Source organism: Megascapheus bottae, chromosome 1 (genome assembly GCF_031878675.1).
Source record: "Megascapheus bottae isolate mThoBot1 chromosome 1, mThoBot2.hap1, whole genome shotgun sequence".
Taxonomy (NCBI): Eukaryota; Metazoa; Chordata; class Mammalia; order Rodentia; family Geomyidae; genus Megascapheus; species Megascapheus bottae.
This window is the reverse complement of record NC_143509.1, coordinates 31,841,416-31,912,067: the sequence shown is the minus strand read 5'-3', so window position 1 is coordinate 31,912,067 and position 70,652 is coordinate 31,841,416. Positions and strand designations below refer to the sequence as shown.

General features: G+C 42.1%; 6 protein-coding genes and 2 pseudogenes across 8 annotated transcripts; 3 read left to right on the top strand and 5 right to left on the bottom strand.

The window, feature by feature from the left end:
* Positions 1-3,997: 3,997 nt before the first annotated feature.
* Positions 3,998-7,419, bottom strand: LOC150068895 (olfactory receptor 7G2-like). Its single transcript, XM_090330130.1, has 2 exons — positions 7,290-7,419; positions 3,998-5,235 (listed from the first exon to the last, which is right to left on the bottom strand). The coding sequence occupies exon 2, from the start codon at positions 4,970-4,972 to the stop codon at positions 3,998-4,000; it is 975 nt and encodes a 324-aa protein (XP_090186256.1). The 5' UTR covers positions 4,973-5,235; positions 7,290-7,419.
* A 6,541-nt stretch (positions 7,420-13,960) lies between these two features.
* Positions 13,961-14,939, top strand: LOC150068894 (large ribosomal subunit protein eL8 pseudogene; annotated as a pseudogene).
* Positions 14,940-16,759: 1,820 nt separating this feature from the next.
* Positions 16,760-17,698, bottom strand: LOC150068893 (olfactory receptor 7G2-like). The gene has a single exon (XM_090330117.1). It carries the CDS (start codon positions 17,696-17,698, stop codon positions 16,760-16,762), a length of 939 nt encoding a protein of 312 aa, XP_090186243.1.
* Positions 17,699-21,132: 3,434 nt separating this feature from the next.
* Positions 21,133-24,380, bottom strand: LOC150068892 (olfactory receptor 7G2-like). 2 transcript variants are annotated; one of them, XM_090330095.1, is made up of 2 exons: positions 23,470-24,380; positions 21,133-21,163 (listed from the first exon to the last, which is right to left on the bottom strand). In XM_090330095.1, exons 1-2 carry the CDS (start codon positions 24,378-24,380, stop codon positions 21,133-21,135), a joined length of 942 nt encoding a protein of 313 aa, XP_090186221.1. The 2 variants fall into 2 exon arrangements, with proteins under 2 accessions (XP_090186221.1, XP_090186230.1); XM_090330104.1 differs by lacking the exon at positions 21,133-21,163 and having other exon boundaries at positions 23,448-24,380.
* Positions 24,381-30,691: 6,311 nt separating this feature from the next.
* Positions 30,692-31,633, bottom strand: LOC150068891 (olfactory receptor 7G2-like). Its single transcript, XM_090330083.1, has one exon. The coding sequence runs from the start codon at positions 31,631-31,633 to the stop codon at positions 30,692-30,694; it is 942 nt and encodes a 313-aa protein (XP_090186209.1).
* A 5,142-nt stretch (positions 31,634-36,775) lies between these two features.
* Positions 36,776-51,800, top strand: Znf317 (zinc finger protein 317). 2 transcript variants are annotated; one of them, XM_090341809.1, is made up of 9 exons: positions 36,776-36,827; positions 38,429-38,577; positions 41,111-41,217; positions 41,594-41,733; positions 42,234-42,360; positions 42,702-42,797; positions 44,249-44,331; positions 45,242-46,557; positions 51,269-51,800. In XM_090341809.1, coding segments are annotated over exons 3-9 (1,806 nt in total). In that variant the 5' UTR covers positions 36,776-36,827; positions 38,429-38,577; positions 41,111-41,174; the 3' UTR covers positions 51,270-51,800. The 2 variants fall into 2 exon arrangements, with proteins under 2 accessions (XP_090197935.1, XP_090197929.1); XM_090341803.1 differs by lacking the exon at positions 51,269-51,800 and having other exon boundaries at positions 45,242-47,902.
* LOC150068889 (olfactory receptor-like protein OLF4) lies at positions 51,344-52,276 on the bottom strand. Its single transcript, XM_090329505.1, has one exon. It carries the CDS (start codon positions 52,271-52,273, stop codon positions 51,344-51,346), a length of 930 nt encoding a protein of 309 aa, XP_090185631.1. The 5' UTR covers positions 52,274-52,276.
* Positions 52,277-61,082: 8,806 nt separating this feature from the next.
* Positions 61,083-62,022, top strand: LOC150068888 (olfactory receptor 7E24-like; annotated as a pseudogene).
* Positions 62,023-70,652: the final 8,630 nt, after the last annotated feature.

Genomic DNA, 70,652 nt, shown 5'->3' with positions numbered 1-70,652 from the left:
CCACACCATTTTGTATTACTACCATTGGTGAATAGACAGAGATAGACAGATGTCATGCATTCTCACTCCTGTCTCCTAAGATTCATTCACACCATGGAAGCCCAGAATCAAACAGTTACATCCTTGTTCTTTCTTCCGGGATTGACAAACTATCCAGAACTACAACCAGTCATCTTCAGACTGTTCCTGTCCATGTACCTGATCACTGTCCTCGACAATCTGCTCACCATCCTGGCCATTGGATCAGATATGCAACTCCATACCCCCATGTATTTCTTCCCTTGCTGACATCTGTTTAAGCTCCAGTGTAATCCCAAAGACTCTTGTGAACATCCAGACAGGGAATCAGAGCATCACTTATGCAGGATGTATCTCTCAAAATGTAATGTGGAAAGCTGTCTCCTGGAAGCGATGGCCTATGACCGCTTTGTGGCCATTTGTCACCCCATAAGGTACACAGTTACTAGGAAGCCCAGTGTGTGCATACTGCTCACTGTGACCTCTCTGTCCACAAGCCCTGTGGATGGCCTGCTTCATAGTCTGAGGCATTACGAAGTGGAGTAGGGCTTGAAATTACTATTTATCTTGATATTTTGGTGTTTACATTTTATAGCAAAAATGTACAGGCATAAAAAAAAAACAGAAAAATCTCTGATCTTACCTAGAAAATGGCTTTCAAATGGATGTGTGATTAGGACCACAAGAATTTGATCTTGGACATGAGAAAATGTATCAAAGTATGTGAAGTAATGTACCTTCTATCTGGTGAATATAATGTAACCCTTCTATTAATTACTATAAAAATTATATGAAAAAAAGAATTTGATCTTGGGCTCAGTGGCTTGTGCTTGTAATCCTGGTTACTCAGGAGGCTGGGATCAGAGAGTCCAGTTTCAAAGCCATCCCTGAAAGTCTTTGAGATTCTTATCCCCAAATAACCAGCAAGATGCCCAAAGTGGAAGGTGTGGTTCAAGTGATAGAGTGTCAGCTCTGAATGAAAGAACTAAGCACTTGATCCTGAGTTCAAGTCCCAGTTACTGGGGTAGTATCTGGGGAGAATACCTTGTTTTATTGTTGTTCACTTTATGATACATGGAGACATTGATTGAATTTTGCAAGCCCATTTTAAATGAGAGAAATAAAGATAATAAAGAAGAAAATCACATTTAGTTAAAATGATACATCTGTCCACATACAAACTCACGGAGAGTCACAACATACGTTATAAAATAAGTTGTTAGATTTATACAACCTTGGGCTGCTTACAAAGAAAAAAAAGCATCCCATGGAAATCTTGCACATGTTTTATCTTGAGGGGATGCCAAGGGGAAAATGAAGCAAAGAAGAATGGGTGAATATAGTCAGAATATTTAATATACATGTGTAAAAGTAGAACTGGATAACCTTTGGGAATGGATGGGATTGGAAGAGATGGAGGAGAAGGATGGAAGGGATGACATTGATCAAGATGCACTGTCCTCAAAAACTGATGTGTTGAACTGAAATGCCTTTGTGTAACTACTTAAAGAAAATAATAGAGCATATTTTGGCCAGAGTTGGAGCTTGCACTCAGGGTCTGAGCACTGTCCTTTGGGCTTTCTCAGGGCTGGCCCTCTCCCGCTTGAGCCACACGAGCTACTTGAGCTCTTCTCTCCTGTAGTCCTCATCTCTTCTGGGTACACTCCTGAGATTACCAGAATGGTAAAGTTCCTTCTCAGCCTCCTCAGTAGCAGCTAGGCAAGCACTCTACCACTAGGCCACGCCCCTGGCTCAAACTTTAAGCCACCTGTGGCTCAGTCTCCATACTGTGCGGTTTCTGAAGTTTCTTTTATTGCAGAATCTTACTTTAATTTGATTTTGGTCAGAAAAGTTACGCGTATGATTTTTAAATTAATTTGCGGACCTAAATGATCACCAATTCACAGGATTTTTCTGTGTTCTAAAGGAAAAAAATAGTTGTGCATTCTGCATTTATCAGGTCAAAATATTCTGCAAATATCCCTTAGGTTATCTTGTCTCTGTGTAGTTTAACTTTGATGTTTCTATCCTGATTTCACTGTCTACCACTTTGGTAGCAGGTTCTATGTGTCCATTTAAATAATATTATTTTATCTGCAGCAAAATGGATGATCCTGAAGACCAGCAGAAAAAATGTTAAGTGAAGTAAACCAGCCTCAGAGAGACAAAGGACCCATGTTTCCCCCCATATGTCTCAGATCTAACTTATAAATATATATATGACAACATAAGCAGAGTCATGTACCTAAATACACAAATTGAATAAAATATGGCGCAAATATTATCTCTCTTCATTTTACTTTCCTGTGTACACAGTAACTATAAAGGACAAAGGAGCCCTAATTTACAAAAGTAGAGTCAGTACATGAACATAGTTTGTATTGTAAAAAAAATTATATTAAACCAAGTTTGTATTTGAATCCCAAGGGAAGATGGTCTTCTGAAAAATTTAAATATCAATAAATCACTGGCTCATAAATAGGGAGTGGATTCCCATGGTGTGAACTCCTTTTAACAAGTAATTGACAGTTTATCAAAATGAATGTGCAATACAAATAATAATATTAATAATTAATGAGAAGAAGAATGGCATCTGAAGCTACCCAAGGAGAACACATTAGTATATTCTCCTTTCCATTTGTTTCCCTCCCACCTCCTTCAAATCACTGCAATTGTTCACCAGACGCATTTCACAATTCCATTCATCAGTGACAGTATTTCATTCGCATTTTTAAATATTTTTATTATTATTAGAGCTGTGATGTACAAAGTGGTTAAGAGTACATTTCTTTGGGGACAATGTCACCCTTCCCCTCCCTCTCTGCCAGATTTCCCCTCCCATCCCCTCCCATTATTTGTATTTTTATGTATTTATTTGTGCCAGATCCAGGACATGGCATGAGCACTGTCCCTGAGCTCTTTTGCTCAAGTCTGCCACTCTACCACCTGAGCCACATCTCCACTTCCAGCTTAATGCTGGTTAATTGGAAATAATAGTCACATGGACTTTCCTGTCCTGGATTGGCTTCCAACCATGATCTTCAGATCTCAGCCTCTTGAAGAGCTAGGATTACAGGTGCAAGCCACTTTTTATGAGTATAAACTGGAGTGATTGGTATTATAGTTACACCGATTATTATACATTGTAGTGTAGATGCATTGAAATATTCTATACTTCACAAGTCCACATGCTTCATATTTTTCACTTAAATTATGTATCTATATTGATTTATACTGGGAATCACTAGAGCTGCAACCCCTATCCCAGGTTCTAACTCTATGACTGATCCCGGAAATTGTATTCTAGAGAGATGGAAACGAGTGTCCAACCTCACAGGTCTACACAGACAGAGAAACAAAGTCAGGAAGAAAACACAAGATTGTTGAAAAACACAGTCAGGAACAATACAATGGGATATCAGAGCCGAAAAACTGAGAAGGGAAACAGGACAGGAATGTGGGTACCAGGGGTCCAGTGTTTACTGGTTTCTGAACCCTGAGCGCCCATTTACAAGCTTATTTATTTAATTCACTTACAACTGCATGAAAAAAAATAGGGTATCAATCTAGCTTGTGGTTACAGTCACTAATATGGGGTATAGTTTGTCTACACAGTGATAACTGACAAAAGGAGGGGAGCAGTAAACATCTTATCTCCAAGGTCTTAAGCTTTTAGTGTGCAAACTGCTCTAACTTAACTACACTTAGGGGAGTGACTGATACATTTGTGTTGCCTTGTCTGTTTAACCTTTCCAGAGTCCAATTCTCAGCTTTATGAGTACTGACCCATTGCCATGCCAACCTCTTAACCCTTTCCGGTTCTCACAGCTCGGCTCTCGAATTCCCTCCACACAATTACTTGTGTGTCACCTAGACATTTTAGAAGAATATCTGGATGGAAAAGTTAGATGAATTGAATCTCCAGAAATCCAGTCACTGCAACTCACTCTAGAAATCCATGCCCAAAGCGAATAACACATCATGGAAGAGAAGCTATCTTATTGGTGAGTCTCCTCAAGGCTCCCTTCATGTCCCTGTTCCTCAGGCTGTATATAAAGGGGTTCAGCATTTGGGGCACCACAGAATACATCACTGAAGCCACAGCCGTCTTCCGGGGTGAGTCAGTCACAGCAGAGCTGATGTACACCCCCAAACCGGCCCCATAGAACAAGCAGACCACGCACAGGTGAGAGCCACAGGTGGAGAAGGCCTTGTGCCTTCCTTCCACTGAGGAGAGTTTCAAGACAGAAGAGACAATTTGGGAATAAGAGAAAATGATTCCACTGAGGGGAATAGTACAAAACAGGAAGGTTGCCACGTACATCAGGATGTTATTGACGAAGGTGTCTGAACAGGCCAGCTTGATGACCTGAGCGAGCTCACAGAAGAAGTGAGGGATCTCCACGTCTTGGCAGAAGGACAGATGCGTCACCATCAGAGCCACGAGGAGGGAACTCATGACACTGATGAGTACTGAGAAGAGAATCAACAGGGCACACAGGCGGGGGCTCATGGTGACCGTGTAGCTCAGTGGGTGGCAAATGGCCACAAAGCGGTCATAGGCCATGACCGCCAGAAGACAGTTTTCCAAGAAAGCAAAATTCCAGACCAAGCAGACCTGGAGGAGGCAGCCTTGGTGAGTGATACTCTGGTCCCGTGTGTGGAGGTTCACGAGCATCTTGGGGATGGTGGTGGTGCTTAAGCAGATATCAGCCAGGGACAGGTTGGAGAGGAAGAAGTACATGGGGGTGTGGAGGTGAGGGTCAGAGGTGATGATCAGGCTGATGAGCAGATTTCCGAGCACAGTGACCAGATAGATGGACAGGAAGAGGCTGAAGATGAGTGGTTGCTGGGATGGATCATCTGAGAGTCCCAGGAGAAAGAATTGTGAAACACCTGTTTGGTTTCTATTTTTCATGCTGTTGGTGAATCTGATAGAAACATGGATTGACATGAAATGTTTACACAGGCAGCTTGCAATATCTCTTGGGCACACAATGGATACACAAATTCTGGCTCACCAATCCAGACTTTATACCTCCTAAACTCTTGGGATGATATTCTCTCACACACACACATTTTCCCTTCTCTCTCTCATTGTCCTTCCTGGCTGGCATGAAGCGTTTTCCATTTCCTCACTGCTTTCATGTTCTTCCCAGTGCTAAGGCCCAAGGAACTAAGAACAGGATCCTTTGAATCAAAATAAATCTGCTGTGCCTTAAAAAAAACAAATAAACAATAATCTCTTAGATGAAGATTTCAAGTCTATTTTTCATGCATCCTTCACATAGTTACATAGTTTTGACAGATACAAAATTTGGAGAAAATATATAATTTATATAAACATATAAACATTGCTATGATTTTTGTATGCCCAGGTAAATATTCATACAATTTCTCCTTAGTTTCTCCACTCATTCTCTTTCTCTCTCATCTTTCTTCCACGCTCCTTGTTGAGATCAAAATTTCCTCCCACATCAAGTATGTCATGCCTTCTACTCTAACTTGAAGCAGAGGGCATAGCATTTCAGTTTGAATTATCCCATGACAACACACACAGAAGACTGAGGATGGAAGTGTGACACCTGCTTTATGAAGCATTGGTTCACTGCCTAGCTTCTCTCAGACTCATCTGAAACACTGGTCACATTTCAGGTGAACTCATTCATATAGATATCCATATTTACCTGTGCAAAGAGTTGGGTCAAATTGACTGTAGAGTTAGTTCTTTCATTTTGCTCACTTTTGTTATCATCCCCAGATATCCGTAACTGATACATGTGATACCACAATTTACATTTTCTCCTTTGCCTTTTGTGGCCAATCATGAGACTTGAACTCAGGTCGTGGGAACTGTTCTTGAGCCTTTATGTTCAAGGCTCACACTCTACCACTTGAGCCAAGCCCCACGTTCAGCATTTTGTGGTTCATTAAAGATAAGAGTATCATGGACCTTCCTGCCCCAGCTGGCTTTGAACTGTTGTCCTTGGTTCTCAGCCTCCTGAGTAGCTAGGATTACAACCATGTGCCACTGGCATCCAACAATATATTCTTACTGAACAAAGAATCCTCTAGACTTTCCCTTGGGATATTTACACTTCTTCCTGTGATGTTAGAAACAGAAGGAGAATAGCACCAGCCCAGGCGGATCTCAGAAGTAAAGTTCAAAAATATTGAGTCTGTATTAGAAATATATGACTTCTTGATGAATTAACAATAGAAAAAAGACAGATATCCTATCCATGACCTCATTGTCACTCAGAAGGAATTCTTCCTTTACCGTGACAGTGCTTTTTTTAAATCAGCTAGTGAAAAGATGAAATGTATAGATTTCTAATGAAACAAATGAAACTGAAACAATATGCTTTCTAGGCAATACCGTGCTGTGATAATTATAAGATCATCAGGGCCCTTTAGGAATATCTCGGTGCAGTAAGGACTTCTGTCTCATAGGGTGGGGGAGATCAGAGTGGCTACAACATCATTTACCATTCCCAGTAATATTGTACTCTCTATGTGTCTGATCTAGACTCCAACACATGCTTCGTAAATGGGGGGGGGGGATCACTTACTATGCGAGAAGCCTAGATTTCTGATTTCTTTTTACTTTGAAGTTTTTAAAATAAACGTTTTAATTAACTTGATTGCTGTTATACCACAACACAGACACACACACGTATACACACTGTACCCCCTGAATATATATGAATAAATTCTATATATGAATATATCATCAATATAGAATATATATAAATTATACATACAGTTAATTCAGTTCTATTTCTGGAAAGCTGAATCAGAACTGTAGGGTTATTTCATGATCAGAAATGATTAGAACCCAAACCACCAACATAGTATTCCACATAGTCAGCCCAACACTTCCTTGTTGGATTCATGGTTTATTGCCTTGAATTTACTGCCTATGACATTATCTACCATCAGAAAGGATGAATATGTAGGAGAAGCTGAGATCATTCAAAATAGAGACTATCCCTTAGCAAGGCACAGAGTAAAAAAGGGAAGTGTTGAGGTATTGAAAACACCTTTGGAAATGGTGCCTGATAATTGAAAATAGTAGTAGTGGTGGTGGTGGTAGTAAACAGAAGCATCAATGAGCCATCCATTTCTTTGGTCTGGGTATGAGGTGAATTAAATCACAAATGAATTAGATGTAGAATCCCACCTCACTTCATGTTCAAAACCTTAATGTCAAAGCACTTTCTTGATTCATCTGGTTGGATTTAAAACTAGTTTCACCCATACCATCTTACCTGCAGGTGAAAGGTGGAAAAATGGCCCCTCGTGGAGGTAGAGGAGTTCTTTATGATGAGGGATGATCATCTCTAAGACGGGGCTCAGGTGCTGCACCCTGTCTATGGCAGGTATTTTGAAGAAGGCCGTCCTCAGGTCTGCACCCCGGGGAATAAGGTTCTCATTAGATCTGCAATATGATTCTGATCCCAGAAGAGAACGTCCATAAAGACAAACATACTACAAGTGGGGGAAATCTGGCTGGCTGATTCCCTTTGACCCTTGCAACCATCTTTCTGTGTCTCAGTTCTATTCTGTTTTGTATTTTTTTGTGTGTGCTCACTTCCATTTCAAAGCCCTGGTAGACATTAGAAATCTTATTTATCTAATAAATGTCAGTGTCATTTTGTAAGTTACAAAGCCTTCACTCTGATTAATGATACCAGAAAACATGGTTGTTGTTGTTTTTTATTTTAGCTGTGAACAAAATGTCTGATTCTAAAAAATAATGGCATAAAGCCAGGCGCTGGTGGCTCATGCCTGCAATCCTAGCTACTCAGGAGACTGAGATCTGAGGATCACAGTTCAAAGCCAGCCTAGGCTTATTTTCAAATAATCATCATAAAACCAGAAGTGGTACTGTGACTTAAGTGGTAGAGCACTAGCCTTGAGCTGAAGATCTCAGGGACAGCACCCAGGCCCAGAGTTCAAGCCCCACAACTGATCAAAAAGAAATCTAGCCACAAATAATATAATTATAAATTTATGATTTATGATTATATAATTAATTGTATAAAGTATAATTGTAATTATAATTATAAACATTAAGTAATATAAAAGTAAAATGATATTTTTCATAAACCATCATTATAATGTCTAAATACATTTCTAAAAGTATTCTGCATAGAAAATCCCAATCCTGTTCACAGCTGAGTGGATAAAAACACAGATAAATGATACATCTTACAGAGAATTTCATGTTTTCAAATTTCATCATAGTTATTTCCACATGCATTTTACTTTGTATTAGACTCCTGTGAGTTAAAAATTATAATTATTCATCTAAATTTTTGGTGTGTTAATTAAATTAAAAATGGCATATGGGCCAGGAGTTTGGCCTAGTGGTAGAGTGTTTGCCTAGCATGCACGAATACCCGGGTTCGATTCCTCGGTACCACATACATAGAAAAAAGCTGAAAGTGGTGCTGAGGCTCAAGTGGTAGAGCTCTAGCCTTGAGAAGGTCCAAGGACGGTGCTCAGGCCCTGAGCTCAAGCCCAGGACTGGCAAAAAAAAAATGGCATTGGGGCATGTGAAATCTTTTTAGTCTCTTTGGTTCAGTATTTTTACATGTTTATTAGCATATATAAGTTGTATAAAGGGCTTCCTTGTAATACTTCCATTTGTATATATACGGTGTACCCTAATCAAATTCAGTACTCTTATCATTCTGATCTCCTCTCTCCCCCTCCTCAATTTCCTTATTCTGTTGTTGTTGTTGTTGCTTTTCTTTCTCTGTGTGTGCAGGTCCTGGGGCTTGAACTCAGGGCCTGGGTTCTGTTACTGGGCTTTTATGCTCAGGGCTAGTCCTCTATAACTTGAGCCACACCTCCACTTTTGGCATTTTGATAGCTAATTGGAGACAAGTCTCACGGATTTTCCTGGCTTGCTGCTGGCTTGGATCTATGATCTTTACATCTCAGCAACCTGAAAAGCCAGGATTACAGGTATGAACCACCTTCAAATTTAGATTTTCACCATCTTACTACAACTTAGTAGAGTTCACCCTTTAAAAAAAAGATTTTGTATTGATAGACTTCAAGATTTGCATGCTTGTCCAAACAATCTAGAATTTATTAAGTCATTATATGTATGAAAACTTCACATGCCTAATTCATATGTACACATATTTATGAAAATGAGCAATATAATGGTTTTCATTTGCATCTTAATCACAAAAGTTAAAGAAGTGCAGAGGGGGAGGGGGTTGGAGGAGCTAGCCAGGAAGGGTGGCCTGGCATGGCCTCCTAGGAAAAATGTCCTTCTCTAGGCCACCAAGCCATGTAGGACACTGGATTCTAGTGGCTCCTGTGTCACAGTGGGTCAGGACCTCACCTGGTCAATGAGAAACAAAGGCCCTAAGGATGCCCATGGTGGCCTGGAAGGCCAGCTGTGCTCTGTGGGTGATGAGGCTCCATTCCACCAGCGAGAAACCCTACCGTGACAGTCAGGTTTGCTCATGGAAAACCACCCCAAGGATTGATTCAGTCAGTCCTCGTCAAAGGCTTCTGACTAGAGAAGGAGGAGGCTGTTCTCAACTCTATTCTGATCTTTTTTTAAAAAAAAATTACATTTTATTTTTGTTCGTTTTCAGAGTAGTTGCCATTCCACAAAGCAGCTTCGAAAAACAGTGCATCTCTGTCAAGGTCACCCTTTCCTGCAATCTTTTTGTCAGCTGTGGGGCTTGAACTCAGAGCCTATGTGCTGTCCCTGAGCATTTTACTCCAGGCTAGTGCTCTACCACTTGAGCTACAGCACCACTTCTTCCTCCAATCTTTTAAAACTCAGAATCTATCTGGATATTGGAGTTGTGAAGAGGTTTCATGTTGATAGGTGTTCAAGCCTGTCTGTCATCCTGGATGTGTTGTCAGATAATATACATACATATATATATATATATGACTATATAACCTATAAATATACCATATAATTATATGCAATATACCATATAATTATATGCAATATAACATATGGGTATATAATGTTGTATATAATATAAAATATGAATATATATAATACATATGTTAGATTGCCAGGATGACAGTGAACAGATATAGCCTGAAAAATCTTTTACTCATCAACTTCTCTATAGGAAATCCAGTGAAATACCTGTGGAAGGTATTTCACTTAGGAAGAGATTGGGTCTTACTTGATTTCTGTAGGAACAATGATGCCTCACAGGTCATCTGCATATTTAAGATGGAATCTCTGCCCCCAGGAAGAGCAGAGTGAAGAAGTCAATAGATTTCCCGGGCCAGGAGAATTTTTAGCTATGGGAAGAGGCTTGGGGTCTGGTTCCTGACAGAGACAGAGCTGTTAAGGGAAATTCCAAGACAAAGTATACAGTCTCTGTATCTCTTGGGGGAGGAGAGAGGATGGATGAGAAGGTGGGGGAGGAACCAACAATACTCAAAGCTCCTTATTAGCACACCTCTTTTACTATCATTCTAATCCCTGTAGCTATATCATTGCACTGCAGTTTCACAAAACCAAGTAATTGATCACAGCAGATCCCTGGACGCCTGAGAAGTAGGTTCACCATTCAGTTTCCCCTTCCTCATTGTTTCTGCCATGGCCTTTCTTCAGGCCCATCTGAAAAAACCTATCACCTCTGTAGAACCAATGACCTGTTCATTAAGCTCTGCCTTCTTGCTTAGACCCAACAAAAGGCCCAACCCCTGCCTCACCTATTTGCACAATCTCCAAGCCCACAGGAAGGCTGTTCCCCTAACTGCTATATCTCAATAAACAGTCCTCGCCTATGGAAGATCCAATCCAGCCCATTTCCTTCCTTTCTCCTCCATTTTCCTAACAATACTGACACTCAAGAAGCTGACAACAACCTCACATGCCCACTAAGACCTCATCCTCCTTCAAAAAAAGAATTCTCAAAACAAATTATCCCCAAATAAATTGCTCTAACAACCACAATATCCCAATCCTTTTTTAAAAAATTGTATTTTATTGTCAGGATAATGAATAGAGGGGTTACAATTTGTCAGGTAATGGGTACATTACTTCTCAAAATATGATACCCCTTTTCATGTTTTTGACCCCCTTTCTTTCCCCCTCCCCCTCCCAATCATCTTATTTTTCCCCCTCCCTTCCCTATTGCAAATAAACATACATACAATGTACCAGGTAACAAAGTGAAATACAGCAACCACATGAGATTAACCATAAGTGGGAAAAAAAGAGAAAAGAAATAACTTCATATAGTACATTGCAATCACAAAGATAAACCTCTCCTAATCTTTTAAGTTACAAGAGAAGTCCATGTAAGGAAGGATACCACCAGGGACCATTCCAAATCTGATCATAAATATACATCTTGTATTTTTAGATATAAATAATGAAACTAAATATTACCTAAAGAAAATGCCAACGTTTGGGCAAATGGCATAGCACTCGTACTATACATCTTTGGAGCAAGAATTACACTTCGTTGATTCTCCTCTCTCTCTCTCTCTCTCTCTCTCTCTCTCTCTCTCTCTCTCTCTCTCTCTCTCTCTCTCTCTCTCCTCCCTATTTTTCTTCATTGATCTCCTGATAGGCACCTAAAGCTGACTCCATAATTTGTTTATTATAAATACTGTCTCATTAAGCACTGTTGTGCAGGTTGCCCTATTGAAAGTACACACCCAGGGATGGCCTCGCTAAGATCTCATGGTAGGTTGATTTTTCATTGTTTGGGAAGTCACCATACTGATTTCTACAGTGGTTGAACTCATTTCCACTGTTTAAGGATTCTTCCCCCATCCTTACCCAAGCATTTATGGCTTTCACTTTTCATAAAGAAATTCACTCCTGTTTTGAAAGAGGGGGAACGAGGATGAAAATTTTGATTTATATTTCATATGGCCATGGGCAATTTGGATGTTCAGTTAGTTTGGTATTTATTTGTTTTTTGCCAGTCCTGGAGCTTGAACTTGGGACCTGAGCACTGTCCTTGGCCTTTCTTGAGGCTAGTGTTCTACCACTTGAGCCAGAGCACCACTTCTGGCTTTTTTTATGTATGTGGTACTGGTGAATCGAACCCAGGGCTTTGTGCATGCTAAGTAAACACTTTACTACTAGGTCACGTTACCAGCCCTAGATTGTTATTTTACTGCTTTGATTATTTGTTATATTTGGTGTTTATTTTCTTCTGACTTTTTATGCATTCTGTGTCAGTAAGTTCCTATTGAATGAATAGGCAGGAAAAATCTCTCTCCTCTTCTGTAGAATGTCTATTCTTTATTTTCTTTAAATTGGAAGCAATCACATTTGTCAGTCCCTCACATTATTTCCAGAGATATTAGAATCTTATTTTGAAAGTTACATCTATGGCTATATAATGAAGTGTTTTCCCCCATATCTTCCTATAGTATTTGCAAACAATCATTTTTCGAAAATTAAAATCTCAATGGATGCAATGGCTCATATCTGTAATCCTAGCTACTCAGGAGGCTGAGATCAGAGGATTGTGATTCAAAGCATGCCTGGGCACAAAAAAACCATGAGACTCTTACCTCCAATTAATCACTAGAAAACAGGAAGTGGGGCTGTGGCTCCAAGGGTAGGGTGGTAGCCTGGAGCTGAAGAGCTCAGGGACAGTGCCCAGAATTCAAGCTCCATGACCCACAAAAATGAAAGAAAGAAAGAAAGAAAGAAAGAAAGAAAGAAAGAAAGAAAGAAAGAAAGAAAGAAAGAAAGAAAGAAAGAGAGAAAGAGAGAGAGAGAGAGAGAAAGAGAGAAAGAGACAGAGAGAGAGAGAGGGAGGGAGAGAGGGAGGGAAGGAGGGAGGAAGGAAGGAAGGAAGGAAGGAAGGAAGGAAGGAAGGAAGGAAGGAAGGAAGGAAGGAAAGAAGGAAGGAAAGGAAATCTAATATTACTTGAGGAAACCCCCAAAAAAGGTACAGGGGAGGAGAAAAGAGGAGGGGCAAGCATGATTTTTTAAAATTCTATTGTACACACCTGCATGAAAATAGTATAATCCTACTGTTTCCTTTTTTTCATAGACTTTTATTAACATACATTAGTTTTACAGTGAGGCAGGGCTCATTGTGGCATTTCCATACAGATGTAAAATGTACCACAAACTCAGCTCCTGTGACTCCATCCTTTATTGCCTCCAGTTTTAACAGACTTCATCACTCTATCTCCATACATGAATATAGCATGTTTGTTCCCATTCACTTTCCCCATTCCCTGGTACCTATTCCCCTAACAACACCTATTTTCCTTTTGTTTGTTTTTAACATATATTAATTACACAAAGGGGACTCTTGATGTGACTAGCATACGCACATATTATAATATAGTCAGATTCATCCTTCGGTTAAGCCCTCTTAATTTTTTTTCCCAGTTTGATATAGCTGGGCACCAGTGGCTCATGCCTTTAATTCTGGATACTCAGGAGGCTAAGGTCTGAGAATCATGGCTCAAAGCTAGCCCAGGCTGGAATGTTATCTCATGATCCACTAAAAGGAAGTGGTGCTGTGGCTCAAAGTGGTATTGTGCTACCCTTTAGAAAAAGAGCTCAGCCGAGTGTGGTGGCTCATGTCTGTAATTCTAGTTACTCAGCAGACTGAGATCTGAGGATCAAGGTTCAAAGCCAGCCCGGAAAGGAAAGAACCTGAGACTCTTATCTCCAATTAACCTCTAGAAAATGGGAAGTGGAGTTGTGGCTCCAGGAGTAGGGTGGAGGCCTTGAGCTGAAGAGCTCAGAGACAGGCCCAGAGTTCAAGCCCCATGACCCACAAAAAAAAAAGGAGCTCAGGGACAGCACCCAAGCCCTGAGTTCAAGCCCCAGGACTAGCAAAAAAAAGTTTAATGTAAAGAAGCAAAATCCATTATCACTATAATCAGAGAATTTCACATCACATCACAATGTTTTATCTCACCTCCAGAATGGTGACCTCCCAAGAAAACGATGCCTGTGAGGCATGAAGAGAAAGTGAGAGTCTTTGGGAACATAAATGTAAATTCCTGCTTGCATGGAGCTTCCTTACAAGGTTTTCATGTAATATCCCAAAGCAGTACATATAAAAAATGTTGCTCTCTCCAGCTACCCAAGATCCCGAAAGGAAAGAAGGCCAAGGGGAAGAAGGTGGCCCCAGCCCCTGCTGTCGTGAAAAAGCAGGAGGCCAAGAAGGTGGTAAATCCTCTGTTTGAGAAAAGGCCCAAGAATTTTGGCATTGGACAGGACATCCAGCCCAAAAGGGACCTCACCCGTTTTGTCAAATGGCCCGGCTACATCGGGCTGCAACGCCAAAGGGCGATCCTGTACAGGCGGCTGAAAGTGCCTCCTGCAATCCACCAGTTCACCCAGGCCTTGGACCGCCAGACAGCTACGCAGCTACTCAAGCTGGCCCACAAGTACAGGCCAGAGACAAAGCAGGAGAAGAAGCAGAGATTGTTGGCCCGAGCTGAGAAGAAAGCTGCTGGCAAAGGAGACATCCCCACTAAGAGACCACCAGTCCTTCGAGCAGGGGTTAACACTGTTACTACGGTGGTGGAGAACAAGAAGGCTCAGCTTGTGGTGATCGCACATGACGTGGACCCCATTGAGCTGGTTGTATTCCTGCCTGCCCTGTGCCGTAAGATGGGTGTTCCCTACTGCATCATAAAGGAGAAAGCCAGGCTGGGCCGCCTAGTCCACAGGAAGACATGCACCACTGTTGCCTTCACCCAAGTCAACTCGGAAGACAGGATCTCCGGCAAAGCTGGTGGAAGCTATTAGAACCAACTACAATGACAGATGCGATGAGGTCCGTCGTCACTGGGGAGGCAACGTGCTGGGTCCAAAATCTGTGGCTCGAATTGCCAAGCTGGAAAAGGCAAAGGCTAAGGAACTGGCTACTAAGCTGGGTTAAGTGTGCAATGTTGATTTCTCTGTACATGAAGATAATAAAACTCCTTCCTCAAAAAAAAAAAAGTCTGTAAGGGGGCGGGGAGTTTGGCCTAGTGGGAGAGTGCTTGCCTAGCATGCACAAAGGCCTGGGTTCGATTCCTCCCTACCACATACATAGAAAAAAGCCAGAGTGGTGCTGAGGCTCAAGTGGTAGAGCTCTAGCCTTGAGAAAGTCCAAGGACACTGCTCAGGCCCTGAGCTCAAGCCCAGGTTTGGCAAAAAAATAAAAAATAAAAAATGTCTGTAAGGCAGGGAATTTGGCCTAGTGGTAAAGTGCTTGCCTAGCATGCACAAAGACTTGGATTCTGTTCCTTGGTACCACATACTCAGAAAAAGTCAGAAGTGGTACTGTGGCTAGAGCTTGAGCTCTAGCCTTAAGAAAGCCCAAGGACAGTGCTCAGGTGCTGAGTTCAAGCCCCAGGACTGAATTCAAGCCCCAGGACTGGCAAAAGAAATAATTAAAAAATAAATAAATAAATAAAATACATCTGAAGTCCCATCACATATTAAACTCTTACTCAAATAAGCAAGATATGAGAAACTGGATAAATAGGCAAAGCAAATGTGGTGGTAGTGTGTGTGTGTGTGTGTGTGTAGTCAGTGTGTAATCCATGGAATACTGGTCTGTCATTAGTAGTCTGAAATTCTACCACTTGAGAACAGCATGGATTATCCTGGGGGGTATTAGGTTCAGTGAAAACAAACTACAAGCACAAAATTGCAAATAACACACACACATTGCCATTTTGATTGTGAGAGCAAGCAGTCATCTTACAGATGTAGAGAGCATGGTACCAAATATTGGAGCCTGGATAACATCATGGATGGTTAACAGGTACAGTGGTATAGGATGGATAGCTTTAACCTTCTGTAAAAGTTGTAAAATAACTTTGGTTTACTGTTGTACAGGTGGTACTCTGTCACTTCATCCATGACGCCAGCCTGGCATTTTGTTAGGTTATTGGACATGGAGACCTGTAGACATATCTGCCAAAGCTAATTGCAAACCACCATCCCCAGATCTCAACTCTATCCAGGAGCTACAGTTATAGACATGACCCGCTGGAATCCAGTCAAATGAGATTTTTAAGACTCTCGGTGGAGATGGGTTTGCAATTACACTCATCAGATCACTGTGCATACAATATATGTATTGAAATATCTCATACCCTATACAAATTATAACTCAATCATAGCCTATCTTTAAAATTGTTATTTCAACCCTATGCTGGTGGCTCATGCCTGTATTCCTGGCTGATTAGAAGGCTTAAATCTAAGGATCATAATTCAAGCCTACCCAGGCAGAAAAAACACCTTAGAGACTCTTCTCTCCAATTAACCAGCAAAAAGTGAGAAGAGGTCTGACTCAGGTAGTAGATTACCAGCCTTGAGTGAACAAAAAGCAGAGAGACAGTACCAGACCATGAGTTCAAGCCCAAGAATTCATACAAACAGAATACAGAATTGTTATTTATCAACAAAATTACATAGCTATATGTCTAGTTCTATATACATATATAATGTATATCATATATAATGATATACATATGCATATACATATATATATACATATGTATATATATATATGCACTATTAAAGCTAGGACCTACAGTGTGAACTCTAATTTTTTTTGACCTGCACAAAGACATTGTAATCAGAGTGATGTAAACATGGTTGTTCTAGTCAGAAAAACAGAAACATATGATGCAATATATTCAGCTTTGCCGTCATCATACAAGAACTGGGTCAGGAGTTCTGGTTTATAAGGAAGCCTTTCACTGGGGCTTATTCCAGACACCCTATGTTCAAAGCAATGCCTTAGAGGAAAGAAGCAGTCCCCCTGACCAGTCTCCTCAAGGCCTCTTTCATGTCCCTGTTTCTCAGGCTGTAAATGAAAGGGTTCAGCATGGGCGTGACCACCGAATACATCGCCGAGGCCAAGGCAGTCTTCCCGGGAGAGTCTGTCACTGCAGAACTGATGTACACCCCCAAACCTGTCCCATAGAACAAGGAGACCACGACCAAGTGAGACCCACACGTGGAAAAGGCTTTGTACCTGCCATGCACGGATGGTTTGAGCCAGACAGATGAGATGATTTGAGTATAAGAGAAAATGATCCCAGAGAAAGGAATGCCACCGAACACAAAGGCTGCCAGATATGTCAGTACATTGTGGATGAAGGTGTCTGAGCAGGCTAGCTTGATGACCTGAGCGAGTTCACAGAAGAAGTGGGGGATTCCCACATCTCTGCAGAAGGACAGACGCAATGCCATCAAACTAAGGAGTAGGGCATTAGCAATACTACTGAGCACAGACAGGAGAGTCAGCAGGCCACAGAGGCGAGGGTTCATGATGACTGTATAACTCAAGGGGTGACAGATGGCCACATAGCGGTCATAGGCCATGGCGGCCAGGAGACAGTTTTCCAGGCCAGCAAAAAGCAAGACAAAGCAGGCCTGTGCCAGGCAGCCTGCATATGTGATGCTCTGATCCTCTGTGTGGATGTTGATCAGCATCTTGGGGACTGTACTGGAGCTGATACTAATGTCAGCCAGGGACAGTTTGGACAGGAAGGAGTACATGGGAGTGTGGAGGCGGGAGTCAGCATTAATAGCCAGGATGATGAGCAGATTCCCGAGCACGCTGACCAAGTAGATAGACAGAAACACTCCATAAAGAACAGGCTGGAGTTCTCTGTGCTCTGTGAGTCCCAGGAGGAGGAATTCTGCTATACCTGTTTGGTTTATTGATTCCATGTTGTTACAGAGACTGATGGAGGGGAAAGAAAACAGATGGTGGGATGGAAAACAGGTGTCCCAGGGTATCTCATGGTAGAAAAAACTAAATATCTACTGTGTTTTTATTTGTATTATTTTATTGCCTTGCGATATAATTGTACAAAGGGCTTCTTATGAGCACATCACATCTTGATTAGTGTCCACTCTTTTAAGTGAATTTTGCCCTCTTTTTTTCGTCTTTTAAAGAAATTTTACAAGTTTACTAACTTTAAGTAGTTGTGCAAAGGAGATGCCATTTAATAAGGTAATATATGAATACAAGGCATCTTTCTCTATGTCAACCTTTTCAACACTCTCACTCCTCCTCCCAACCCATCCTATCTTTCATTCTTCTTAATTTTGTAGGCTGAACATTGAATTCTTTTGTTTCCTGAACCTTCATTTTCTTTCATTTTTTAATATGCATATATGTTATTGTTGTTCTTTGCCCAATGTTTCTAACCCTGTCTCTCTCTTCTCCCAGTTTTTCTGTCTCTTTATTTCTCATTAGCTCTTCCTGTGTGTTTATCTCTATATCTTAGTGATCAATGTCATTGTTTTTCCCATGTCCTTATTATATAATAAATAATATAACTAAAGAATACAATAATATAAATGTAACATAAATAACATAATGAATGTAAAAATACAAGTGATAAAGTAAATCTGACCTAAGTTAGCAACAGAAACATCAAAAACCTATGAGAGTAAAGTGATTTGCTTAAAATAAATTTAAAGTAGCCTGGACCCAGAGAGGCTCATGCCTGTAATCCTCACTACTCAGGAGGCTGAGACTTGCAGGATTTTAAAACTATCCTGGAGGGAAATAGAAACATGGTGGTGTTTTGTTGTTGCTATTGTAGCTGGTGGTGGTGAGGGTGGGGGGTTTAATAATAACAAGAAAATTGCATTTGAAAAGAAAGGGCTAACCTGGACAGCAAAGTCCAAAAGGCTCTCCAATTAGCAAATAAGCTAGACTGCACTACTGGCTTACAAGGCAAAGCTCTAGCACAGCAAAAAAAGCTGACGGTGATACCAGCACCAGTGAAATCAAATAAAATGAAGCAAAATAATAAAACAATAGAATAAATCTACAGTCTGCAAATTTTTAATTAGTTTAAAAGTACCATGAATAATAAAATATTAATGTATTAAAAATAAGCTAGAATTTGCTGTCAAAACATTGAAGCCCTAAATAGCCACCACTCATCATTTAATTAAAAATGTTTTGATTAAGTTAAAGGAAGAGAAATAGGGAAAAAGAGGACGTGAGTGTGACCAAAAGATGTTGGTCGCAGAGAGGGTAATATCAAAATGAAGCCCTTATACAACAAATCAATGCTAATAAAAATAATGGAGATAATAAAAGTAAATATTAAGGGTTTCCATTTAAGAAAAAAATTACATAGGTTGCCACATTTGTGTTAGATAATGCTAAGAAAAATAAAACAATGCACACTTCACCATATCATCAAACACATAAGGATTTTATATTCCCTTTCTCTAAGGAAACCACTAAAGGTTTTGTTCATTGTTTTCATGAGACTTTACTGCCTCAAATAAGTTTACCAATTCATGCCCTTGGTTTATATTTTTAAACTTTTTGCCCTGGATGCCATTTTGTCTCTTTCTGTTTGCCTGAAAGTAATGTGTTTATCTACATTCTAGTCTTGGTTTTTGACGGATTATTTCATCATGGCTACCTGACTTTATTCCAGAATCTCTGACACCACCGTTTATTTAACCTTTCTCTCATTAAGGGATATTGTATTACGGAATGAACACATAACCCATTCACAAATATATCCACAAATATCCATAAAATGTATAATGGGTCAATTGATTTTTTAAAAACAATCACATGAAGAGCAATGAAATGATACTACTTGACTCCACAAAATGAAGAAAGGTATTACCTGATTATATACAGGTCTCTCTCTCTCTCTCTCTCTCTCTCTCTCTCTCTCTCTCTCTCCCTCTGTGTGTGTGCGTGTGTGTGTGTGTGTGTGTGTGTGTGTGTGTGTGCGTGTGTGTGTGCTGATCATAGAGCTTCATCTCATGTCCTGGGCAATCTATGAGCATTTTCACCCAAGGTTGGTGGTTTACTACTTGAGCCACAACACCATTTCTGGCTTTTGTTTACAGGGGAAGGGGTAGTTCGTTTGAAATAAGAGTCTCACAGGCTTCCCTGCTTAGGCTGGCCTTGAACCATGATCCTCAGATCCCAGCCTCCCAAGTAGCTAGGATTAGCCACCAGTGGCTAGCTATTTTTCTCATTTTTAATATGCTTTCATCCCAGGCATTTACACAAATAATCTACATACCAAGATACCACAAAAAACCTACATTTTTTCTGACTCCATTTTGTTATCTCTTGAGAAAAATTCCCACAAGAATGTTAAGCTAATATTATGTTTCTAGGCTGATGCTATATCTCCTCGAGTAAAATAGAAATAAAAGGAGAGGATAAGATAGCCTGGGAGTCTGTATCATTTTCTTCTTGAATTCTCTCAGAAGTCTCATAACCAGGCAACAGTCTTAGCGAAAAATCTGCTCTGTGAAAGGATATCCTAAGGTCTTTAGCCAGAAGTAAAAAGCCGGATGCCTTTCCCATGGCCAATAAATTAAAAGAATTTTAACGTATCCCTGAAAACTCCCACACTGAGCAAGAGTAGACTGCTCATGAAAATCTAGGAAAACATTCCATCCATAAGGTTAGAGTCAGATATTAACAGAATAGAAGCTTTATCAGACACTGGTACATGAGGAGAAGAAGGCATATATGACAGTGATGGATAATTAAGAAGTCAGAGCCTGGCACCAGTGGTTCACTCTAGGATTTGTAATCCTAGTTGCTTAGGAAACTGAGATCTGAAGATGGCAGCTTGAAACCAGCCTAAGCAGGAAACTCTTATCTCCAAGAAACTACTCAGAAAAAGCTAGAAGTTACTCAGCTGTGACTCAGGTGGTAGAGCACTATCCTTGAGCACAAAGAGGCTCAGGGACAGTGCCCTGGCCCTGAGTTCAAGCCCCATGGGTGACCTTCTTCTGTTAGCCTGATGTCACACAACACATGAATGGATGAAGGAAGACCTGTTGTGGCTTAGCCAAATATAAATGAGGAGATTTCAGATTACCTGGGTGCCCACACTAAGGGATTGTGTGTGGTTCTTCCATGAATATGAAAAAGGAAATGTGAGATCTCTGCTCTAGGCATCCCCAAAAGACAGCAGTGCCCTCTTGTGCTGAAATCATGGTCTCTGAGACAAGGGCTGGGTATACAGCCTCTGGAACACAATATGTGTGGTGATCCAAGCAGATTATTAACATTCTCTTCAGTCCTTCGGGATTCAATATCCCAAACACCTCATTAAGGAGCCTCCTTTTTTTTTAAATTTTAAACTCCTGTGCTATTACAAGACAGCACAAATCCTAAGAGTAAGCCTAAGAGATGAAAAAAAAATGACTTGGCTGATCCATCCAGAGACCACAGGGAAGCCTGATCTCTCATTCAGTTGTTTGGGTTGTTGGCTCACACATCAATCCACAATAACCTTGAACTTCTTCATAGATTTTGGTTTGTTATTAAATGCAAGTATTTCTTAACTTTATCATTATAAAAATTTAAGGAAGTTTGGCACCTAATTTAGGCTCCTAGATGTAGTTTTTATTGTATATAGATTGATGCATAGATTGTTGTGTAAATGCCTGGGATACTATAACAAGAGTCTGTTAAAAATAAGAACAACAGGGACAGGAGTTTGGCCTAGTGGTAGAGTGCTCACCTGGCATGCACGAAGTCCTGGCTTCAATTCCTCGGTACCATATACACAGAAAAAAAGCCGGAAGTGTCATTGTGGTTCAAGTGGCAGAGCACTAGCTTTGAGCAAAAATTGTCCAAGGACAGTGCCCAGGCCCTGAGTTCAAGCCCCAGAAATGGCAAAAAATTAAAACAAAAAATAAGAAAAATAGCCTGTCACTGGTGGCTCATGCCTATAATCCTAGCTACTCAAGAGGCTCAAAGCTGAGGATCACGGTTCAAAGCAGCCTGGCCAGGAATGTCCATGAGCCTCTCATCTCCAATTAACCACCAGAAACCTGGAAGTGGCTCTGTGTCCCAAAGTGATAGAGCCTTGAGCACAAACCTTCAGAGACAGAGTCCAAGTCCATAGTTCAAACCCCACAACCACCAAGAAAATTCTAATGAAATGCTAACATGTCTAGAATGTTTGCCCTAGGAAAGAATATGATTACTATATTAATTCAAGATAGCAGATATTCTTAGAAGAGTGGAGGGTAGAACTGAATGTGTCTTGACTTGAGGAATAGCTCAAATGGCAGTTCTGCCTAGCAAGTGCAAGGCCATGAGTTCAAAACCAGTAAAGCAGAACGTGGGGGGAAGGGAAGAGATTGATAATTACACAAAGCTTTCTAAGTTTGTGGGAAGGCTGCAGTTTTCACATGCTAGAAAGAATAATTTAGGTCCATTTCATACAAGCCTAGTTGGATGTTGGTGATGGGCCAGCCTACTCATATTACTACTGAGTCATGTGCTAGCTTTCAGGGCTGTCTCCCCAAAATTCCTACCTGTCTAATTCTCAGGAGAATTTCTTTCAGCTGGATGGACACAAAGCTGAAATGATAGTCCTTTGCTGTAGTTCAAAGTCCAGTGCATCATGCATAAGAATTGCTTCAAGAAGCTTGACAAATGACATTATCAATCAGCCGTCGTGGTCAGAGCATTATTTATCTCTTTCATTTTTCCAAATGGCATTACTAAAACTCCCCTAGGGTAGTTCTGTCACCAATCTGTATTGCCCCCAAAATACTTCAACAGTCAGATTCTGCTTCTAAGAAAGCTGACCAAGAAAATGCACTGAGAAACTTCACATGTGGTAGTCAAACCAAAGTAGAGACCTCCAGAGCCCCTAATACTGAGCACTAAGAGACTGGGGTGTGGCATTTGTAAGGAAATGGGAAGACTTGGGGAAAAATTATACTCAGAAAATTAAGCCAGACCCAAAGACACATAGGCTGCACTATTTCCCCCATTCACAATCATTAGAATGTGCCTATAAATCTACAAGAAAACCCAATGGATAGTAAAAGAAAATATACCTGGGCATGATTAATTAAACAGCAGACTAAACATTCACACAGTGGGACCAAAGAAGGATATTCTAGGAGAGGACTGAAAGGGCTCAATAATGATCCTGTGAAGAGATGCTTATTGAAATGAACTCCAAGAAGTGGAAATAAAAGGGCTTTTTTTTGTTCTGTTTGCAGGTTTTTTCCTTTCCTTTTTTCGTTGGTTTATTCCCTTCTGTGTTCTATTGCTACTTTTGATTTCTCTATCCTTTGTGATGTATATAAACTTATCTGAAATAGGGAGGGAAAGAGGAACACAGAAATGGTAAGACAAAGGCTGAATTAATTCTGCAGTGAATCCCACTGGATACCATGTTGGAAATGAACTGTACAACTCAGTGGGGAAGGAGAAGGGATGGGAAAAATGGAGAGAATGAGGGAGGGGGGTGACACTGTTCCAAGGAACTGTACTCATTACCTGACTTATGTGACTGTAACCTTTCTGTCCATCAGCTTTACAACAAAAAGAAAAGAAAAGAGAGAGAGATTATAGTGCAGAGAAAAATCTGTTATTTGGCTTGCCCAAGACCTTTTCCACTGAAGGTACTCTAGAAAACCAAGGTCAAAGCCTGGGACAAGGTCATATGACTATTCTGATGAGCTTCTTCAAGGCTTCCTTAATATCTCTGTTTCTCAGGCTATAGATAAATGGGTTCGTCATAGGTGGGACCACAGTGTACATCAGCGAAGCTGCACCTATCATCCTGGATGAGTTGCTCACTGCAGAACTAATGTACACCCCAAAACTTGACCCATAGAACAAGGAAACCACAGACAGGTGAGACCCACAGGTGGAAAAAGCTTTCAGCTTGCCCCCAGATGAGGAGGGCATTTGCAGAAGACAAGAGACAATTTTAATATAAGAGAAAAGAATTCCGAGGAGAGGCACCCCGCCCAATAGAGTGGTCACTGTGTAGACAAGTGTGTTATTGAGGAGGGTGTCAGAGCAGGAGAGCTTGAGGACCTGATCGAGTTCACAGAAGAAGTGGGGGATGGTAAAGTCTGTGCAGAAGGACAGACGTAAGACCAACAGGCTGTGAAGGAGGGCATCCCCAATGCTAATGGACAAGGAGAACAGGATCAAAACCACACACAGGCAGGGGTTCATGATGCTCGTGTAGCTCAGAGGTTGGCAGATGGCCACATAACGATCGTATGCCATTGCTGAAAGCAGGAAGTTTTCCAACCCAGCAAAAGTCAACACGAAGCCGGCCTGAGTGAGGCACCCTGCATAACCGATGGCCTTGTTCTGTGTCTGGAGGTTCACCAGCATCTTGGGGACAGTGGTGGTGCTGAAACAGATGTCTTCCAAGGAGAGGATGGAGAGGAAGAAGTACATGGGGGTGTGGAGGTGGGGGTCAGAGGTGACAGCCAGGATGATGAGCAGATTTCCAAGCACGGTGACCAGGTACAAGGACAAAAACAGACCAAAGAGGATGGGTTGCAGGTCTGGGTCATCTGACAGCCCCAGGAGAAGAAATTCTATGATCGCAGTTTGGTTATGTGAGCCCATGTTCTTGAGGAAACTGAGAGGATGGGAGGGATAAAAAGAGAGGTGATGAGTCAGAAAAGAAATCAAGCAGAATCTCAGGATGTGTTACTTCATTTGTTTTTGTAAATTTCTAACTTTAAGGTAAGTATGTGTGCTAATTTGGTTATAGTAATGTTTTACTTATTAAGCATGCAAAATTTCTTGCATTTGCATTTATACTCCCCAGAATTTGCAAACATTCACAAAAATTTCTGCGGTATCGAACCAATTTGCAGTGGTATACAGCCTTCAATTCCCCTCCCCCCAAAAATCTGTATTATACTAGAACATTCTTTTTCATCCCATTAGCCTCTGGAAATCAACTAATAACCAGTAGAGTCATAAAGTATGTGATTTTTTAAAAAATATTGTTCTTGTAGAGTTGCTACACAGAGGAGTTAGAGTTACATGGATCAGAAAATGAGCAATGAGTACAAATCATTTTTAATCCTGTCTCCCTTTCCTTTTCTCTTTTCTAAATTTTCCTTCCTATCCCCACTCACAAGATATCCAGTTCATTTCCCACATGGTGTCTAGGTTGTTCCATCTTTTATGTGCTCTTCCTGATCATCTCAAATAAAAACAAAAGGAAAAGAAAGCAAAAACAGCAACAATGGCAACTAACTCATGTCTCTTGTTTCCTTTCCTTGAAGTTCATTTCATAGAAATTGTTTAAAATTTTATTATCAGGGTGATGTAAAGAAGGATTACAGTTACATTTGTAAGGCGTTGAGTACATTACTTCTTGAATATTGTTACCCCTTCCCATCTTTTTCTCCCACTTTCCCACCCCCACCGTCTTAGAATACTATATGATCATATACACAGAACTATAAACCTCTGACAACCAATCTTAGGTTGAGCTAAAGTTAGCAAAAAAAAAAAAATCTGGCAAAAAAAAAAGAGAAATGGCGAGGAATTTGGCCTAGTGGTAGAGAGCATGCACAAAGACCTGGGTTTGATTCCTCAGTACCACATACATAGAAAAAAAAAAGCTGGAAGTGGTGCTGAGGCTCAAGTGGTAGAGCTCTAGCCTTGAGAAAGCCCAAGGGCAGTGCTCAGACCCTGAGCTCACGCCTAGGAGGGAGAGAGAGAGAGAGAGAGAGAGAGAGAGGGAGAGAGAGAGAGAGAGAGAGAGAGAGAGAGAGAGAGAGAGAGAGAGAGAGAGAGAGAGAGAGAGAGAGAGAGAGAGAGAGAGAGAGAAATGATAGCCAGCCTCATGGTCAATATTTGTTTTCTTATTCTGTAAATTCCCATAGTTTTTTTTGCCAGTCCTGGGTTTGAACTCAGGGCCTGAGCCCTGTCCTTGGACTTTCTCAAGGCTAGAGCTCTGCCACTTGACCTTCAGCACCACTTCCGGCTTTTTTCTATGTATGTGGCACCGAGGAATGGAACCCAGGTCTTCGTGCATGCAAGCACTCTACCACTACGCCAAACTCCAGGCCCCCCATGCTTTTTTTATATTTCCATTTGAGCTATATCATAGTTGTAATTAGGAAGACTTGCAAACCTATTATTTAAAGTGAAAACAAAAATATTTTATAAAGATGACACCCAGTAACACTGATTAAATGAATGTATAGGCTCTGGAGGAAAATAGATATATTTAAAATATAATGTGTTTATCTCCACAAAAAAGGCAATGGAAGAATATAAACGGAATGGTATGTTGATGCATGTGAATTTTCATTTAAGAAAAGATCTCTATGCATGCCTGTAATCCTGTCTCAGAAGGCTGAGATCCAGAGGATCATGGCTCAAAGCCAGACCAAGCAGAACAAACAAACAAAAATCATCAAGATTCCATCTTCAATATAATCAGCAAAATCCAGGCTGGAGATATAGCACATGTGATAAAGCACAGGTCAGGAAAGCAAGCTGAATGAGCACAAGGTTGTGAGTTCAAACCTCAGTAACACAAGAAAAAAAATAAATGTTATGGTACTATGTCATCACTGGGTAAATCTGGAAATACATATAGATGTGTATTTCTTCCATGCTGTTCTGATTTTTTAATTTATATTTCATAAATACCAGAGAGACACAGAGGGAGACACACAGAGAGAAGCAGAGAGACACAGAAGGAAACATTTCCTAGAAAAGTCTGCCTTCTTTATTGCCTTGGTCTAGACTTGTTCTCTATTAGGGTATTGCATAGCAGGAAACAATTCACTCCAACAACCTGCTTTACAAATGGGAGTCAGAGAGGAATAAGAACAAGCCAGTCAGAGCCGGATGATCTGTTCCAAATGAATGAAAGATCAGGGAAACCTAGAAGGTGATTTGAAAGCTGAGCCAGAAGTCGATAACTGATAAGGACCCAAAGATTTTGGCTTTCCAGTGCATGGTAAGAAATTATCACCCAAAGTTGCATGAGAAAAAGCCAATAGTGGCGATGTCAGCCTCTAGACAGACAGCTCAAGGTATCTGATGTCTGCTTCTAATTGTCATGTCTTCAACACACAGCAACAGAGGGGGAACTGAGAGACCATGACAAAATAGACTAGTAGGAGACTCAGATTACCTGGGTGGCCACAGTAATAAGTGGCATTCAGTTCCCTTGACAAGAAGAAGAAGTTGGCCTTGGAGACCCAGAAGGAGCCAAATCACCTGCCCTCCAAGTCAGAAAGGGTGCTTGCTCTCTGATGCTGCCTGTGGCTCTGAGGGAAGATATTGTATGGAGAGCCCATTTTGGCAGAGCATCTGTAGGCTCTGTGACCCTCGGGCCTTTCCTATCCACAGTTCTTCATTAAGGGAAACTTCTGGGTCTCCTGTGACTATGAGAAAGCACAGAGCCCTTCAGGAGCCAGGCTGGAAGAAGAAGTATTTAGATATTTCCTAATTATTTTTATTAGGTCATTGTACAGAGATATTGGCATTTAACAAAGCAGCTTATGTATACTCTATATCTTGATTAATGGCATCCCTTTTAACTCTGGGACACTCAGCAACACCCGTGTGTGTGCGTGTGTGTGTGTGTGTGTGTGTGTGTGTGTGTGTGTGTGTGTGTGTGTTTGCACGTCAGTACTAGGGCTTGAACTCATAGCCTGGACACTGTTCCTCAGCAAGCCTGTATTCTACCACTTGATCCACACACACCTCCATTTTCAGCTTTTTGGTTGTTAAGTGTAAATAAGATTCTCAGATCCAATACATTTTTCATGTATTCATTAGCTACTTGTACTTCTGAGAAGAACCTATTCAATTCATTCACCCATTTATTGTTTGTTTTTTATTTGTTTGAAAATTTGTGGAAACTTTTGGGTTTTTTTAATATTTTTATTATCATAAAGGTGATTACCAGATGGACTATTGTTATATAAGTCAAATAATGAGTAAATTTTTTGAACAATGTTTGCTCCCTTCTAACTCTCTCCTACTTTTCCCACCCATCCCCACCCACAAGTTATATAGCTCATTTTCACCCAATTTATGAATATACTTGTTGTTTCTTCATGTTTGATTATTTAAAAATCTATATATAGGAATAATGTACTCAAGGAGTAGACTGTAAAGATTTTTCTCCCATTCTACCAACTGTTTCTACATTCGTATCATTCTTTTCTTTGCTGTGGGAAAGTTTTCTCAAATTTGATATCAGTGTGTCTGTCAATTCTTGTTTGACATATTTTTTTTGTTCCTCAGTTAGAACCGAGATGACTGTCCTGACCTGGGTCTTTATTTCTTGGGTTTCTGTTCTATTTTGTTCATCTGCTTCTCCATTTTTATTCCAGTACCATGCTGGTTGTGTGAGAGGATGGCTCTTTAGTACAATGCACACTTAAGCCAGCTGCAGGACTTGTGCACTCTGGCCCTATATCAGAGTGCCAATTTAAGAATCTGGATATTGGTTGGTTGATAGTTGCACTTCAGATTGTTCCTGTGATGATGTGAGGACAACTTTTCCTGAAGTCTGACTATTTTTTGCCAGTCCCGGGGCTTAAACTCAGGGCCTGAGCACTGTCCTTGCACTTTCTCAAAGCTAGAGCTCTACCACTTGAGCCACAGCACTACTTCCAGCTTTTTCTATGTATGTGGTACTGAGGAACTGAACCCGGGACTTCATGCATGCTAGGCAAGCACTTTACCACTAGGCCAAACTCCCAGCCCCAAAGTCTGACTATTTTAACATAGGTAATTTTCCACTAATCAGCACAAACACACACAGGTACTCATGCACACACATGTGAATTTGCATTTCTATCTCCCATGAAAGATAAAATAATAAATTTTAGATGCTTCCAAAAAGAAGAGTGTAAATCCTTTCCTGGGGCATACAAAGGTTCATTACTAGTTAAAACATGATGAGAAATAATGAACAAATGAAACCATATTGAATCTATCCACTTGTAGTAGCATCTATAAATTTAACAAAAGGACTCTTCTGAAATAAATCAGCAGTGTGTGTGTGTGTGTGTGTGTGTGTGTGTGTGTGTGTGTGCGCATGCGCGCGCATGCACACGCCCATCCTAGGCTTGAACTCGGGGTCTCAGCATTGTCCTTTTTTTGCTCAAGCCTATTCCTCCATCACTTGAGCCACAGCTCCACATCCAGCATTTTGCCAGGTAATTGGAGGTAAGAGACTCATAGACTTTCCTGCCTGTGCTGGCTTCAAACTATAAGCATCAGATCTCAGCCTCCTGAGTAGCTAGGATTACAGGTGTGAGCCACCAGCACCTGGTGAAAATTTAACTTTTAAAGAAAATTGATCCCATACTGGCAATAAAATATTGGTTAAATCAATCCAAAATTTATATCCATGGATAACAGCCATGTTTTAATCTCAGCATCTTCTGTCCTTTTGTACATGTTAACAAGACAACTGGTCATAGTATTTTAAAGCCTGTGAAATGAATCGAGGACATTTTCCTACTCTCCAGATGCCATTTCCTCAAATAAGTAACTTCTCCCATTCATCACAGAAAAGTCACTGGGCCACCCACATGTCTAGGACAGAAATGTAATCTGAAGCTGGGTGCTGGTGTCTCACACCTGTAATCATAGCTTCTCAGGAGGCTGAGATCTGAGGATCATGGTTCAAAGCCAGACAGGCCAAGGAAACACATGAGACTTGAGCAGAAGAGCTCAGGGACAGTGCCCAGGCTCTGAGTTCAAGTCCTATCACCTACAAAAAAATGCCCTTTCTCACAACATTCAAAGAGAGAAACAAGAGGAGAAGCCCAGAGAGTAGACTAGAGTGGACTGAAAGCGGCGAGAGGAAAGATGACTGGGGTAGAAAAAAAAAAGTTATGAAGGTATATGAAGGCATGTAGGCAAGGACACATTCCTTTTATGTCTTCACACCTCCTAAAATTAGCTGGTGATCCAGGAAGAGAACCATGCCAGGAACCCTTCTGCCACCTTGTGGCAGATTCAATGAAGCTCAAACTCTAATGACCTTTGGGGTTTTGTTGTTGTTTCTTGTGGTGTTTGTTTGTTTGTTGTCAATTGTGGAGCTTGAACTCGGGGCCTGGGCACTGTCTGGAGCCTCTTTTTGCCCAAGGGTGGCACCCTACCACTTGAACCTCAGAACCAGTTTCAGTTTTTGAGTGGTTTATTGGAGATAAGAGTCTCACTGGGCCCTTTCTGCCCAGGCTGACTTCGAACCATGATCCTCATTCAGATCTCAGCTTCCTGAGAAGCTAGGATATCAGGTGTGAACCACTGGCATTCAGCTCTGTTTTTCTTTTGGAAAGCATGTAGAAACTTTTATTTGAAGATAAAAGGAAACCACCAAAATAGTCCATAAATATAGAGGATTCCCTGGAGTTCAGAGCCCTCTCTTCTGCTCTTTGAATGGAAAAAAAAAAAAACTGTCTTTGTTAATGAATACATCCATATGGGAGGATTTGTGATTTTTCCCCTTTATTCACTGATCAGCATCGAAGGTTACACAAATATCTCAAACTTCTGGTGCCATTATTGTCTATATTCAGAAATTTGGGTGAGCCAGCATTCCATCTTACAACAGCTCATAAGACAAGACTACACTACCCTCCCCCACCCCATTCTCAACCTTACCTAAGAAAAAATGGCTCCCATTTTGATCTCTTTGGGGTTCACTTGGGTAGCTCCTGAGTAAAGAAATCGAATTTGGAGAACTGAAATTGAACGTGAGACATCAGTGTCACCCAGCTAAACATCAGCCAGCCGGATTTCAAAAACAAGGGGAAATACATCCTGAAATGGTTGCACCACGGCATAGAAGAACAGTGCTATGTATGACAATTTGATGTCCTGAATCCTGTCACACTGATTGGCTCAAGAAACCCACATCCACAGCAAATGAAACGTCATGGAAGAGAAGTTATCTGCCTGAGAACCTTCCTCGTGGCTTCTTTCATATCTTTGTTCCTCAAGCTGTAAATAAAGGGGTTCAGCATTTGAGGGACCACAGTGTACATCACTGAAGCCTCCACAGTCTTCCGAGGAGAGTCTCTCACCGCAGAGCTGATGTACACCCCAATGCTTGTCCCATAGAACATGAAGACAACACACAAGTGGGAGCCACAGGTGGAGAAGGCTTTGTGCTTCCCTCCCGGCGATGTCATGCGCAGGACAGAGGACACAATGTGAATATACGAGAGAATGATTCCAGAGAAGGGAATGCCTCCAAGAACCGAAGTCACCAGGAGGATTAGGATGTTATTGATGAAAGTATCCGAACAGGCCAACTTTATGAGCTGACCGATCTCACAGAAGAAATGGGGGATGCTGCGCTTTCCACAGAAGTACAGACGTAGCAACAGTAGATTGTGCATCAAGGCATCGGCAGTATTGATGGACAGACAGACCAGAACCAGCAGGACACAGAGGTGGGGGTGCATGATGATTGTGTACCTGAGGGGATGACAAATGGCCACATAGCGGTCATAGGCCATCACCGCCAGGAGAAAGTTTTCCATCCCACCAAAAACTGTGATGAAGAAGGTCTGAGTGAGGCAGCCGGCATACGTGATGCTCAGATCCTGTGTGTGGATGTTTAGTAGCATCTTGGGGACTATACTTGTACTAAAACAGATGTCATTACAGGACAGAGCGGAGAGGAAAAAGTACATGGGGGTGTGGAGGTGGGGGTCAGAGCAGACAGCAAGGATGATGAGCAGATTTCCGAGTATGGTGATCAGGTAGAGGGACAGAAACAGCCCAAAGAGGATGGGCTGGAGTTCTGGATCCTCGGTCAGTCCCAGGAGAAGGAATTCTGAAATTGTTGCTTGGTTTGTAGTAGCTTCCATGGTGGCAAATGACCTGATAGAAATTTGAGAGTTAAAAAAATAATAGCAAAGTGTCCTGATAAGTCAGGGCATCACTTGGGAATATGTTTGAACACTCCGAAACATGTTTACTTTTAGGCTGCTTGACTCTGAAGTATGGAGAAGATTAATTTCTGATCTTCATCTACTCAGCCTCTGCTATTCATCACAGTTAGTATCCCCCTTCCCACTTTCTCTCTCTCTCTCTCCTCTCTCTCTCTCTCTCTCTCTCTCTCTCTCTCTCTCTCTCTCTCTCTCTCTCTATCTCTTTCTCTCTCTCTCTGTCTCTCTTTCTCTCTCTCTCTCTCTCTCTCTCTCTCTCTCTCTCTCTCTCTCTCTCTCTCTCTCACACACACACACACACACACACACACACAGCCTTCACTAATGCCTCTTCTAGTGCTCAAGTGTTTTGGGCACTGGTACCTCACACTTATATTGCTAGCTATTCAGGAGGCTGAAATCTGAATCTCAAGGTTCAAAGCCAGCCTGGGCAAGATAGCGTGTGAGATAATTATCCCTAACTAACCACTGTAAGGGCAGAAGTAGAGCTGTGTCTTAAGTGGTAGAGCACCAGCCTAGAGTAAAAAAGCTAAAGGACAGTACCCAGTCCCTGAACTCAAGCTCCAGTACTTTGTGCACACACACACACACACACACACACACACACTCACACACACACACAGAATTCAAGTATATTTTGTATATTTTATCATGATAATCATATTTGAGAATGGCCAGATCTCTGCTCTCCTTTCTCCTTCAGCTACTGGGACTTTAAAGATGGTAGTAGACAGACAAGCCAAGGCAGAAAAGTTGAGCAGATTCCATCTTCAAAACAATACAATAACAAAAAATAGGGCAGGGGATGCGGCTCAAGTTAGAGCACCTAGTCAAGTAAGCATAAGTCCCTGACTTTAAATTCCAGTGCCACCACCACAAAAGAAGGCTCTGTGTCATTGTATGGAGTGTGAGATGGACAGAGAGGGCATTGGGGACAACATACATGAAAAGGGGTTCACAGACACGTTGGTAAGAGAAGCTTGGGAATAGTATCGCTCATCCTGTTTGTCTCTCCTTTGTTTCTTCACTCTCCTCACTGCTCCTCAGGATGTAAAACCAAAAACCTCCCCAGACACTTGGTTACCTGGTTGTCTTCAAGACGGGCCCTCGATATAGAAGATGGAAGATCGGTTTCCCGGTTGAAAGATCATCACCAGGAACAGGCCCAGATGCTGTTGCATAGCTACAGCAGAGCTTTGATGTAAGGTAATATGCCATCTCCTCATCCCTAGTGGCTCAATCTGCAGTGCTCCTCATTATATCAGCTATGTCAATAACGCTTGCATTCCCAGCGGTGAGCATCCTCTAAAGACTAACTCCAAAGAAGGGAAGAGTAGAGAATAGATGAAGGCCTGATCCCTGAGGCAAGACATAGGCCATTCAGCTCTCTCCATGCTACATCTCTCCACTGCACGGGATTTGAATTCACAATACACATTCACTCTCATGAATTCCAGGAAACTCTAAGTATACTGAGATCAGGAAGACTTATTCCTGTTTCAGGTGTGGACAATGTGGTTAATTACTGGTAAAATATTATCTAGGATGTGGTTGGTACAAATTTGAACCATTCAAGTGCTGGTCGGTGGCTCACACCTATAATCCCAGCTACTCAGGAGGCTGAGACCTTGAGGCTCCAGGTTCAAGGCCAACTAGTACAAAAAGAAAACTTTGTTGGATTCCATACCCAAAATAACCAGCAAAATCCAAGGTTAGAGGTATGGCTCAAATGGTACAGTATCAGCCTAGCAAGCACCAGGCACTGAGCACACACCACACCACTGAGCAAATTCAGGGGTGTTTTTTCTTTACTGTCATTAGGGTTCGCTGCATTTTAAGCCTTTATTTTATAAAGGTTGTAGTGTATTTGTGTAATCAATTCCCAGTGTCAAAAAATAAAATCCCTGGTTGGAAACAAACACTTGCATAGCTTTTGTGTTTAGGTCAAGTGTTTCTCATATAAGAATATAATGGGGGGCAGGGAGTTTGGCCTAGTGGTTAAAGTGCTTGCCTAGCATGCATGAAGACCCGGGTTCGATTCCTTGGTACCACATACATAGAAAAAAGCCGGAAGTGGTACTGAGGCTCAAGTGGTAGAGCTCTAGCCTTGAGAAAGTCCAAGGACAGTGCTCAGGCCCTGAGCTCAAGCCCAGGACTGCCAAAAAAAAAAGAATATAATGGGGAAGTGGCACTGCAGCTCAAGTGGTAGAGTGCAGGCTTTTTGGCTGAAGAGCTCAGGGAAAGTGCCCATGCCCAGAGTTCAAGCCCCATGACCAACCAAAAAGAAAAAAAGAATATAATGGCTATTTGTGTTCACTTTTGATCTATAGATGCATTTGTTCACCAACTTCATCTTTTTGCTGTCAGACAGGTAAAGAGATATTCTTGCAGAAAGAACATCCAATTCATATATACATATATATGTATATATATAGTTGTTTTGTTTTTTTATTGTTGGGATAATGTATAGAGGAGTTACAGTTACATTTGTGCATTATTTCTCTCACACTGATACCCCTTCTCGTGTGTTTGTCCCCATCTCCCTCCTCCACCCCCTCCCAATCATCTTGTTTCCCTCCCTTCCCTTTCCTATTTCAAATAAACAAATAAATGTATATACAATATACCAGGTAACAGAGTTAGGTACAGTATGAGATCAACTACAAGGGCAAAAAATAAAAGAGAAGAGAAATGACATAGTACTTGTCTAGCATGCACGAGGACCCAGGCTCAATTCCTCAGTACCACATACATAGAAAATAGCCAGAAATGGTGTTGTGGCTCAAGTGGTAGAGCTCTAGCATTGAGAAAGCCCAAGGACAGTGCTCAGGCCCTGAGCTCAAGCCCAGGACTGGCAAAAAATGTGCAGCTGTCAATAGCTTTTGGCACTAGCATCCTCAGAAGCCTAGAGTGGCACCCTGACTACAGATCAGGCAATTATTTGTCAGAGACACGCATTACACAAGGAGAGGAGATGAGAGTGGATTCTTGATTGTAGCTCTCATCCCACCCTGGTCAACCTGGTACCCAGCTGCTCTGACATCAGCTTGTTGAATTCAGTGGAGGAACAGGAAGATGCCATTTCATACCTCCATAATCACACAGTTCCATCGAACTGTAGATGCAGACATACGTGGATCTGTAGAGGTTTTGCTTTTTCCTTTTTTTTCTGGACTGACAACTTCTCTTTTTTGTAATTTAATTTTTTTTGAACTCAAGAAGGCTGTACCTGGAGGTTACAATTAAACATGTACATCTAAGCTCAGAGTTCCATCATTCTTCCCCATTGTCCATTCCCTCCACTCCAGACTCATTTCACATTTCCCACATCCATTGTCACGTAACTATGTTGAGTATTCTTGTTGTGTTTGTCTTCTGTTTCTTTTTTCATTCATCCATTCTCTCCCACTATTCTCTGCCCTTATAACCTTATTTCTTCTTCTGTTACACACTTTATTAAACTGTTCATTGTTTGAAAAGTTTACTTCATGGAGATTTTGTATCAACTAAATCATGAATACCAATGTATGTATGTATGATTATATGGGAGATTGTATTTTGGATCTAACATATGCATATGAGAGCAAACATAGGTTCTCAGACTTTCTGAATCTGGCTTAGTTGGCTCAAACTCTATCCAGACTGACAACCGTTTGGATAGTGTCCAAGAGTGATATTCCTGGATCATAAGCTAGCTCTGTGATCTAACAAGGCCCTCATATACTTCACATCACCCAGATATTTCCCCCCCACACACACTAAGACAATATATTTTTAATTTTTTTCATAAATCAAACTCCTTATAAAAGGACTATCAAATATTCCATCATTTATATTTCCTGGAATAAAACAAAACTTCCAGCAGACAATGTTCAAAGAAGTCTTGTTGGTAATTTCTAATCTCTAACCTGATGTAGCTAATACAGTATTTTTAGGGATATTTTTAAATTAAAAAAATACTTTATTGTTATTATAAAGGTGATATACAGAAGATTACAATTAATTTTTTTCCTGTCAGTTCTGGAGCTTGAACTCAGGGCTTGAGCACTGTCCTTGGGCTTTTTCCTCAACGATAGTCCTCTACTACTTGAGCCACAGCACTCCTTCTGGCTTTTCTATATATATGGTACTGAGAAATTGAACTCAGATCTTCTTTCATGCTAGGCAAGCACTCCACCACCAGGAAGCCAAACTCCTGGCCACAATTTGTGTTTTAACTAGGCCCTTGAATACCAATGTATTTCCAAAGCCTTGGGAGCTGTCCCAAAACCGTGGTGCTGAAAATAATGGCATCCCCAAGAATGGGAGCCTCTCATTAACACCACGAGTTATTTCTTGGAAGAAAATTTAGCAGTAAGGAACACAGAGATGTTGCTAGAAAGTTATTGGTGGGGGAGGAAGTGGGGAGAGAAGGTAGTCAGAGTTGGCAAGCAGAGAGTGGCACATGCCAAAAGGCCGGGGTGAGGGTAGAAATGAGCAAAGCCAGCTTCCCTACCTGCACTGTAATTCAGTAGGTGTGAGGTCTGTGTGGTTTGCTTGGTGTCTGCATGTGTGGGGCTTAAATTGTGGGGACCTGTGCTTTTGCTAGGGTTCCTTGACACACACTGCTCATGCTACCAACCTGAGTGGCATCTCTGGTCCAGAATTTTGCTGGTCCACTGAAGATGAAGTCGCATGAACTTTTCTATCCAGGCTGGCTTTGAACCTGGATCCTCCTGGTTTCAGCCTCCTGAGTACCTAGGATGCCAGATGTGAGTCACCTGCATCCTGCTCTTTGTGTTTTTAACTGTACAAATAATACACAAAGCAAAGGGGCCTGGCTTAAAAAAAAGAGCCTGATCTAAATCAGGACGAGAAGAAAATGAAGGATGGATTTGTAGGACAAAAGAAAAATTGGGGAATGTGCTTGCTGGTCAGATTCTTACACCTGAACACCATCACCAAGCCTCCCTAGGCCGGGAGGACTACATTTCCCAGAAGGCTGCTCGCGGGCCCCCCTTCTTCCGGCTTGGACTCAGCCAATGCGATCCCGCGAGATTTAGAAGGCGGAAGTGAAGCGGAAGCCATTACTCTCCGGAGGCGGTCGAAGTGAAAACACATGGGTGAAGGCAAGGTAAGTGACCAGCTCCGTTTTGCCCGTTGGGGACCTCTTCCTCCCCAGCCCCCCGAATCCCCCAGACCTCTCCTATGAGTTTTTCATCCTCAGGCGGCCGTTCCTGAGACGTGTCCCCTCGGTTCTGTCAGCAGGCCTGTCGGGTCCCGCTTTCAGCTCTTTTCCCCCATGGTGACCCCGACACTGGTCCGGGGGGGTGGGAAATGGAGACCCCGAAGCCGGACAGCCAGTTCGAGGGTGTGTTTTACACTGATCTTTTTTTTATTATTAAGTAAAATAAGGTAAATCCGGGCACTGGTGCTCACGCCTGCAATCCCAGCCGCTCGGGAGGCTGAGATCTGAGGACCGCGTTTCGAAGCCGGCCGGGACAGACAGGCACTTGTATTTTCCTGTAAATTGTACCCAGTATTGTTTTCTTCCCCTAGATTGGAAATGACCGGACTTGGTTAGCAAATCTGAGGCAGTCCTGCTTTGTTTACGCATTTGAAAGAGAATCAACTTTATTGGAAGTGTTTCCTTCCAAGGTAGTTTCTCATGAAGGGTAGTCTTCAGTTAGAAAAAAAAAAAAAAAGCTTTTCTAGTGCTCTAGGCCTTTATCAACTGGACTTTTGATTAGCTACATCCTTGGTTATTCCTGGCTTTCTGGGTCTCTACCTCAGTTCCTGTGAGGGTCAGAGGGATACTAGGTATTTTGTTATGGAAAATTTTCTTTCAAAATTTTTTCCATTTATCCACCAGTCAAACTGTACAGTCCAAGGTGTTCCTCATTTACTCGCATATAGCTGTAATGTTTTAGAAATGCTTTCATTTCTAATACATAATGGTTATTTGGTTTTGTTTTTGTTTTCTCCGTATAGGCTCTTAATGTAGATGAAGCTGGCCTAGAACTCAAAATCCCACTTGAGTGTTAGGATTATAGACCTGAGTCAGTAGCTATGCTTGGTTAGGCAGCGATTTTTTGTTTTTTAAAGTCGAGTTGGATGCTGGTAGCTGGTGGATCACACCTGTCATCCTAGCTATTGAGGAGGCTGAGATCTAAGGATCATGGTTCAAAGCCAGCCTGGGTATGTAAGTCCGGGAAACTCTTGTCTCTAACCACCAAAAAAATCTGAAAGTAGAGCTGTGGCTCAAGTGCACTAGATTTGAACAACACAAACTTAAGTGTCCAGGCCCTGAGTTCAAGCTTTAGGATCAGCATACAATCAAAAGTCTAGTTGGAATTTTGCTTTTTCTTATATGACATGTTTTTGCATTTCATAATTTTGTTATTTCCATGTCTATTTAACTTTGGTGGTGTATTTCTTCTTGCTGGAAGGTGACTGGTCTGGCATTGTGTGAGGTGGGGCTGGGACTTGGGTACTGTGTAGGAGGCCTGAGTCTACCGATTCCCATGGAATCTCACATCCTAGCCACACTTGCCTCTCCCTGTACTAAAACCCAATATAGATTCTGAAAAGACCAGGGTCTTGTGAAAACAAGACCAGGTGACAGCCTCACTCTGGTATAAAGAAAAATTAAACAGTAGATCTGCCAGGTTCATCCCCCCATCCCAAAGTCTGTAGCATTCTGACTGACCTGTCTTCGTTTTGTGTGTTTTGCAGGAAATGCATTTTGCAGTTGTTCCAAGAAACAGTGGTCCCCATCCAGGGCCTCTTTAGGCCAGTAGCTCTTGGTGACACCTTGCAGCCCTGACAACAATCCCTGGTGGCAGTGGAGGTGAAGAATTGCCTAGAAGCTGGACTCTGATCTGGTTTGTACCCCTGCAGAATGGGGGGAAGTTCCACAGGCCTGAACTCCGAGTAGTGCCATCTCAGACTGGAGCCACCTGGCCCCGAAGGCTTGTGCCTGAGCACGGGCATCCCTGTTAACTTCACAAGATCTTCTGAGAAGGTTCTAGACCTTACAGATTCTCGGTGGTCCCACCAAGGCACTAGCCCCAAGGAAGCCATCAGCTAGCTACTTTGGGTTTTCTGGTAGTTAACTGGAGATAAGGCTTCAAAGCCCTAATCATCAGATCTCAGCCGCAAAGTAAGTGTACATCCACAAGTGAGCCTTTTGGGAGACTCTTTTATCTCCAATTAAACCAGCAAAAAGAATTAGAAGTGTAACTGATGTGGTTGAATACCAGCCTAAATTAAAAAAAGCAGGAAGGAGGCCTAGAATTCAGATAGATCAGTGGCATTCTAGTACATTTACCATATAAACAGTCTTTTTTTTTTTTTTTGGTGGTAGTACCAGGGTTTGAACTTACAGCCTCACACTTGCTAGGCTGGTACTCTGCCATTTGAGCCACTCTTCAGCCTTGTTCTTTCTGGTTATTGTGTACATAGAGCCTAGTAACCTTTTCCCCTCAGGCTGGCCTAAACTGTGATTCACGTGTCTCAGGGAGCTGGGATTACAGATATGTGCGAGGCACTGGTGCCTGGCCTATGCCAGTATCTTTACTATGTATCTTCAGAACTCCTTTGTCATTCCTAAATTAAATTTAACCCACCAAAGAGTAAGTTCTCGTTCCCATTTTTTTTTTTTTTTTTTTGCCAGCCTTGGGCTTGAGCTCAGGGCCTGAGCACTGTCCTTAGACTTTCTCTAGAGCTCTACCACTTGAGCCTTAGCACCACTTCTGGCTTTTTTTTTCTATGTATATGGTACTGAGGAATCGAACTTGGGTCTTTGTGCATGCTTGGCAAGCACTCTACCACTAGGCCAAACTCCCGGCCCCTCATCTCTATCTTTATGATTCTGTCTTCTCTAAAATCTCATGTAAGTGAGATCATCAAACATCTTCTGTGTCAGTTCTTATTTACATGTCTCTGTGCTCAGAATCTGTCCATTTCACACATTTCTTAAAGCCAATCAGTATCCATTATTATTGTGGGTATACATATATACATGTATAGCATGTTTCATTACCGATTCATCTACTGGGCCATTCTATCCCCATGATTCCGTAGTACTCAGAATACAGTACTGTACCTACCAATCGTTTTCTTTTGTTGTATAACTCAAGGACATTGGAAATATTCTGTTTGGGGATTTTTTTTTTTAATTTTTCAGTGTTGGATTCATCTTTCTAAAATTTATGTTTGTTTTTGTGTCTGCAGTGAGAATAGGTTTTTGTTTTTTGTTTTTTGTTTTTTTACTGCATTGTTTCAAAAGACACCATTGATTAGATGGAAAGAATCTTTTCTCTGATGGATTGTTTTGTGTTCTTGTTAAAGCTCAAAGACTTTGTGTAGCTCTCTTCTACAGATCTTTTCTCCATAGCTTTCTATATCCAGATAGCTAATAGTATAGAACCTCTTGAAAGTTTTTCTGTCTTATCCTTGTTCTTAATCTTCAAGGTCTTTTGAATTTTGAATTTTTTTTTTTAATTTAATTCTTTGTGTCCAGGGTGTTGCTGTGTAAGAAGGCTGGCCACTGAACTTCCAGTTGCTGGGATTAGTTATGTGCCACCATGCTCAGCTTTTGCATTTATATACGTGAACCTAGAGCCTTGTGCTTCTAAGCTAACACTTCACCATGGATTTATACTTTGAACTTTAAGAGATATTTTCAATCCAGAAAATCTAGCAAAATTGGTCTGTAGAGCATTGGTAATTTTGTGGGGGGCGGCGGTCGGTTGTGGGGCTTGAACTCGGAGCCTGGGTACTGTCCCTGAGCTCTTCAGCTCAAAGCTAGCACTGTACCACTTTGAGCCACAGTACCACTTACAGTTCTCCAGTGGTTAATTGTAGATAAGAGTCTCATGGACTTTCATGCCTGGGCTGGCTTTGAACCACAATCTTCAGATCTCAGCCTCCTGAGATAATTACAGGTGTGAGCCAATGTGCCCTACTAGGACATTGATACAGTTGAGAATTCTCTTTTCTTTTCTCTTTTTATTGTGTTTGTGCACAGCACTACTGGGGCTTGAATTCAGGGCCTCAGCACTATCCCTTTTTCACTCAAGGCTGCATTCATATGTGCACATACATGTGTGTGCGTGTATGTAGGAGGATTTGAGATTGTCCTACATGGGTCTTCTTCATGGATGAAGCCATCCTTGACACATTGGACCTTCAAGATGACAGGAAGGACAGAAGTGTTGTGGGGGTGTGTTACAGAGGAGGTGAGTGGAGCAGCGCTTTAGGGGAGAGAGTCTCCATCCTACCTGAGGCAGAGCACACACCTGCTGCCTTGCTTAAGGAAAGGGAAAAGCCAAGAAGGCAAGGCTGAGCATTGTCCTCAGTGAGTAGGACAGACAGACAGACAGCCTCTGACCTTCCTGGTTTCTTTTACCACAGATGCCCCTATCAGAGAAGCCCGTGAACAGGGGAGCAGCTTCCTCCTTGTCTCCGTTCCCTGCCCATGAGGAATGTTGACCACCAGCCCCACAGTATGGCTGCTCTGGGTAAGTGCCTGGCTTGCTGCCTTCAGAAGTCAGAGATCAGGGGGATGTGGAGACCAAGCAAGGCTTCCAGGAGTAGGGGAGCAGAACAAACATGGTGGGCCACCACTTCTCTCTTCAATTTGCAGTATTAGAACAGCCTCCCCACATTCTGAAACATGAAATGTTTACAGTCCTGAGTGTTTCATGTACAAAATGTTCAACCTGTGTCTTGCTTCGCATGGACACAACACCCTGTTTTTATTTCTGTGTCTGAAAGGAGCAAGGAGGGCTGCTCTGGTTTATGGACAGATGGTGTGGGCATGCTTGCTTCTGGGGATGTGGGCATTCACAGTTGCTGCAGACAGCTGATTGTTATCCATTTTACTTCTTCCTGTAGCTATGTCTATCCAGGACCCCGCCTGTCTCCAAGAGGCAGAGTTTCCTTTTTCGTCAAAACGCCATCACTGTCCCCAGAATTTGGAGCTGTTTGCTTGGCATGGTCTGGAGTCTTGCACACCAACCAGTGTTCCTTCTCAGGTACATATAGGTCTCAGGGCCCTAGAGTAGAATGAGCATTTATTTTTTGGACTGCTCCCACTACCTTCTTAAGGATTTCTTGAGATTCTCACAGGCTTCCGGATGGCTTCTCAGAGCCCAGGAGAGAGCTAGGGGTGGTGACTGGCTGGCTGGCTTCATAAATCAGGAATTTATGTAACAAGTGTTTCTCTCAGGCTGGCCTAGTGCTCAGACCCACTCATGCTTAGACCTAGAGGCAGAAGGGAAATGCCTCAGGCGAGGGTTAGGGAGTGACTGACTGGGGCCCTTCCAGCCTTGCATTTGAAGAACTGAAACAGCAACAAGATCCCCTCACAATGGAAAAGTTGTTTGGGGACTTACCATCCAGAATAGATGCCAAGTCCTAGGACACATCCCCTGGACATCTAGTGTTGAGTCTGGTGCCCAATCTTTCATCTGCCATCTTCCTGTGAACACCCATAGCAGATTGCTGACTGTCCCCAACTGTGTGTGCTGTACAGGAATCAGTGACTTTCCAGGACATAGCTGTGGACTTCACCGAGAAGGAGTGGCCCCTGTTGGATTCCTCCCAGAGAAAGCTGTACAAGGACGTGATGCTGGAGAACTACAGCAACCTGACCTCCCTAGGTAAGGTTGGCCCTGCCACATCTCGCAGGACCAGGCAGTCTCCAGAAATCATCCCATTCACTGTGACCTTGGGGGCCTTTTCCTCGTGAAAACCTATGGCCTCCATAGGTTTCTGAGACTGTTTGGCAGGATGAACTCTATAGGTATTTGTAATTTTATTGAACTGTAAAAAAAAAAAAAAATTTGTGTTTCTTAGAAAGGTGACGCCACCATTTTGTTCTTCCTTAGTCAGATTTGTCCCCCTGCAGACCCAGAGGTACAAAAATGCTGCCCCAGGCTGAACAGAAAGGGGTTCTCCTCTGCACAGCCCTTCCTCAACGTGTGTTTCCCCTCCTGAACAGGGTACCAGGTTAGCAAACCCAGCCTCATCTCACACTTGGAGCAGGAGGAGGAGCCGAGGACAGAGGAGAGGAGCATGGAGCAGAGCCCACTTTCGAGTGAGTGAACAGCAGGCAGATGCACCTGCTTTTGACTTGGTTTTCATCAGTGATGACAGCGGAGGGTGGGTATCCATCCATTTCCTGTTTCTGTAAAGAAGCACCTGAGGCTTAGAAGCAATAAAAGAAGGAAAGTTTTGTATCATTTCCATCTCCAAAGGCTCCAAAAAAATACGGGTAGCCCTTCTGGTGAGGGCATCCTCTGGCTGCCTCACAGCGTGGCAGTGGCATCGTCGTGTGTGAACCAATTGACTTGACTGTCAGGATTCTATTGCCAGTGTTACACCATGTCAGTCTTCCCCTGTAATGTACACATCTGGATTTTATTGTCATCTATTAGCTGTCCTGAAGGACTCAACATGGCACTCGTGTGCACACATGCGCACACAACACACACACAGCCATGTTCAACTCCTTTGTTCCTCCTTCACCTCTTCCCCCTTCCTTCTGCCTAGCAGACATACTCTCCCCTTTTCATGGCCTCTGCCTCACCTCCTAGATTCCTCATATGAAAGAAAACGGGACACTTGTCTATGGGATTGGTTGCTCCCTCTTAGATCATATGACAATTTCTAGTTGCTCATATCCATTTTCTTGAAAAACATAATTTTTTTTATGGAAGAATAACACCCCACTGTCTAAATGTAATGTAAAAACTTTTTTTTTTTTCCCATTCACTGATAAGCACCTTAGCTCATTTAACTTATTTGGGCTCTTGTGAACAGTGATTTGGTAAAAGTGGGGCTACAAGTAGTTCAGTAATAAACAGACTACTTAGTTTGATGTAATCCTGAAGTGGGATGTTTGGTCTTTATAGAAGTTCTATTCTTAATTTTACTTCTATCTATTTATTAATTTATTGTTATTAGGTGCTAGTTCAGGGACTTGAACTTGCAGCCTGGGTGCTATTATCTGTAATTTTTTTCCACTCAAGGCCACTTGAGCCACAGCTCTGGTTTCTTTGGTAGCTAATTAGTAATAAAGAGTCTCAAAGACTTCTTGCTCAGGCTGGCTTCAAACCATGGTCCTCAGATCTCATGTCCCTGAGTAGCTATGATTACAGGCATGAGCCACTGGTACCTGGCTATTTAAATTTTTTATTTTCTGTCACTTGAGCCACAGTGCCATTTCCAGCTTTTTCTATGTATTTGGTACCCGGGAATCAAACCCAGGCCTTTGTGTATGCTAGGCAAGCAAGCACACTATTACTAGGCTGTGCTCACAGCCCTAGTTTTAACTGTTTGAAGGATTTGTACACCAGTTTCTGTAGTGACACAGCCAATGATTTTCACAGTTGTCTTGCCCATATTTGGATCCTTTTTACAATGGATTTCACAGTGCACAGTTCGTGTTTGCAAAGAAATCCAGCTGGTTGTGTTCCCATTGTCCCTCATTAGCTATTTTTTCTTTTTTTTTCCCCAGCAAGTTAATGGTTCTCCAACTCGTTTCAGATTGGGAGACCCCATCTAAAGCCAAGTGGTCAATTCTCATGGAAGACCTCTTTGGGAAGGAAGTGTCCCGTAGTATGACAATGGTAAGATTTCCTTTGGATACTTTTGGATCTTCGACCTTAGAAGTGATGAGTGGCTCTACTTGGGAAGTAGTCAGAAACAAGACCAGAGGAAAAGAGGAGCCCAGGCTTCCAGAGATGCTGATTATCACTGGGCCTTGCTAACTGTTCCCAGACCCATCAGCATTTGAGGAGGCTCAAGTTTCTTATATTAAATGGTACGATACAGTATGTACATCGAACCCAGCCATGTCCTCCTGTCTGCTTTAAGTTTTCTCCAGATGTCCAGTGCAGATACAAGTGATACCTGATATTTTATAGGAAATAATGACCAGGAAAAAAAAGTGGTACATGTTCATTACAATGCAGTTATCCCCCCTCCCCCACTAGCTTAGGGCCAAGTTTGGTTGAAATCCAGATGTGGAGGTTTTTGGGGTAGTTTTTTGTTTTTGTTAGTTGTGAGGCTTGAACTCTGTGCCTGAGCACTTTTCCCTGAACTTTCTTGCCCCAAGGCCAGCACTATACTATTTTGAGCCGCAGAGCCCCTTCCACTGGTTTCCATTTTGTTGTTTATTTGATGACTCATGGCTTAGAAAGCCCTGGAGCCTTGAGTCCTCTCGACCCAGCTTTCTGAGTGCTGGGATTTCTGGTGTGTTATCAGCTGCCTTTTCTCTTGGATAGAGCTAAAGGAGGCAGGAACTTTCCAATCAGGACATCTCCAGTCATTGGATGGTGTGAGGAGGGTGTGCTGTGTCCAGATGTAAGGCTGGAGCTGGGGCGCCATGGTGGAGAGAATTCACGAAGCTTTTGGTTTAGTTCTTAGCATTGGCCAAATCGGTTTTTTTTGTTTGGTTTTTTTGTTTGCTTGTTTTTGTTTTTAATTAATCAGGACTGGAAATTCCCAGATCCACTCTCAACCCTGTTTAATTGACAGGAAAGGAGCCTGCCCCCGGACAAGTCTTCCGGCTATGCTGACTTCCTGGAAGTCTTAAGCCTGGGCCCTCACCTTCGGCAGCCACTGGTGAATCCCGTCGTCCAGAGACCCTATCACCATCACACTTGTGGGCTCTCCTTCAAGGCCAGGACCCACCCAGCTCAGCACATGAGCATGTACGAGGAGAGGAAGATGCACGAATGCCACCAGTGTCAGAAAGCCTTCACCACCAGCGCCTCGCTGACTCGGCACCGGCGAATCCACACCGGGGAGAAGCCCTATGAGTGCAGGGCCTGCGGGAAGGCCTTCAATGACTCATCGGCCTTGCGGAGCCATGCAAGAACTCACCTCCAAGAGAAGCCCTTTGACTGCGGCCAGTGCGGGAATGCCTTCCGCACCCCGTCCGCCCTGAAGATCCACACGCGGGTCCACACCGGCGAGAGACCCTACAAGTGTGAGGAGTGTGGCAAAGCCTACGGCCGCAGCTGCCACCTCATTGCGCACAAGCGGACCCACACCGGTGAGAGGCCTTACACGTGCAGGGACTGCGGGAAAGCCTTCCAGCACCCGTCGCACCTGAAGGAGCACGTGCGGAACCACACCGGGGAGAAGCCGTATGCCTGCGCGCAGTGCGGCAAGGCCTTCCGCTGGAAGTCCAACTTCAACCTGCACAGGAAGAACCACCTGGTGCAGAAGAGCTACCAGTGCAAAGACTGCGGGAAGGCCTTCGGGGACCTCCTGTCGCGGCGGAAGCACATGAGACTGCACACCGTGAAGAAGCCCGTGGAGTGTCGCCAGTGTGGGAAAAGCTTCCGGAACCAGTCCATCCTGAAGACGCACATGAACTCCCACACCGGAGAGAAGCCGTATGGCTGTGACCTGTGCGGCAAGGCTTTCAGTGCCAGCTCCAACCTCACTGCGCACCGGAAGATCCACACTCAGGAAAGGCGCTACGAGTGCGCAGCCTGCGGCAAAGTCTTCGGCGACTACCTGTCCCGCAGGAGACACATGAGCGTCCACCTGGTGAAGAAACGCGTGGAGTGCCGGCAGTGTGGAAAGGCCTTCCGGAACCAGTCCACACTGAGGACCCACACGCGGAGTCACACAGGGGAGAAGCCATACGAGTGTGACCACTGCGGGAAAGCCTTCAGCATAGGCTCGAACCTGACGGTGCACCGGCGGATCCACACGGGCGAGAAGCCTTATGAGTGCCTCTCCTGCGGGAAGGCCTTCAGCGACCACTCCTCTCTCAGGAGCCACCTGAAGACCCACCGGGGAGAGAAACTCTTTGCACCATCTGTGTGGAAAAGGCTCTAGTGAGTACTCAGGGGTGAGCAAAACCTGACGCCCACAGGACCTGAGCAAAGTCATAAGCAGACGGTTATTTCCATGAGTGATCTTGCACCTGCATTCCGGGGAAGACTTGAACACCCATCGAACTCTTAAACACACAAGAAATTGGAGAGCGAAGCGCAGCTTGGCATTTAGGGTTGAACACCATTTCAGGGCTTCTCATCTTCTGGGCTCACGAGGGGCCATCTCCACCACTGAAGTGGCAGGATGGCCTCTCCTAATGGACTACCAAAGCACAGAATCCATCAAGCAAGGGGTAGGGCCCAAGGGCCCCAAAAATGTCTCCAGACATTTTTGGCTTCTAGAATGGGGGATGGTGCTGTGGGCACATAGCAGCCATGTGTGATGCCCAAGAGTCCCCACATGAGTAAGTTATGTTCACTGCCTTGTCAGTGTTATTGAGGCAGTCTCTGATTCCACAGTTGTCTGCAGCAGCCCCTCAGGTCTTATGGTTCTCATTAAGCACATCTGCCATGAAATGCCATCTTTTCTTTTGAAAACTTGTAACTGTAATGCAGTTCTTACAGGCAGCGTGAGAGAATTTTATGCTTGATAATCTTATGCAGAAATGGTTTGTGCCCAGCCTCCTTGCTGGTGCCTGCGGCAAGCAGTGTGCATTGGAGGGAGACCCCAGTGGTTTCTCTTGTGAGTGTGGGATTGCACTTAGTTTTCATTCATGCAGACATGCCCGAGCTCATTCATACTTAGTCCTTACACTCACGGTTATACTCCTCTTCACAAAAAGGTTTGTATGTGAGTATTTTTGCTGCAGTTTCATTCTTGATAACCTGCCAATTTCCTTCTGAATAGCTTATTTGACCAATGGCATATTTAGCATTGTTCTTTACTGGATTAAGAGGAGAATTGTTGGTGCCTATCTTGCTGGTGTCAGATCCAAGTGCATGGTGATCCAGGTATAAAGTCTTGATCACAAGGATCTTTTGGTGTGCTGTGGTCTACAGACAGGTGTTTCCCCAGTCTTCCTTCTTACCTAAGAGTTCAGGTTCTATGCAAGTTGAGTTATTGAAAACAGTTTCGGTTGGAACTGGTACCATCCACTGCCACTGACTGACAAATGAGCAGTGGGTTCTGTCTACATTCTGTTTTTCTGGTCTTCCCCTCCAGGACCTAGTGTTGACAGGTTCATCTGTTTAGCCATGAGGACGAAAGCTACAGTCTAAGAAGATACTGCAGACCCTATCTTGCAGTGATCCTGGCTTCCTGTAGCTCTGAATGTCCACACCAGACTCAGAGTTGTTATTTCACTTCTTATTATATGAAGACAAATAAAACTGGTTAATGACTTAAGCTGCTGTGGCTATTCCATTGCTTTTGTTGCTTTACTGGCTGGATCCCTACCCCTGCTCACTGCTGAGGTAGCCTCTGTTGTCTCTTACATAAGCTGTAATGTGGCCATGAATGAGTATGGATTTTAAGGGTATGTGTCTTCCCGCACATACGCTATTACTGGAGTTCAGTTCAGGACCTCTTTGCTTGGCTCATTTGCTCACAGCCAGCACTCTTACCACGAGAGCCATGCTTCTATACAGAACACACAGGTAGCTTCTCTTTGTACTTCCTCCTAAAGCAATACTTCTAGTCCTATGCAAACACTGTGCCATTTATGTAAAAGAACTTAAGCATTTGATTTTGACCTAGAGCCAGTCCCTGGCAGGCACTAAGAGAAAATAGTGCCTCTGTGTTCATGTGACTATATATGAGTTTTTGCAGTCAGTACAGGCAGATATATCTCGGATGTAGCAAATGCTTTGGAGGAATTGCTGGTTAGCTTGGAAGATAACAGGTTGGTCTGTTAAGACTGTGCTGTGGATGATGCACAATTGTTGTTGACCATTTGACCTTTTCAGGAATAGTTGCACAGAAATACAAATCCTCAAGAGAAATTGCAGATTTCAGGTTCCGAGCCTGCTGAGGAGAGGAAGTGAGTGAGAAGCAGATTTGGAAAGTATCTGGAAGAGTCTTAAGTGTGTTTTCTATCTTGACAGATCAATTCCAGGTTTTTGTTTTGTTCTGTTTTCTGTGAGATTTTTGTGGTTCTCATTGTGAGAAGTGAAAAGTATTCTTTAACAATGTCAGGTTAAAACTTTCTTGCTTTCAAGAAGTGTTAATCTGTATTTTTCTTTTTATTTTGGAGGTTTTGTTTGTTGGTGCTTGGACTAGAATCCAGTGTGGAGCATGCTAAACAAGCACTCTGCCGTTAAGCTAGACCTCCAGCTTAGATCGATATCTCTCTCTCCTTTTGTCCACTTTTATCCTATTTGGTCTTACTCTGTTGCTCAAGAAAAAAAGCACTTTCATTTTAAGAACTTTCATTTTAAGAGCACTATTACTTCAGCCAACTGCTAATTTTGTTGGTTTCAAATGTTGATTTCCTTTTTTTAATTTTGTTTTGTTTTTGTTCTTATAGTGTGGCTAGAACTCAGGGCTCTTGCTTTTTTACTCAAGTCTGGTGCTCTACCACATGAGTCACACTCCCACTTCTGACATTTTGCAGGTTAATTGACAATAAGATTCTTTTATAACTGTCCAGCTGGGCTGGCTTTGAACCTGTACTCTCAGCTCTCAGGCCTTCTGAGTAGCTAGAATCGTAGGCATGAACCACTAGCAACTGATTCAATGTTTGATTCCTAAGCCAACTAGTTACTCCATCAAAGACTAAATAAGGAAACCTGATTCCCAGAGACTGCCAAATTTTCTTTGCTTCAAGGAGATTGAGACTTAAACTCTTCCCAAGGATTGACCATATTCTTTTCAATACTCCTGTGAAGGAGTCACCCACCCTCTGTAGAGGAAGAGAGGTAGGAACGTCTTGATTTCTTTCATACCAGTGTCAGCTGGGCCAGAGGGCACAGTGAGTAGGTATTTGCTTACTGATTTTCTAAGGTTTCCATTTGGCTTCCTAGAGTCCCTGCTTTCTGACACCACATAGTTCTGAGGTTACAGTTACTTGCACCTCCCTAAGGGAAACATGCTCAAATGATGTGTGGGCCTTGCTGAAAAGTTTTCCATGGCTCATGAGTGAAAATAATAGCAATCACTTATTAGTTCTTGCCTTGCGTTAGACTAAAGGGAAACATTCTCTGGAGATTAGACCTTAGGAGCTCAGAAAGAATGCTTCCCAGAGTTAAGAGATGGAGTAATTGCTTTGATTAAGAGCCTTGGGAATCCAGCATGACTGCTCCCTCCGTGCCCAATTCCTCCATCACACCAGTCTTCTGGGTAGCAGCAAATAATGAGTTCCCATAAGCCCTGATATAGCTCAGGGATCTTGTACCTCATTGCATTTTCCTGCCAGTCCTCAGACAAAATGCCTCCTGCAGTCTCCAGAGGGGACTTGTGATTAATCCCATCTTACTCTGTTTTTAATTCCTGGAGTCTCCAGCAAGGCACAGTTCATACAGTAATGATTTTTCCTCTCTAGGGGATATTCTGTACATGTGCAGTATCAATTCATTTCTCTGCACTTAGGTTTGAGCAAGAAAGAGAGCTCCATAAGGCAAATAAAGGTTTTGGAAGAGAAATATAAACAAGCCTATTAGCAGGGGTAGTCCAAGAGACCCCAAGCAGTTGCTATTGAACCAATTCACAAAGAAGTGTGGAAAGCTTAGGGAGACGTTCCAGGAGCAGCAATGGATAGACCCGTCCTGATTCAGAAAAGAAAGGATGATACATAACATTCCTTACCCAAGGGGCAATGAAGTAGATACTTATGGGGGGAGATTGTGTAGCATATATTAATAAGTTAATACAGCTGGACATGAGCCCTAAGTTTCATCACAAGAATAATAAAAAATGTTACAGATTCAAATTCATAATAATACTCTTCAACCATTGTGCCCCGTCCCTCTCAAAACAAGTGCTAGGTAAGCTGGAATGGGAGTGTAGGTGGCGGTCAGGCATCTGAAAAGGAAATGAGATTTGGGGACATGTGATCAGGAAAGGATAATGCTGTGGCTTTACTTTTATTTCAGATATGTGGGATTGTGCAGATAGGCTGAATTTTCCTTTCAGGGCCTCATGCAACCAAACATATTCTACCACCACTGAACTACATTCACAGAGCTTGCTGCTTCCTAAAGTACACAGTAAAAGGTTCGCTAAGGAAGCCCTCAGCCTAGATGGGTAGCAACCATAGGTAGGTAGAGAGAGAGGGAGGGAGGGAAGGAGAGAGGAAGGACAGATGATGAATCATGAATGGATAGATGAAACAGGTAGATTAGACAAGCAGCCAGACAGGGTGAGGAAGGAAGGAAGGAGGGAAGGAGAAAAGATGATGGACGAATGGTTGAATGGATAGATGAGATAGATGGAACAAATGGTGTTCTGAAGATGGTGCTCAGGGCCTCTTACATGCTAGGCAAGCACTCTATCCTTGAGTTACACCCCTTTCCCCAGATTGCAAGCACCACACCCAAGAAAGATTCATAATTTGAATATACAGTGAAAGGTTAACAGCAAGACAATCCAGATGTCACCAGATCAAGACAGGGAAAAGAGTGGGCCTGCAGGCAGGAGGCTGGAACCTTGAACAACTGAGAGGGGTTAGATGGGCCAGAATTGTGTAGGTAGGTATGCATTACTTGACTTGTCTTATCCCTCCCTGCCTGTATACTTGAACTTGTTTTTTTTTTAATTTTTTTCTTTCTTCCACAGGTGCTTTGTACTCATTTATATTACTCAGCCACCTTCCATTTCTTCCTCAAGCACACCTGATGACCTGAATGAAGCCTACCAATTCCAGTGAAAAAGTCTTTTTAGTGCCCCCTTCAGGTCCTTGTTCCTCAGACTGTAGATGAAGGGGTTCAGCGTGGGGGCCACCACTGTGTACATCACCGAAGCCACCATCGGCCCGTGTCTGGAAGGGCGAGCTGTTTCAGAGGTGAGGTACACCCCAAAGCCAGAACCATAGAACAAGGAGACAACCAAGAGGTGAGACCCACAGGTGGAAAAGGCCTTGTACCTCCCTCTAGAAGAGGAAATGACCGCTATTGAGGTGACAATTCTATAGTAAGAAAGTAGAATCCCAGTCAGGGGGATTATACCCAGCAGGCCAGTGATACAGTACAGTAGGACATCATTGGCAAAGGTGTCCGAGCAGGCAACCTTGAGAATTGGAGCAAGCTCACAGAAAAAGTGGGGGACTTCCTGCTCTTCATGGAAGGAGACCCTCAGAACCATCAAACTTTGAAGCAAGGAATAAGTGTGACAGATCAGCCAGGACAGTAGAAGCAGGACACCACAGAGGCGAGGGGTCATGAGAACCATATAGTGCAGAGGGTAACAGATGGCCACGTACCGGTCATAGGCCATCACGGTCAGTAACAAACTATCCAGTCCAGAGAAAACCATGAAAAAATGCATCTGGGTAAGGCATCCTTCGTAGGTAATGGTTTTGTTCTGGGCTATTGTGTTCATCAACATTGTGGGCACTGTAGTGGAGGTGAAACAGATGTCATTAAAGGAGAGGTTGGAGAGGAAGAAGTACATGGGGGTGTGGAGGTGGGGGTCAGAGGTGACGGCCAGGATGATGAGCACATTTCCAAGCACACAGATCAGGTACATAGACAGGAACAGTTCAAACAGGAAAGGCTGCAGGTCCTCTTTGGAAAATCCCAGAAGGACAAATTTTGAAATAGCTGTTTGGTTCCCTGCTTCCATGTAACTTGAGGAAGATGAACTGGAGAAGAAGGAAAAATTGTCAAGAGGCATAAGTCATACATTGCCAGTGCGTTTCTTCATGGATCCTTCCATTTTATCCTGGAAATCTCTAGTAATCGACTGCTCTGAATTTGAAGCCCAGGATGGAGAGTAGCATGGTTCCACACTCCTGTAATCTCATCAGACCCAGTCAGAATGATCAGGAGCCTCCATCCCAACTGTGACTGTCTTCAATGTGTACAGATATTCTTTCTTGCCATTACTTCATTACAAGTACAGCATAAGTACTATTCACTTAGTATTTGCATTGCACTAGGAACTAGAAATCATCATCTAGCAAGGATTTCTAGCACCCAGGACAGTATGCTACGCCATTTTATTCAGGGAACCTGAAGCCTCACAGGTTTAGAGATGGCCTAAAGCCAATCTACCACTGATCAAGAGAGAACTGTACATGGTGGGTTCTGTGCCAGGATTTACCATATGAATGACAAGACAGTTTGTGGGTGCAGTAGGGGCAGTTTCCTCTGATGAAACAAAGTTACGGGATAGGATTCTGATTCAGCAGTAGCCTATATGCTTAGCATGTGTGAAACCCGGGGCTCCATTCCTAGCGTTGAAAAATAAAAGAATGACTGAAGTCTTGAAAGGTTCTCAGTTGAACGTAGAGAATGACAGCCTTTTATTCTTACTTTGCTATGCTGAGGGCATAGCACAATCAGTTCAAACCAGCACAAGTAATTTAAAAAAAATTAACCCACAGATGATTCTGACCAGGCTGGCTTCAAATTACAGTCCTCACATCTCAGCCACCTAAGTAACTACAGAATACAGACATGGCCAAAAATATTCATTAACTTATTTTATCTTTTATTTAATGAGTCCAAGGCTTCTTGATCAATGTCACCCTTTCATCATTCTCCCCCATCTCTCCCAACTTCATCCTTTCTTTCCCCTTACCTGTTTGCTGTAGCACTTTGGGAACAAAGCTAGGGCATTGCCCTGGGAGTTCTGAAAAGAGCTAGGTTTCATTGGCCAAGGGCAGCCTCAAGAAAGAGGCAAGCGCAAGACCTTGAGACTGACAGACACCTGGCATAGTCCGTGAGCTGTGAACTCAAACACAGAGGGATTTGTTTGGGGTTCGACCCTCGGGCTCCTCATTAAATAAATCACTGTTTTGATTGTGTCTGGAGTTTTCCTCCTGAGAATCAAGGAATTGTGCGGTGAACCCACTCTGGGGCTTTCCACACAGCTCCAGATCCCAGTTCCAATTACGCTTTTTCTTCTCTAAGAATTTCTCCTCTTGAGTGTTGTCTCTATAGAGTATCCAGCTTCCCTTCAGAAACATCTTACCCCATCTCTAGTTTTCACAAGTCTAAGGGTAAAGTCTTTAGTCATGTCTCTATAGAAATCCAGAGAAGAAATACACAAGGTTGTTTTATTATTTTAACCCTATCATGTTATGAGTAAGTTGTAATTTTTTCTTTGAGAGAATTGCCAACGTTAACACAAACAATAAAAGGTAGAACTTGAATGCCTTTTCATAATAACGGTATCTGTTATTTTCTTCATCCTTTGAAGGTTTCTGTGAGAAGCAACTTACAGCAGGAAATATTTACTCTAGTTCATGATTTTAAGAGGTTTCAGTCTTGGCTGAATGGATGGCTTTTAGCCTGTGGAGAGGTAGAACATGATGGCTTCGATCTTGCGTTAAGGATGTTTCCTTTTTGACTGGGACATGAAAGCAGAGAGGAGGGGGCAGGGACAAAATAGGCCTTTCAGAGGCACGTCTCCTATCAACTCACTTCTTCCAATTGGCCTCACCATTTACACTTTCTACCAACTCCAATAATGCACCTAATTAGGAATCCATCAGTGGGTTCATCCATTGAGCAGGTCAGGCTGCCCCTCACCATCTGATCATCTCCTTAATGCCCCAGCTCTGAACACTGCATTGGGGACTGAGTCTTTCAACACATTAGCTTTCAGGGTATATTTCAGACCCAAACTACCACAGGATAAAAGTGGACATAGAGTTTTTCTCCATGGAAAATCTTGACAGAAAGTGTAAAAAGTTGGTTTTCCTTCCTTCCTTCCTTCCTTCCTTCCTTCCTTCCTTCCTTCCTTCCTTCCTTCCTTCCTTCCTTCCTTCCTTCCTTTTGATAATCCTGGGTCTTGAACTAAGGGCCTGGACGCTGTCCTTGAGCTTCCTCGAAGCTAGAGCTCTACCACTTGAGCTACAGCACCACTTCCGGCTTTTTCTGTGTATGTGGTACCAAGAAAACAAATCCAGGGCTTTGTGTATGCTAGGCAAGCACTCTACCACTAGGTCACACTCCTGGCTCCTCCTTCCTATTTTTTCCAACTGTACTTTTTCATGAGCATAAGTCAGAAAAAGCTCACAAGACTTCATTTTGTACAAATTTGTAAAGGTACATTAAACATATTTTGGTTATGTGTATTTTGTTTATTAAATATATATTAGTGGAAGTATACAAATATATCTTTTTCCAACACCTATCTTCTACATTCATCTTGGGAAATAACTACAGTCTCTCAACTATATATTATATAGTATAATATACTATATATTATATAGCATAAAATGACTTCAGGTTCATGATGTGTGTGTATGGTATGCTAAGACTGGGGCTTGAACTCAGTGTGCTGACCCTTAGCATTTTTACTCAGGGATCGCATGGTACCACTCCAGCCACATTTACACTATTAGTTTTTTGATGGTTCATCGGAGATGAACCATGGCCTTTCTTGCCAGGATGGCCTTGTACCATAGTTGTCCAGATCTAAGTTTTCTGAGTAGCTAGGATGGCAGGTGTATAAAATTCATAGGGCCAAAAGCACACTTAAGTCATGTGTTATAGAACAAACTTTTGGTTAGTGATTGTGCCACCTTGATGACAGTGGTCCCAGAAGATTACACTACTGATGACATTGTGGCTATCTGAATGTCCACATACCAAGACAATTATATAACCATGCAACTGACAGACAACATGTTTGTCCTAATCCATCTCTGCCATCAGGTGATGTGTAATTCTAGTACCACTTCAGGAACAATGGATGCCAAGTAAGCTAAAGAAAATACATTCTGCCACAAGGTGAGCTCTTTACACACTGTGAAAAGATCTGAAGCAACTCGAGATATGTCCAATTTGGACACCAAATGGCTCCAGATGGATGTAATGCCCTAGAAGAGACAGCAGTGATGGAAGAGGAGCCATGTTGCTTGTCCCTGCATAGCCAGGGACAGATAGAGTCTGTCCAGATGCCTAAATCATCCACAGTTCCACCTGAATTCTCATTTCTTCTCTAGGCTCTTTTCACTAGATCATGGTGCCATGATAGATGAATTGTGGGCTGTACCAGGAAAACAAATGCCATCTCTCAAATCCAATTTACTTTGAGTCAAATATCCTGTTAAACGGTAAGAGTTGGCAGTGAGCAGTGTTCTTATTTTTTTCCTAATACTGTGTTTAACAACTCTTACCTCTCATGTATATCCAAGCCACTATCTGGTCCCATTCCTTTGAGCTGGTGACTTGTTCCAGCCAAAATTGTGACAAAACAGAGGTGTTCATCTTGAGATTTAGGTACAAAATGATGCTTGTTTTTTTAAAAAAAAATTTTTGAAGGGTTCTTTTGTTATTCATTTTATGTTTTGTTTTGTTTTTACTGGTGCTGGGACTTGAACTCTGGACCTGGGCCCTGGCCCTGAGCCTCTTTCTGTTCAAGGAAAGTGCTCTACCACTTGAGCCACAGTGCCACTTCTGGCTTTTTCTGAGTAGTTTATTGGAGATAAGAGTTTCACCGAGTTTCCTGTCTGGGCTGACTTCAAACTGCAATTCACTCATCTCAACTTCTTGACTAACTAGGATTACTGGAGCCCTGCTTTTTTTTTTTCCAATCTCTACTTTGTCTCTTTCCCTTCCTTCTTCCCTCCCTCCCTCCCTCTCTCCCTCCCTCCTTCCCTCCCCCTCTCCCTCCCTCCCTCCCCCTCTCCCTCCCTCCCTCCCTCCCTCCCTCCCTCCCTCCCTCCCTCCCTCCCTCCCTCCCTCCCTCCCTTCCTTCCTTCCTTCCTTCCTTCCTTCCTTCCTTCCTTCCTTCCTTCCTTCCTTCCTTCCTTCCTTCCTGCATGTGTGATATCAAGGAATTCAAACCAGGGCTCATGCACTCTAGGCAAGCATTCTACCACTAGACCACACACCTGGCCCCTCTACTCTGTCTTTATGTTACTTATCTTCTCTTACCAATGGAAAAACAGTTGTTATGGAAATATTCACCAAGAAGCAAAGGACTTAGGAATGTCAATAGTCAATGAAAACCTGAGTCCTCAGGCATGAATTCATGATCTTGCAAGCATTTCCTCTCCCAGTAGAATCTTTCAACCATTACAGCCTTAGGTAACACCCTGCTTTGCTGCCTTGTGTCATACTGTGGGCTACTTAAAGGAAATTAGCAAGTTCTAAGTAAGTATATAAATTCCATAATTGCTCAGCCTTCATTCTATAAAACTGGCAAAGATTGCATATATGCAAGGAGTATAGTGTGATAAATCTAAATACATCATGAACTTGTAAATCAAATGAACATATTCACTATCATATAATTTGGGCAGGGCAGATGGGGAAGGTAAAGACACTTAAGACACTTTCTTGACTATTTTTGTGCAATTAATAAAGCTTGAACTCAGGTCCTGGACCCTGATGGCTAACTCCTGTAATCCAAGAGGTCAAAGGATTATGGTTCAAAGTCAGACCAGGCAGATAAATCTAAGAGACACTTATTTCCCAATTAACCACCAAGAAGCCAGAAGTGGAGCTGTAGTTTAAGAGATAAAGCACCAGCCTTGACTATAAAAGGCAGACGAAGGCATAAGATCCCAAGCTAAGTCCCTCTCTTGGCATCAAAATAAAAACAAGAAAGGTTTTTTTGGTCTGTTTTCTTCTAGAATTTTTATTTTTGCGGGCTGCATAGTTAACCCATTGAGTTACTATTTGTGAAAGGATCCAATTTTATTCTTCATTTGGATAACCAAGATTTCCAATAACAGTATTTTTCTTTTTGAGACAGTCTTAAATATGCCACTCCAGATGGCCTTAAATTTATGATTCTATTATCTTAAACTACTGTTGGAATTACAGTTATACACAATCAGTACATTAGTGCATAGGCTCTGCTTTTCCTGTTCATGTTCTTGTCAAAGTTTAGTTGATTTTTATATTCATGCATTTCTGAGTCCTGTAATCTGTTTTTTATTGCATTTCTTTTCAGCCATACAAAATGGGGTAGACATATCTATGCATGTGTATAATGTATTCCCATTAATCCTTGCTCTAGTACTTTCTCTGACCCCTCATCCCATCCCTAAATACAATTTTGACATATTTCTTTCTCTTCAATTTTTATATATACAAAGGGATTTCAATTCAACATGTCAGTTTATGAATACAATGCATCTTCATCTGTCACCCCTTTAATCATTCTCCCTGTCTCTCCCAACCCTGATTTCAGCAGATTTCATTATTCCATTTTCATTCATGTGGACTGATTTTTACCATATCCATCATCCTCTTTTATCTTTATCCAAGCCCCAACCCACTAGTTCCCAACAGAGCCTCTTTCTCTTCCCTCCCCAAACTCCTAATGATCAATAGCTTGCAATATTATGTGGTTGAAGTTTGTCTCAAAATTCTGTGTCTTTCTTTTATACCAGTACCATGCTCTCTTTTTTGCCAGTCCTGGGCTTGGGCTCAGGGCATCAGTTTTGTCCTTGGGTTCTCAAGGCTAGAGCTCTACCACTTGAACCACAGCACCACTTCTGGCATTTTTTCTATGTATGTGGTACCAAGGAATCGAACCCGGGTCTTTGTGCATACTAGGCAAGCACTCTACCAGTAGGTCAAACTCCCGGCCCCAGTACCATGCTCTTGATTGCTGTAACTTTGTAACATAGTTTGACATCAGGAGATATGATCTTCACAGCTTTGTTCATGTTTTTCATTGGCTATTCAGGGTCTCTTATGATTTTATATAAACTTTTACAGAAATAACATTAAATATCTTATAGGCATCTTAATACTAATTAAAGTCACAAATAGGAAGTATCTTTCCATTTAGGCTTTTAATTTGTTATTAATAGTAGTTTTCTTGTATACTCATATGTACCAAATTACAAAGAAAAAACAGTCTATAAATTTGAATAAGCAAAGCAAAACACCATAAATCTCCAAGAAAACTCCCAAGAAAGTACTGTATAAACATCCTTTTAGAGACATGAATCTTCATCGAGAGAATGAGAGAATAGAATTAGCACCAGATGAAGTTGAGGGCTTCACATATGCTACATGAGTGCTTGGAACTATAACTTCACCCAGCTTCCGGCCTTGCATCAGATTTTTGTATTAGAAAACACAGTTTGCCCTCAAGCATAGGATGGATAAATATAATAGACTTACAGGTATCAAAGCCATAAAATTAAAATTACACAATGGTTTGGGGTTTTTTTGTACCTGTCCTTGGGTTTTGAACTCTGGGCCTGAGCTTTACTTGCTCAAGGTACTCTACCACTTGGGCCATAGAGTTAGTTGGGAAAAAAGTGTCTTTGAACCATGATCCTCAGATCTCAGCCTTCTGAGTAGCCAGGATTACAGGGCGAGCTTTGTAACTTAGCCTCACAATTATTTTTGGAGATAATTAAAATTGCAAGTTAGCTGCAAAAACCTACAAGCCAGCTTTTTCAAATCAGGATGGGCCTGGACCCTACCTTTTGCTCTCTTTTCCTCTTCCATTACTATTGGCAAGCCTTAAGAGATTGGGAAAGAATGAACCAATTAGGCTAATTGTGAGTTCTGTGGGCTGGGCGCCTCAAAGCTATGCCGAGTACAGATAATTGATTATGCCCATAGGCTTTGCAGATTGTTGGGTCTACAACAATGAGCCATATATGTGAAATCTTTTCTTTCCAAGGTCATCATTTCATCAAGATGTCCACCTCTGATTCTGCTTTCTAGCAAAAAAAAAAAACCCAAAAAACAATAAACAAACTTTCAACCCTTCACTATCCATCAGACAGGAGAGAACAGTGGATCTGAACTTCTGGACGGCCCCAGCAGAGAGTCAGACTCAGCCCTGTGAGTGTCAGGGCCCATGGCGCTGATGGAGGGACTGTTAAGAACCCACTTACTCCTCCCTCAGAGAAGCAGAACTAGTGGGGTGAACAGATAGATGGGAGAGCCGCAATATGTAAAAAATGCCACCTCAGAATCTAATGATGCTTTTATATTCTCTTTCTGCTGCAGTCTTCAGGACTCTTCATTCACAGCTCTGTTCCCAGCCACATCTGTCTTCCACAGGCATCACTCACCAATTTTTTCTGGTAGGTCATGGGGCTTGAACTCTGGGCCTGGGCGCTGTCCCTGAACTCTTCAGTTCAAGGATACAGCCCTACCCCTTGAGCCACAGCCCCACTTCCCATTTTCTAGTTGTTAATTGGAGATAAAAGTCTCACGTTCTTTAGTGCCTGGGTAGGCTTTGAACCTTGATCCTCAGATCTCAGCCTCCTGAGAACCTAGGATTACAGGTTTGAGCCACCATGCCTGGCTCCACATTGCTTTCTCTTGTGGCATTTTATATACATTCTCTTCCCAGCTTACCATTCATTAATTGGTCATTTTTTCACAGTGGAGTAATTTACATTTTTAAGGATTTTATATGTCTGAAATCCTAAAACCTTAACTCTGGGTTTTTGTTTTGTTTTGTTTTTTTGGTGTTCTATAATTAATATTAGTTTTTGTTGTCAGTTGTGGAACTTGAACTTAGGGCCTAGGTACTGTCGCTGAGTTCTTTTTTGCTTAAGGCTAGTGTTGTACCACTTTGAACCACAGTGCCACTTCCAGTTTTCTTGTGGTTAATTGGAGATAAGAGGTCCACAGACTTTCCTGCCCAGACTGGCCAGACTTGTGCTGGTAGCTTTAGTGTGGCCCCATTTGTGTTCAATTTGATAAATGCTCAGGAGTGGAATTGCTGTCAAATAAAAGATAGAGTCACAACTAATCCAAGAATAAATGGGATTGCAACAAACAAAAGTTTCTGCATGGAAAAGGACATAGCTAACAGGCTAAATAGAAAGATCACAGAACAGGAAAATATACTTACCAGATGTACCTCAGTCAAGGTATTCTTAAAGGTAAAATATTCTCAGAGGTAAAAAAAAAACACCCCCTCAAATAAATCCTCAAAGAAATGACAACCCAATTAATGAGCTAATGACTTAAAGAGAGACTTCTCAGAAGAAGTAGTAAAAAATAGCCAATTAATATTTAACAGCTTTGGCCTTAAAGCCAAATGACAACTATCCTAGGATTCCACCTCACCCCAGTTAGAATGGCCATTATCAAGTACCTAATAATAACAGATATTGGCATGTATGTGACCAAACTGGGAGCTGTACTCAACTCTTGGTAGGAATGTAAACTTGTTCAGCGACTCTGGAAAGGATACCTATTTTAACATCTAATTACTTTTGCCCTTGTAGAAGCTTAGCTTAGTGGAAGACATAGGCATTCTGCTTTTTGTGAAGTAGAATTACGTAGGAACAAGTGAAAGTGATTTGGGGACAGTACTAAAGCAAAGGCATTTTTGCCATAAATGAGGAATCATGCTAAACATGTGTGAGAACTGTATTTATGAATTGCTTAAACTTATATCCTAGAGTCATGGGTCTCCATTAGCCATGCTTCTTTCCTTTCTTACAGGTTCTATTCATTTTTCTGAAAGGTAATTGTGCTGCATGAAGCCAATGAATCGAACTGGTGTCTTGAAATTCCAGCTCCAGGGACTCACTGAGGACACAGCACTGCAACCTTTCCTGTCTGGATTATTCCTGTCCATCTGCCTGGTTGCCTTGCTCGAAAATCTGCTCATCATCCTGACCATCACCTCTGACCCCCACCTCCACACCCCCATGTACTTCTTCCTCTCCATCCTCTCCTTGGATGACATCTGCTTCATCTCCACCATCGTCCCCAAGATGCTGGTGAACCTGCAGACACGCAGCCAATCTATCAGCTACACTGGGTACCTAATTCAGGTGTTTCTCTTTGCCCTGTGTGGAGGTTTGGACAGTCAGCTGCTCTCAGTGATGGCTTATGATCGTTTGGTGGCCATCTGCCAACCTTTGCACTACCCAGCTGTCATGAACCACTGTCTGTGTGGTTTGTTGATCCTGCTGGCATTGTTCACCAGGCCTTTTGGACTCCCTGACTCACAGTGTGATAGTGTCACAACTTACCTTCTGCAAAGACGTAGAAATCTCTCACTTTTTCTGTGACCCTCCTCAACTCCTTAAGCTTGCCTGCAATTATAATTCTACCATTAGTATCTTCATCTATCTCATCAGTGTGCTCTTTGGGGGTGTTCCAGTTTCAGGTATCCTTTATTCTTATGTCCAAATTATCTCTGCCACTCTGAAAATCCCATCCACATGTGGGAAATATAAAGCATTCTCTACTTGTGGGTCTCATCTCTCAGTGGTGTGCTTATTTTATGGGACTGGGATGGGGGAATACTTCAGCTCCATTGTCTCGTATGATCCCTCAAGAGTGATGATTGTCACAGTAATGTATCCCATGCTCACTCCTATGCTGAACCCTTTTGTCTACGGGTTGAGGAACAGGGATATCAAGACAGGCCTCAGGAAATGTCTTAAAATAATAGCCTGACATCCAGACACTGCCAAATAACATCTAGAAAACATGGCTTTTGTTAGCTCTTACCCCCTTTTATTTCCATGTTGTTTCTCACCAGGACTGTCTTTGATCTGGAACTGCTATTATTTTGGGTCAATGCTACAAAGGGTCCTGGGTTCAAGGTGTGAACTACAGCCTGTAGCACGGTTGAAGGGTGGTAAAATCTGGAGATAGTGGGGAACTAGAGGGAGGAAGTTAGGTCATTGGTGGATTGACTGCAAAGCAGTAAAGGAGACTCTGATCTTTTCCTCTTTCTCCCTTTGTTTCCCAGATGCCTGTTTGGGAGGGAGCATTTGGACTTTGTGGTTCTTCGTTAGTGGTCAGGGAAAGACATCATGCAGAAAGAAATCCAATCTCTTTCTTATTTTCCTTATTTCCTGAGGTTGTAGCTCATTTCTAGAGCTGCAGTTTCATGTTACCACACTTTTTCACCTGTGACTTCAACTTTTAGTAATTACTGACCCAACCTATATTAAATTATTCTTATTAAGATTACAAATGCGTTTTATTTTCTTCTTGAGTAGTGCTCTGGGTGGGTCAATGGTAACATAAGAAATAAAGGTAGCCTAAGAAGTAACTACTCTCAGAGAACAAAGGAAGTTGTGCTGAATCTCTCCACTGAGGGTGCAAAAATTGGAGATTAAATCGATAGTATCCTCTTCTCCGTTTCTTGGTGGCCATAATTGTGCCTGTAGTTCCTGAAGTCATTCTATTCATTGTGAACAAAGTTAACATCCTTATTCAAGTACAGAAAAAGCTCATGTTCTCTAGTAAAAGGAGAGTTTTCTTTTTCAATCATAATAAATTTATTGATTAGGATTTTATAGTGTAAACATATTTTTCTGTCATTTGTTAGGATCCGTTTTTATTCCTTCCTTCCTTCTTCCTTCCCTCCTTTTTTCCTTCCCTCCTTTTTTCCTTTCTTCCTTCTATTTTTTATCTTTTTTACTTTCTATTTTTTTCTTTCTTGTTTTGGTTCTGGGACTTGAACGTAGGACCTGAGTACTGTCCCTTAGCGTCTTCGTTCAAGACTAGCACTCTTCCACTTGAGTCACGGCTCCATTTCTGAATTTTTGCTGGCTAATTGGAAATAAGAATCTTTTATGCCCAGGCTGGTTTTGAACTGTGATTCTCAGATTTCAGTCTCCTGAGTAGCTAGGATTACAGCTGTGTACCATCAGCTTTCAGTAGGATCAATATTTCCTTTGGCTCTTCTGACTGTGACACATACTCACCACCCAAGCACACATCCAATCACCGTTTAGAGATACTGGACCACACATGGGCTCTGAGTTAGTGCTCTTAATTTTCTGGAAAGATACCTAATAATTAATATAATATACTGTCTCACCAGGCCAAATTGCCCACCAGTCTCACTGACAATGAACTTTAATCTTCAAAATTTGTCTTTACTCTATATGCTTGAGGAATGACCCTATAACTTAATACTTGTAAATATGACCTAACATAATGTAATGGCAGGGAATTAATGTCTTTGTCATTTAGAGGTTGCTTGATTGACTTGGCAGTTATGTCTTAGTGAGCTCATCCTAAATTGAGATTGTTGTAGTTTACAAATGCAAGCTGTAAGTACAACCTATACTGAAATCCTTGTATAGTAACACTAAACGACATAAAGAATCAGTTGTTTACCTGGAGATCCCAAGGCTGATTTGAAATTCCTGCACACTTCTATTGTGGGTATCTGAAAAAAGTGTTGCTAGTCTTAGAAAAGATTAAAATTCAAAGAATGGCTTCTGGTGAAAAACATATTATCTCTGTCATAAAGTTGAATAATGTTAAGCTGTGTCATCAAAGGTCAGGGGTGACTTGTAATATTTAAAATCTGTCACAAAGAGGGCTGAGCCGACATACTCTTGCATTGTGTAATATTGAATAAATTTTTCAGTACCTTGCCACAAAAATAAAAATGCTTTTGATCTATAGATCTTTCTGTTTCTCCTTGGAGTACAAGATATGAGGAATGTATGCAATGCTCTATGTATCCTAAAGGGAAAAATTGTTTATGTCTATTGTGGCACATTTAATAGCCTAGTTATGGAACCAGTCTAGGTGCCTATTATGGGGAAATGGTTAAAGTCATGTATGTATAGACAAATATTGTACATTGTATCTCTTATATGGATTCCAGACAGAACAACAATAACAACAAAAAGCAATGGCATGAATATACAAAGAGGAAGCTTTGGGTGACTAGAGCAGATGAGGGGAATAACTGAATGAGAACCATTTTATAGGCATGGTAAGGTTGTATTTTTATTTTTGCAAGACTATGTCTGGAAATTGCTCATGTTATTAATGTATCCTAATTTAAAAAGCAATGTTATGTTTATTATGATGAACAAGTATTTGTGGTATAAAAAAATAAAGATTAAAAGGCAATCAAAGAGCCAGACACCAGTGACTCATGCCTTTAGCCTTTAGCTATTCAGGAGGCTGAGATCTGAGAATCAGGTTGAAGCCAGCCCAAACAGATAAGTGCAGATGACTCTTATCACCAGTTAACAAGCAAAAAGCTAGAAGTGCAGCTGTGATTCAAGTGGTGCAGTACCAGCTTTGGGTGAAAAAGCTACAAGACAACATTCAGGCTCTGAATTCAAACCCCATTACTGACACAGAAGACAAAAAGGCAACAGAAGTATATATGGAACTTGTTAAAATATATTTTAATTTATAGTACATTTTAAGTAACTCAACCTGTTAATTTTTTATTTCAGTTATTTCTCTTTGGGCTATTTCACAGTAATGAAGAGCTTTAAAGATCTTTTTGAAAAATGCAGTCATTAACAGTGATTATTATATCACTTAGTATCCTACAAAGATATACATAAATCCAAATTTATGCTGCTAGTGGAGTCAGTTAAAATGAAATACAACACTTTAATCTGATTATTAATGGTTTATTAATTTAGAGCTATAAGAGGAACTTATTTTTCTAACATAAAGCATTGTCTAATAATTTTTAAAAAAAAAACTCCTTAATTGCCGGGTCCAGCTGGCAGCGAACCTGGATTCTTGAAATGGGGGGCAGGGACTATGAAAAATTAGAAGATAGACAAACAGATGGGGTTAGGGAGGACTACAGCCCAAGTCAGCAGCCCAGGAAGGCTGTGAGCTTCAGACTATAGCCTCGTTTATTTCCAAATCAAAGCTTATATACTTTCTTGAAACCAGGGAACTGCCAGGGGTTATATTCATATGGTAAATCAGGGAGCTGTTGGGATTTACATTCTTGCAAAGTGTTAGATCTCAGATGAGAGAAGCAGGACAAGGCCAAAAACCAATAAAGCAATAAATCCAAGAGATCAGAAAGTTCACAATACAGACAATGTAGCTTCAGAAGTTCCTAGGCTTGGCACCAGCTCTTAATGTGGTTATCTTACTCTGATGTGCAGATTCGAGGGACAGACTGGCTCCACACTCTGGCTCCCAACACTTAATGTACTATGCTATCTCTCATCTCTTTTGCTGTTCCTTGGTTGTCTCATATTGTTACAGCATTTTACCTTGTTATCTGATATATTGTATATATGCATATTTGGTTATTTGAAATCGGATAGGGAAGGGGGGAAAACAAGATGAGGGGCGAGGTGGGGGAGGGAAATGGGAACCAAGACATGAGAAAGGGTATCAATGTTTGTGAAGTAATGCACCTTCTATCTGCTGAATACAATGTAACCCTTCTATTAATTACAATAAAAATATATGAAAAAGCTGCCAAAAATTGCTACCACTTTTTACTTGATTTTAAAATGTGTCTTTCCAAAATGTTACACTTGGGTATGACCAATCGAACAGGACTCTGAACATTCACACAGTGAGACCCAAGGGCAATATTCTTAGGAAAGGATCACAAGGGCTCAATAGCTATTTGCATATGATCATGTAAAATGATGCTTAAAAAATTTCCCCTTTTGGGGCCAGGAGTTTGGCCTAGTGATAGAGTGCTTGCCCAGCATGCATGAACACAGGGTTCGATTCCTCAGTACCACATCCATAGAAAAAAAAGCCAGAAATGGTGCTGAGGCTCAAGTGGTAGAGTTCTAGTCTTGAAAAAAAAAAAACCCTGAGTTCAAGCCCCAGATCTGGCAAAAAAAAAATCTTTTGTTGCTGTTTTTGATTTCTGTATCTCTTGTTCTGTATGTAAGTTTACCTGATTTGGAGAAGGGAAAGGGGGGAACACAAAAATGGTAGAACAAAGGATGAAGTAATTCAGCAGTGACGCTCACTATGTTGAGAATGAACTAATGATACAACTCGATGTGGGGGAGTGGTCTGTGTGGGAGGGGGTTGGAAGGGTAAAATCCAGGAGAAAAAAGATGTACTTATTACCTAAGTTACATGACTGTAACCCCTCTGTATATCACCATTAAAATAAAATTTTTAAAAAATTTAATCAGTGAAATGTCTTTCCCTTATATATTGCTTCTATAAGCAATAACATCACTGTATTAAAATAAAACCAAAAAAAGAGACATTTCCAAGTAATTCATGTTTCTCCTTGACTTTCTTCATTCTGACTCTCAGAGCCATGGAGACTAGGGAAACAGAAACTAATTGGTCTAATAATTGGACTAATTGGGTTCTGTGCCCTGAGCCACAAGGTCAGAAAATTAGAAATGGCCCATTCTGCCCTCCTGCCCTACAGACTGCAAGTCGTAGCCTAGCCTAATCTGTTTCTCTGTCTCCAGGGTGATCTGCGTGAAAAGGCTCCAGAGTTACTCTCTCTTCTGGTCACTTCTGAGAACAGAGCCTGAACTATCATCACAGATGAAACAAGGGAACATCATGGCTGCAGCAGGACAAAGTATATCTCAGTAAGTCCCAAGGACCAGTCTGGATGCACAGAGTCAAAAGCAATCCTGGCTTTTTCTCATCAGGACCAATAGGATGCCCAGGTACTCAGATGTGAGGGTATTAGAACGTACAATTCAACTCCTAGGCTTAGGAAATTTTGTGTCTTCATTGATGTGAAGGCAGGCATTCCTGCCCTACTATGTCTTGGCTATGTAGGCAATCTATCTCACCAAAGCAGGAAATAGGTACCTCTACATTGTCCCCAAAGCCCTGACGTAGTCATGAAGATGAGGGAGATGATGGTGATGATGATAATGATTTTGAAGGTGATAACCATGCTATATAAGTCACTTTCCCAGAAGATTACAAGGACCCAGAGTCTGAGTTAAGGTAGTTTTTGTTTGTTTTATGTGTTTGAATGGAGCTTGTTGCCTTTTTATCTGTATAATTATACTTTCTTCTCTCTATAATAAAAAAGGTCAGATTACATTATCATGTTAATTTTTAGAAGTGTAACATGTTTGTGTGTGTGTGTGTGTGTGTGTGTGTGTGTGAGAGAGAGAGAGAGAGAGAGAGAGAGAGAGAGAGAGAGAGAGAGAGAGAGAGAGAGAGAGAGAGAGAGAGAGAGCGCTGGTCCTGGGACAATCCTGAACTCATGGCCTGGATGCTGTCCTTCAGGCCTTTTTGCTGAAGGATGGCACGCTCCCACTTGAGCTTAAGCTTCACTTTTGGCTAGGAGTATACGGACTCTATTCCAAGCCAAACTGAGATAAAAAGTAGAACACATTTTCAAGACCAAGACCAAAAAAAGAAAAGAAAAGAAAAGCACCCACAAGTCACAAATGCAGTTACATACTGAGACTCTGTCTTCCAAAATCCCCACCCCCTAATATTCCCAAATATTGAGCGAATGCTTCCTTGATCTGAAAAAACAGAGCATATGCGATTTGTGCAACAGTGAACTGTGCCTTCACTTACCTGTGCCTTGTGTCCACCAGCTTAGTACCCAGAAATAACTAATATCTGTAACACAGATTTCTTATAACACCACATATTTCCCATTTGATAATCTACAAGTGTAAAAAATATTGTGAAAAATTTGTGGTGTGTGTGTGTGTGTGTGTGTGTGTGTGTGTGTGTGTGTGTGTGTATGTGTGTATACCAGTCCTGGGGCTTGAACTCAGGACGTAGATGCTGTCTCTAAGCTAGGTTACCCAAAGCTAGCAATCTATCTCTTGAGCTACCACTCCACGCCTGGCTTTTTAGTGGTTAATTGGAGAAAAGAGTCTCATTCTCTTTCCTGCCCATACTGGTTTTAACCACAATCCTCAGACCTCAGTCTCTGAGTAGCTAGGATGAAAGACATGAGCCACCAGTGTTTGGCAAGTCATCATATATTTAAAAAGAGGGGAAATGAAGAATGTAAGTGTGTCTGATCATAAGATCTTTCACTCTTTCTATAGAACCACCCATAAGCACCATGACCTCTGATCCCTCGATGGTATAATCAAACCAAAGAGCATTTAAGCTGTTCTCAGGATTGCCTTTCACCAGTATACTTCCACCTTCAACAGTGGTTCAGTCCAGGTGAGGCAACACATACCTCTACTTCCCAACAACTTAGATACAGAAGAATAATTGAGCCCAGGAGTTCAAGGTCGTAGAAAAAAAATCTCATATATGTTGATCAAAGTCAGATACACCAGAAACTGAGGAGGAGAATCCTAAGTCCGAGTTCAGCCTAGAATGTATGGCATATTCTAGGCTTTGCTGGCTCCATAGTGAGACCCTATCTTGAGAAAGTAACATGACATAATGTGGTAAAATTCATTCTTATGAATATTGTTGCCCAACTCGTATCATACAGCACCTACGAATTGTGTGTTTCTCAGAAAAAAATTGTATGCTGCTCTATTTTATATGCAAAATGTAAATTTCTGTGTAGGGCTAGATGCTATTGGTTCATGCCTCTAATCCTAGCTACTAATGAGGCTGATAACTGAGGATCAGTTATCAAAGCCAGCCAGGGCAGAAAAGTCTCCATGAGACTCTTGTCTCCAATTAAACCACTCAAAAACTGGAAGTGGTGCTGTAGTTCAAGTGGTAGAGTGTTATCATTGAGCACAAAGAGGTTCAGGGACAGGACTCAGGCCCTGAGTTCGAGCCCTACAGCCAACAAAAAATTCTGTGTAGCTGTCTCAGAGACAAGAGTTGAGAGACAGTTTTGATTGTTTAACTGGGCAAGATGGTCATATATCTGTCAGTGTAAGGTTTACTTTCCTCTTGGGAAAAAATCAATGTAGAAAATTAATAATAGCAGAGAATGTTTCAGACCTTGCAACCAAAACCGATTTATCTGTTGCAAATATATTTCACGGATTCGTTTGAAAGGTAGGAGGTGCAAATATTTTCTTAAGAATGTTGCCATCAATTGAAAAAACTGTAGAAATGAAACCTACTCCCATAGGCAATAGTGAGAGTTCTTCTTTTGTTGTTGTTTCTCTACTCCTAGGGCTTGAACCCAGGGCCTAGGCACTCTCCCTGGCCTTTCTCAAGGCTAGAGCTCTACCACCTGAGCCACAGCACTACTCCTGACTTTTTCCATGTATGTGGTACCAAGAAATTGAACCAGAGCCTCTGTGCATGCTAGGCCAAACTCTGGGCCCTAGTTTTTTGTTTCTGATGACTCTGTCTTCTTTATTTAAGTATGGTGTATTTTTGAGTACACCTTTGGAAGGATTTGTGGGAAGATATGGAACCTGAGGGAAAAAGGATGAAAAAATGCAGCAGTGTAGCTCGCTGAACATTGATGACTACGACCTATACAGCTTGTGGGTACAGATGGGAGAGAGGGACTGGGAGAGAATGAGGACACAGAAGACAGTGTGTGAAGGGAAATGTACTTGCTACCTGCCGTGTGCATTTGTAACCCCTCTGTATATCACTCTACAACAATACACCATATTAATAAAACAAAAATAAAAAGCGGCCTGGGATCAAGCCTAGTGGTAGGGTGCTGGCCTAGCATTCACGAAGACCCAGGTTCGATTCCTCAGTACTACATACTAGAAAACACCAAAAGTGGTGCCATGGCACAAGTGGAAGAGCTCTAGCCTTCAGAAAGGCCAGGGACAGTGTTCAGGCCCTAGTTCAAGGCCCAGGACTCGCAAAAAAAAGGATTTTTGAAAAAAAGCATTTAGGGTGCTACAAGTTCTTTTAAAAAATACTTTTTGATGTGTAAAACACAAAGTGGTAGCAAGGAAGACAGTTGCTCAAGCCTGTAATCCTAGCCACTCAGAAGGCTGAGATCTGAGTGAGGATTGTGGTTCAAAGCCAGCCTAGCAGCAAAATGTATGATATTCTTATTGCCAAGAAACCAACGAAGAACAACAAAGAGCTATAGCTCAAGTGGTGCAGGGCCAGACTTGAATGAAAAAGTCAGGCAACTACAAGGCCCTCAGTTCAAGTCCTAGTACAAGCACACAACACACACACACACACACACACACACACACACATCTTCAGTCCTTTCTTCCCTCCTCTCCTCCCTCCACTCTTTCCTTCCTTCTTGGTGAGACATTCAACCTAGGACCTCAGGGTTTCTAGGAAAGTACACTACTAGTGAATGGCATCCAAGCTCTGCATTCCATTTCTTTCCCTATTTCCTTTTCTTTTACTTTTTTGTTGGTCTTGGGGCTTGAATCTGGGCCTGGGGGCTGTCCCTGAGCTCTTCAGCTCAAGGCTACCGCCCTACCCATCGAGCCACAGTGCCACTTCCCTATTTCTTTTATTTT

Excerpts from the sequence above, each read along its gene's own strand:
- LOC150068895 (XM_090330130.1), bottom strand. The coding sequence starts at position 4,972 with ATGTCAATCCATGTTTCTATCAGATTCACCAACAGCATGAAAAATAGA.
- LOC150068893 (XM_090330117.1), bottom strand. The coding sequence starts at position 17,698 with ATGGAATCAATAAACCAAACAGGTATAGCAGAATTCCTCCTCCTGGGA.
- LOC150068892 (XM_090330095.1), bottom strand. The coding sequence starts at position 24,380 with ATGGGCTCACATAACCAAACTGCGATCATAGAATTTCTTCTCCTGGGG. Across the intron at positions 21,164-23,469 it reads ATTAAGGAAGCCTTGAAGAA|GCTTACTCTTAGGATTTGTG; the intron begins GCTCATCAGAAT and ends TTCATCTCTTAG.
- LOC150068891 (XM_090330083.1), bottom strand. The coding sequence starts at position 31,633 with ATGGAAGCTACTACAAACCAAGCAACAATTTCAGAATTCCTTCTCCTG.
- Znf317 (XM_090341809.1), top strand. The coding sequence starts at position 41,175 with ATGAGGAATGTTGACCACCAGCCCCACAGTATGGCTGCTCTGG. Across the intron at positions 41,734-42,233 it reads CAACCAGTGTTCCTTCTCAG|GAATCAGTGACTTTCCAGGA; the intron begins GTACATATAGGT and ends TGTGCTGTACAG. Across the intron at positions 42,361-42,701 it reads CAGCAACCTGACCTCCCTAG|GGTACCAGGTTAGCAAACCC; the intron begins GTAAGGTTGGCC and ends CCTCCTGAACAG.
- LOC150068889 (XM_090329505.1), bottom strand. The coding sequence starts at position 52,273 with ATGGAAGCAGGGAACCAAACAGCTATTTCAAAATTTGTCCTTCTGGGA.